A 72,089-nucleotide genomic window follows, 5' to 3' on the forward strand; every position below is an offset into this window, starting at 1 on the left:
TGGGCAGGCTGTGGCTTGGGAGTGAGGAGCAATGGCATGGGCAGGGGCAGAGACCGGTATGTCAGGGCTGGTCCATGTCACAAATCAGCTGAGGGTGGACAACTGCAGCTGGACCTGCATTCTAGTAAGTGAAGAGGACAGGGGGAGCTCTGATATGCCATAATAAACCAAAATCATATGCCAAAATATATAAGTATTTAGAATTTATTTTATTATAATGATTGAGGCACCAGTAGGCTTCTAAATTGCTTTAAAACTGTAAATACATCAATAAAACATTGCATTCAATTTATACATAGTGGCATTTTATTTTAAGCATGGAAAAAAATGCAGATTTGGGGGTTTTTAAAAATCAGAGAGTTTTGGATTTTTTAAATCAGACAAAACCAATCCCTGATGATAACAGTCTACAAGCATTTAAGCAGAATAAGCACCAAGGGGAGAGGGGGATTCTGGAAGGTGCTGCCAAGAGTAAAAGTAACAGAATTAAATCAAGAAGAAAATGTAAGTTAAAAAAAAATATAACAGCTCTATTTTGTCTCCAATTTCTATGACTCTAAAAGAAAAAATCTAACATACATAGAGGTAATCTTGTTGAACTGTACAAGTGGGCTGTTCTACATTCTAGCCCTAGCATTATGCTCAGTGTGAGAAGCCACAGACCCTGAAAACCTGTATGATAACTGTAATGAATGTAAATTTTAACCAAGGCACGTAGGCTGGAATTTTCAAAGGAACCCGACAGAATCAGACACACAACTCCCTTAGACTCCTTTGCATTCAGGTCCTTTTTCCGTGGGCTGCTTTGAAAATTCCAGCCTTAAACTGTTTTTCCCCTAGGAGGCTCCAGTTCCAGAAAGCCTCCTTATAGCATCTAATCATATACTTAACTGTACGCATATGCTTAGGTCCCATTGTTCTACATTGTATTGACCTTAACAGGAATTAAGCACATTTGAAGTTAAGCATATGCCTATGTGCTTTCCTAAGTTGGGAGGTAAATCTGTTTCATAGATTTCATAGACATTAGGGCTGGAAGGGACCTCGGAAGATCATCGAGTCCAGCCCCCTGCCCAAAGGGCAGGAAGTCAGCTGGGTTCATAGGATCCCAGCAAGATAAGCATCCAGTTTGCTCTTGAAGGTGTTCAATGAAGGCGCTTGAACAACCTCCGGTGGCAAGCTGTTCCAGACCTTGGGGGCTCGGACAGTAAAGAAATTCTTCCTTATGTCCAGCCTGAAACGGTCTTGTAGTAGTTTATGACACATCGACCTAGTCGTCATCACTTGGGGAGCTCTGGCGAACAAACGTTCCCCCAGATACTGGTGGTCACCCCTGATAAACTTATAGGCAGCCATCAGATCACCCCTGAGCCTGTGCTTTTCCAGGCTAAAGAGCCCCAGGGCTCTCAGCCTGTCATCGTAGGGTCTGCTTCTCTGACCTCTGATCATGCATGTGGCTCTTCTCTGGACTCTCTCAAGCTTCTCCACATCCTTTTTGAATTGTGGAGCCCAAAACTGGACGCAGTACTCCAGCTGCGGCCTCACTAAGGCCGAGTACAAGGGGAGAAGGACGTGCTGGGATTTGCTTGAGAAGCATCTATGGATGCAAGCCAGCATTTTGGTCGCTTTATTAGCCACAGCATCACATTGCAGGCTCATGTTCATCTTGTGGTCAATGATGACCCCCAAGTCTCTTTCTTCCATAGTGCTAGCCAACATAGCAGTGCCGAGCCTATAAGGATGCTGCAGGTTTTTCTTCCCAAGGTGGAGAACCTTGCATTTATCGGCGTTGAACACCATCAGATTCTCATCCGCCCACTTGCTGAGCCTGTCCAGGTCAGCCTGGATCAACCTCCTGTCTTCTGGTGTGGATGCTTTGCCCCAAAGTTTGGTGTCATCGGCAAACTTGGCCAGCCTGCTTCTGACTCCAGTGTCCACATCATTAATGAAGATGTTGAACAGTATGGGTCCAAGGACAGAGACTTGGGCGACCCCATTGGTCACAGGACACCATGATGAGTGACTTCCATCAATTACTACCCTCTGGGTCCGACCCCGGAGCCAATTTTCCAGCCAGTGGATCGTGGAGGACCCAAGGCGACAATTGGCCATTTTCTCCAAGAGGTGATCATGGGAAACAAGATTGAAGGCTTTTTTGAAGTCAAGATATATGACATCAATCTCTTCTCCCTTGTCCAGGTGATAGGTCACCTGGTCGTAGAAGGAAATGAGATTGGTCAAGCAAGACCTACCCGTAACAAACCTGTGCTGGCTATCCCTTAAGATGTTGGCGTCGGCCAGTCCATTAAGGATGGCCTCTTTAATAAACTTTTCTAAGATCTTCCCCGGGATAGAAGTCAGGCTAATGGACCTATAGTTAGCCGGATCCACTTTCCTCCCTTTCTTGAAAATAGGCACCACATTGGCCTTCTTCCAGTCTTCGGGCACTACACCAGAGCGCCAAGAGTTTTCAAAGATCCGTGCTAGAGGCTGGGCTATGATGCTTGCCAGCTCCTTGAGTACCCTGGGGTGAAGATTGTCAGGGCCGGCTGACTTGAAGGTATCCAGCTTCTCAAGATGTTCCTTCACGAAGTCAGCATCAATGGAGGGCAGGGGATCACCCTCACCAGGACTTCCCTGTCCCATAGCAGACATGGGGTGTCCCATGGAGCAAATATGGCTGTTACCATAGCCTTTTGTACTTAGGGAACTCCTTGCCTTTGTTGGAGCATGTAACAGGTTGCCCTCCCCAGCACCATTTTCCCTGTTATCCGTGCCCTAAGTGGGACACCTTGGAGTCCCTTTAAAGGTTTGTGTCCTGCTCTCTACTCTCCTGCCACGTCTTGATGGAAATTTTATACCAATGTTTTTGTAAGAAGGAGACTGCCTATTGTTTTTGTATGTTGGGGTCCTCTGCCACCACCGGCCTTGACCCCAGTCTCTCTCTAGCTAGGCCTCCCTGTCTAAACCCACCAGATAGCGTTCAACTCCAAGGCTCTAGCTCTTTTGTCTTGGGGCTTGTGGCCCTCCATTTTGCTCCAATCTGGAATACAGCCTCCATGACCCAGAGGCCCATCCACTGGCCCCACAGCCAGGGGGTTGCAAGTTCAAAGCCAGGCAGTGGCCCTGGACCTCCACCGTCCCAGTAAAAAAGAAAAAAAACCCCACACATAGACACACAGGCACACCCCAGGTGCACCAGGCCACCCTGGGGTTTTTGACTTTCCCTCTCTGGCACCGGGCCTGTGCACCCTGAACACTGCACCTACACAGGCGCTGGAGTTCCCACACTATAGTGGGACTCCAATGAGGCCTCCTCCTTCCCCAATAGCTTCACCCAAACCACCAGTGTTATTCAATAACAAAAAAATATGAGCAATCCTGTCCATGGGCAAGAACTGCCACCAAGAGAAATGTGATTAAAGCCAGCACGCCAGCTTACATTTACACAGGGGTTCATGCTTCTGCTCCCCACCATCGACTACAATCCTTCTTCTGGGGTTGCTGCCGCTTCTCCAGGGTCCTCCATAGTTCCCCTCCTCCAGCCTTTGCACCACTCACCAAGCCTCTTTGTGGAGCTCTGGGACACATTCCTCCCCTTTGGCTACTAGCCCCTACTGCTGCCCAGCCCAGGGTTTTTATAGCCCTGGCCTGCCCACTTCTGGTCACCTGACTAGCTGGCCAGGCTCAGCTTTTAACCCTTACCTTACCAAACGCTGTGCCCAGAAAGTTCTGGTCTTAAAGGGGCTGACCTGTCTTCTGGTAACAGGGCTAGGGTTCTCTGTTACAGGGCACTAAACATGAATCCTTGGCTTCTAAATAGTAGAAAAAAATCTGGCAAGATTTAGATTTTGGCAAGTATTTAAACGTCGAAGAAAGGTGTCTCTCCAATAAAACCGGTCTAGATCAGATAAAATGGTACCTGCATGTCCCTGTCCTCTGTCCTGATCCTCAGCAGTCTGTACATTTCTTCTCATAAAATGAATCAAATCAAAATCACAGGTCTAGCTCCTCAGGCTCCCCATTTTTATTTGGAAACTACTTGGCTGTTTCTGGAATAGATGGTGCAGAAAGTCTGTAAAGTTCAGAGTCATTAATACCAATTTGGAATGTACTTCTGTTCCACACCCTGTTGCAGTTGATAGCTTTTCCCCCCAATCTGTTAACTTTGATAATCCTATACATTTTCAAGATCCGCCATAGTACGGTCATATATTTTCATTTCTCTCTTTAAGCACTTGACAGCTGTTGCTTCCAACACAGAATTTTGTCTCCATTTCTGATGTATCTTACTGATGAACAAATTTCCCTTCTGATCAACCCAAACACTTGTTTTTAGCAGGTCTTTTCAAACTACACCTCCTGAACTGCTAGGCTAGGTATTTGTGTCACGCTAGTGGGCACGTCTACACGTTCATTAGTGCACTTTTGCTACCGTGCATTGAGTACCACTGGACATGTGGATTAATGTGCTTTAGTTAATGTGCATTAAATCTAGTACCTCCATTGTGAGGAACAGGCAACCCCTGCTTAACACAGTTTCACTTAGCACTATTTCGCTATATTGAATACCTAATTTCCTAATTTACCTAATTTACCTGAGCCAGTTTCACTATAGCACTCAGCGAAGCAGCAGCGATGGCAAGAAACAGTGAGTGGCAACGAGTAGGTGGGCTCAAGCAGGGGCCCAGGGTGGGCAGCAGGAGTGGGGGTGGGGGTGCGGGAGAAGCGGCAGTGGCAAGAAGCAGCAAATGGTGGGGCAGGCATGGGTCCCTGCCAGAGTGCCAGAGCCAGCAGGAGCGTGGGCCATGGGCTGGCACAGGGGGCCAGAGAAGTGGTGGCAGGGAGAAGAAGTGAGTGCGGGGCCCCGTGGTGCCAGAGCCAGCAGGAGCATGGGCTGTGGACTGACACATGGAGTGGCCAGTAGGCAGGCGGAGGGGTGGGGACAGGCCACGGCGATGGTGAGAAGCTACGGTAAGAAGCAGCAGTCACCAAATATTTCTATTTACATTAATGCCTATGGGGAAATGAGTTTTGCTTAACATGGTTCCGCTTAACGCTTGGTTTTCCCAGAACCAATTAAGAGTGTTAAGCAGGGGTTGCTTATACTAACACAATGGGCATTAGCATTTTTAATGTGCATTAACTAAAGAGTGCAGCTTTTAAGTGACGCTTAATGCGCATTAGCCTATTTGAATGTGCATAAACTAAATAGCATGTTTTTTCAGTGATGATTTAATGCACATTAAAATAGGTTAATGCGCATTAAAATGCATGTGTAGATGTGCCCTCTGAGGTACTACATAAAGGTGCATTAGGCTGACCTAATATGCAGTAGCAAAAGCAAATTCTGTTTTAGTGACACTAATTCTACTGTACTTTAGTGTATTAGCACTGTTTTTGTCCTGATGCTTTAATACACAGTAGAATAGGCTACTTCACATTAGAGCACACATGCAGACCGCCCACTGTGAGAGTCACTGCTCTAACTAATGGAATCCCAAAAGTCCAAGATCCCTTAATGGCCTTTTCTGTGGCCTTGTCCTTTAAGGTCGAAGACTTTCCATAACATTTTGCCAAATATAAGGATATTTGTTGTCCCCTTTTGCTTTAAATATAAACCTGCCAAAAATAATTTTCACGACATGAGCATTACATTCATTAGAACACCAGCTCTTTCAAAACTATGTTTTCATATCATTATTACTTACTTTATTAACTAAGCAAGCATATTACAGGAACATCTAAATCCAGGCCCATTACCGTAGGAACAGGTTAGGACTCCATTCTCCTGGATGCCTGCTGAACGGCAGAGGACACTGGGCATATCTACATGTACATATTGATACAACACAATAAACTATTTCATTGCTCCCAGGTGCCATGTTTATGTGTGTCCCTGGGACCACAGCATGCTGAGCAGAGTTGGAGCAGCCCTGGCTGGCCTGAGGCTGCTCCCACCCAGCTCAGTGTGCTGCGGAGAGGCTGGCTGGGGCACAAGGGTGCTCCAGTTGGGGCTAGCCAGCAGGCAGCCCCTGCACTGAAGCACCCTCATGCCCCAGCCAGCTGGGTCAGTGTCTACACATGTGCTGCTGTGGATAAAAAAACCTCTGTAGCAGGTTAGTATTTGTAAATACAAGTACTATCCTGCTGCAGAGGTTATTAGTTTACTGCAGCTGAATAGCTCTACATGTATGTGAAGGCATTTACTGCAGAGCTAATTAGTCTACTCTGCAGTAAACATCTTGTGTAGACACTACCAGTCTGTTGGTGGGGTCACAATCAGCATTTTTATTATTTCTGAATATCTCATTTATGTTATGAATCTGTCCCATGAACCTCTCTGAGGTCAATGTAGTTTTTCTCAACAGGGCTTAGGAGGGACAGAAATCCACTAAGGATCTCCACCCCAGAGTTATTTTCGTGTGGCATTTAACTGTTCAGAGCCCAGGAGGGCAACCCCACAGGTCTATCTGATGTGCTGAATGGATTGTGGGTTTAGGCCTTCTTAACAAGGGACGCCACTGAGGGGGCATCAACTACATACAGGGGACAAAACCAGGAACGGAAATGAGGTCACGGGTTAATAACAAGAAAGCTGGACGGGGACCGCGAGCAGAGCCCGCTGGCCAGTGCCCACTGCCCCCAGAACGAGCCGAGGGAGCCTGTGGCTGCCCACCGGGGAAACTGCCCAGAGCCAGGGGTGGAGGAGCGAGGAGACAGCCCCACACTAGCCCAGGTCCCCCGCCAGCGCCTCCTTCCTTTTCTGGTAGAGCCAGGAGGGGGCTGACCAGGAGGTCCAGGGAGACAAGGGGGCGGGAGAAGTGGCCAGGTTGTGGAGGAGGCAGAAAAGGGGGCTGAACTGATGAGAGGCTCCAGCTTCCCCCGTGGTGGGTAGCCCCGGCCCTCAGCCGCAGCCGGGGCGGATCTGCACCTGCTCGGGTAGCATCCCGGCCGGCCAGCAGGAGCCCAGCTGCCCGCGAGCGGTGCGGGGCCCCGGGCGCAGACCGCATTGCTGGGCGGCCGTGCCGGGCCGGGCCGGGGCATCCCCCGCGGGGCTGGGCCGGGCCGGGCCGGGCCGGGCCGGGCCGGCCGGGGGCGGGGGCAGCGGCGCTCAGCAGCGCCCAGCGGCGCAGCGGCGGCGGCCGGGACAGCAGCGGCGGGAGGAGGAGCGGCGGAGCGGGGGGCAGTGTCCCAGCGCCAAGCCGGGAGCCGGGAGCCGCCGCCCGGCCGGGAGCCGCGACCTGCCAGCGCCGCCGCCTCCGCCCGGGACCCCCCGCCGCGGCCGCCGGCGCCAGGTAGGAGCCGCTCGGCGGCGCGGGGCGCGATGCCGAGGCCGGGCAGCGCCCGCAGCCGGGCCCCGCGTGGCAGCCGAGGGCCGGGAGCATCGCGGCGGGGAGGCGCGCACGCACCGCACCGCACCGCACCGCATCCTGCGGCCCGCCCGCCGGCCCGGCCCGAGGGCCACGTCCTGCCCCAGGGCCGGCTGCGCTCCTCCGCCCCGAGGCCGCGGAGGGGAGAGGATGATGGGAGGGGGCCGGGGGCTTGCGCGCCTCCCAGCCGCCCCCGCCCGGGTCCGCTAGCGCCGTGGCCGTGGGTGGCGGGTGGCCCGTGTCCCTCCAGCTTCAGGCCACCGCTGCCTGGCTCCTTTAAGCCCGGACCCTTGGGCACGTCCCTGCGCGCCTCCCCCGCCGCGTCCCCTTTGTGCAGCTCCGCCGCGCCGCGGACGGCAGAAGTTTATCTGGCGTCGCTGCGGATTTCCTCTCTTCACGTCCACACCACAATGGAGGGATGACCCTCCCGGCCCGCGGCCCGGACACAGCTCCTGGGCCCTCGGCTTCTTGTTTAACAACAAAGGGCTGGAGTTACCATGGCAGGAGAAGCCCCCGGGGAGACGGGAAAGCAAAGGAGAAGGGCGGCAGCTCCTAGGCTTCAGTGGCCCAATTTCTTACTCCCTTCTTCTGGCCCCTGTAGGATTCCCATCTATCGCCGTGTGCAGGAGTGTTGGCAACGGCCAGACCAGGCGTCCTGGCCACCGGGGCATTTATCCAGTTCCTTCATTTTGTTTCCTGACAAATGTAAACAAAAGGGGAAGCCTTGAATATAGAAGCCCCCCCCCCCGAAGTTCAACATTGCTTCCAGTGCAGCAGAGACTTGAACTGAAGCTGCTTAAGCCAAGCAGCTCCTTTTTTCACATATGGTAAGGTGGTCCAAAATTGATGGAAAAGGGACTCTAGCAATGGGGTTGGTCAACAGTCATAAGAGCATAAGCATTGCCATCTAGGGCCATCTTCCCCTGTGTCCCACAGGGGTGGCAAGTGGATGCTGAAAGGGGGAGGGAACCGGGTATGACCTGGGTTTTTTTCCCACTGTTCCTCTCTCACTTGCATCTTCCAGCATTTAAGGTCCAGGAAGTTCTAGCTGGAAGCTGTCTCCCTAACTCCGATGCTCAAAAATCGGCTGATGCTTTCCTCCAAGAACATGTCCAGTCCCTTTTTGGATCTAGCTAAACTGTCAGCTGTCACAACATCTGGTGGGAATGAGTTCCTCACTGCAATTACAGGCTGCGTGAAAAAGAATTTCCTTTTCTTAGTTTTAAACTTACTGCCTACTAGTTTTATTTTGTGACCTCTTGTTCTTGTGTTGTGAAAGGGACTATTTACTTTCTCTTTGCCATTTAGTATTTTGTAAACCATTATCACGTCCCCCCTCAAGCATCTCTTTCCTAAACTGAAGAGGCTGCTCAAAAAGAAGACCCCTATATTTTGGATATTTCCAAGTGTGTATCTGTTTGTGAAAGGTGTGTTCTGTTACAGATGTGGTTTGGTATTTAGCCGTCAGGTGCCAACATGATGAAAAGGTTGAAAGGTATTTAACAGCTCAAAAAGTTCTGGTTTTTGGCAGAAAATAAAACCAACCCTGATTTTCAGGTCAGTTTAAAAATAGCTTTGCTGTGCAACAATTTGATGGACAGTTTTGTTCATTATAAATTAAATGTAATTTATCCAGTTAGCTGAACAGAGTTGACCAAGCAAAATGAGGAGCTTATGAAAGTCTGCCAAATGTACATAGTTATAATTCCATTAGAATTTTCAAAACCAAAGATTTTTCTTGAGTTCTAGTTTGTTTGTTTGTGGGGGGCACTCTTGTTATTGCATGCCATAAACATTAGGAAGAGCAGCATTCACATTATTTCACTTGTAGGAAGCCCTTGGTTTTGATGATGATATAGAGTAGTGGGGGCCAACCTTTTTGCACATGCCACAAATTAGCCTTGTACCCTCCCCTGATTGGATGCTCTGGCTTCTGCTCTCTGTCCTAACTACCACTGTGCTGCCTGTCCCCTCCCCACCATGCCATATACTGCCCAGACTGCCTGTGCCACTTGTGGCACCCATGCCACAGGTTGGCCATGCCAGCTGTAGAGAATCCTGTGAGAGAAATGCCTTTTATAATACTTAGTGTAAAGAAAAGAGTGAGAGAGAGAGAGAAATGACTTTGTAAATGAGGCTAACAAAAATTAAGCTCTTTAAATGTAACGAAATAGAACTTTTCCTGATATTTTAGACATGAGTTTTAATTTTGCAAAAAAAGGCAGAAACCTTCCACTTCCACTTTAGAAACCACTCCTCTGTGTACTGAAAACTCTCATTCACTTCTGTGGTGAGAATCAGACCCTCAAATAAGAGGGGAGGGGGTTGAACAGTTCACAGGATTGGGCCCTACATTGACCTGGACTGTGTATTAGTGACGTCTTGTTTATTTGTTAACATGACTAAATGTTGCCATTGATGCATAAAGGCAGATTCTTAACACCTGTGTTTTCTGAGTCATTTACCCTGTTCTTTCTAAATTGCATGGCAGCTCTTGCCTTGGTCTTCCTGCTTGTCTTAGCATTTAAAGGCAGCCATTGGACACCTCGTGTGCAGGTTTAGATTTCACAGTGGTATTTACTTTGTCCTCTTAAGCAGTTTTAAATAGAAACGTTTTGATCCTAACACTAAATATCTTGTATGTATATGGTGCCAGAGACCAGGCCAGTCTGCTTTTCACTAATGAGGGAAATCAAAATACTTTTGAATTTCCTCACAATGCTGCTTATTGACTTGCCCAGGACTTTCTGGAAATTGAGATTTTTATTAGCTCAAGATGGATTCCCCAAAATCTAGGCATCTGAAATCACTAGTCAGTGTTGAAAATGTTGTCTCATATGAATACCGGCTTGTGAGAGATGGAGTAGAACTGGGGGGGACTTTTTGGCAGGCGTGGCACAGATTAGCCCCACACCTTCCTTGAGTGTCACTCCCATGTTTTTCTGCCCAATTTGCTTTCTGTTTCCTGCCCTGTGTCCGTACCTGATCTGCTGCTGTTCTTTCTGCCCCCCCTGGCGTATGTTCCCTGCCTGATTTGCTGCTTTGCTTTCTGCTCCCTGCCCTATTTGCTGCTATGTTGCCTGTCCCCTCCCTAACCCCCAGCCTCTATCTCCCATGTGACACACAGAGGCTGCCCATGCGTGTGCCCTAAATTGGCAATACCCCTGGAGTAGAAGGTGTGGGGACTGCTGGAGAAACTGTGACCTAGTAACACCACAGGTTGCCTCCAGAGTCAGTCAAAGCTAGTCCCTCTTAATTGGAGGAAAAGGCTGCTGTGCAAACTAAGACTTCTGAATGCAAGGGGGAATAAAAGGGATAATTGTGGGTGGGGGGCTGGGAACTGATGACATACATCAAGCCAACCCAGGGCTGTATATTTGATTCTAGTGCTTTTCGGAAAACTTATTTCATTGCAAAAACATTTTGATAAAAATATTTTTTATTTTAGTGTTTTATTACTTTTGGGCTTTTCTTAACTCCAAATCTGAAAACCAAACAGTTACAGATGCTAAAAAACAAAAAATGTTGTTTTCAGCAAACCCAAGAAAATCTCTTAGTTGAAAAGCAACTTTCTATTTAAAGTGATTTGACTGAAAAATTTCAACTAGCATTGAATATTTGGTAGGAACTTTGGTATCACTGTTGTTACCTACCAAAAGAAGCATCTTTAAACTGTCCAGGGCTCTGCAGGCTTCAGGCAGACATTCTAAATCAGATTTTCCTCACTATCTTCACTGCATGTAGTCAGGTGCCTGATAGAAAGATGTAACCAGCTAGAGAACATCTTAAAACTATATCATCAGGAGAAAGATATAAACTTCCATTAATATAACTTTAATTATGAATTAAAATGATTGAATATAATCTGAGGGAGAAGTTGTCAAGTTTGCTTCAAGATCCTGGGTAAGGGACTAACTCGGAATCAAGAAACGTTTTGTCAAGTTTGAAAATAAATGAAGTGGTTTAGTCCCATCTGAAATAACTTACAGATTTCAAGCCCCAACTGCTTGAGAAATGATTTGAGAAGATTCTGCTTTAAGTAAATCCAATTTTTGTCTTCTCTTCTGGCTTTGCTAAGATAACTAAGTCAGGTATTTAATGTTGCATTATCATAATTTGCTGAAGTTTAATTTATTTCATTGTGTAATTGTTTCTTTCTAAAGAAAAAGAAATCTCCATGAGTGTCACCATGCTGCTTAGAGAATTGCTAATATTAATGTCACAATGACTTACACAGTTGTACTGATTATTATTCAAATTATAGGAAAAAGTTTGCTCATGTATAAAGACCAGGGGCAGATCCAGGGGGTGCACTGGTACAGTTGCACCCCACCACTCCCTCCACTTTGATTCCTGGTTCACACAAAAGTTTAAAACCAACTGCCTGGCAGTGACAGCAGCATTTCTATTCAGGTAGCAGAGAGAGAGTCAGTTGACTTTGGGGGTCATTAAAATCTACCTGATTCCTTCTAAACTCATCATTCCACAGGTGTTAATGATCCTCTCTCTCTTTTTTTTTTAATGGTCTTGATATTTCATTAATAAAGCTAGCCTTTCTTGTGCAATTCTGCTGTCTGTTAGCTGCTCCTGCTACTGTAGCTCTTATTTCACAGCCTTACAGACTGTTTTTAACTCATTCCAATAAAGTTATTTGTTCTTGCATCAATCATAAACTGAGTACTATAGTCCTAGGCCCCTAGCATATTAGTTACACTTCTAGTTTCTTTTTTACCTCAGGAAAAATGTGTTGCTTTATATGTGATGATGTACTTCACCATGTGCACCCACCTTGTCAAAATCCTAGATCCACCTGTGATAAAGACATTAAGGACCTCTTTCTTCTTTTGTTAGTCGTTTGGAATTGTGCTACTGACTTTAGTGGGAGCAGCAGTTGGGGTTAGATGATCAAAATAGTCAATTCATCCAAATTTAGTAGTTCATTGAGCTAGCATGGTTAAAGCAGACAAGTTTTTGTAGCCAATGGCATGCAAAGGATTAATATATTACCTCCAGTTGCCTTTGATACCTCTGCCCAAATGATCAACTATTCATTCATAGCTGGGTTGCTTAGGGTGGCATTTGCCACAAGTCTGGAGCAAGGTTTGATCTTGCATTTCTAGAGCTGCAATAAAGTGTGTTCCCCCTCAGGATCATGTAACGATCCACTACAGATAAAGGATATGCTAACTTGCCTTTCAGGTGGGTGGCACTAGCAGGGAGTGATTCATATTTACTGAAATTTTATAAAATATCCACCGTTTAGTTCTTTCAAAAGTTCTGAACATCAAAACTCCCACTGTGGTCACCATTTAAAACAAAGATATTAGCATCTTGTCTGGATCAACCACTTACATAAGTACTGAACATATCTGTTACATGAAGCAAAGTATAAATCAAGTACTGTCCCTTGTATCTAGCCTCTATAAATAAGAAGAGATAATTTTTATATAGATTATATATAAAAATATAAGATATTTTTATGTATATAGATTATATCAGTCTTAAAAATGTTAGCAATGATGGCACTTTGGGTTATACTTTTATTATTCCTTTATTCTACAAACTGGCCTGTAAGGAGTAAAGTGTCTGGTATTAGTTTCTAGTTGAAAATATCCATACATCTTTCCTGGTGTAATGGGATTACTGTTTTATAAGATTATTGCAAACTTAAAAAAGCCCCCTTGTGCAACCAGGAAGCAAGAGCAGAAAAGATCCTTTATATGAAGAAGTCACAAATCATGAAACAGCCACTTCTTTAATTTTTTTTTTTTTTGGCTACACCATAGCTTAGTTTTTAAGTAATTTTTCAGAGCAGGGAGCTAGGTTAGGTGTGAGCCAGAACAGCTCTCTTTAGATATTTTGTTTCCCATTCCAGTTATGACTGATAGAATTAAAACTATATCTGTTGAACTTGTTTCCTATTAAACACTGAATTAGATTAAAGTCCTTGTATATTCCTTAATGAACTGCCTTAAAAAAATTAAGCTCCGTGTTCTCTGAAACAGAACTATTTTTAAGTATCTTTTAAAATTGACTATTTTAATTAAGAATTTCAGAAACTATCTTGGTAAATTTTTGCTTCTTTCAATCTATCATGTTTTCGGACTTCTTAAAATACCACTTTTTAATAATTTTTTTAATCAATACTCTAGATCAATTTGAAAAGTTTTTACTTCATAAAGAACATTTTGCAGTCCTATGAGACTGCAAACCTACAGGCTGGGGAACTCCCTTCTCATTAGTGCAGAGGCAGAAAAGTATCTTGGAGTCATTATTGATGCCAAAATGAACATGGGCCGACAGTGTGGGGACACAGGCACTGGGAGAGTCCCTGTTCCCCCGAGCACTACCACGAGTGACAAGGAATAACGGTCACAAGCTGGCAGAGAGTAGATTCAGACTAGACATCAGGAGGCGCTACTTCACTGTCAGGGTGGCTAGGATCTAGAACCAATTTCCAAGAGAAGTGGTGCTGGGTCCTACCCTGGGGGTCTTTAAAAGGAGGCTGGATGAACACCTCGCAGGGGTTGTTTGACCCCAGTACTCTTTCCTGCCATGGCAAGGGGCCGGACTTGATGATATGCTCAGGTCCCTTCTGATCTTACCAACTATGAAACTATGAGAGGTGGTCTTAGTTCGAAAGCTATATTAACCCTGATAAATTAAGAACGTTGTCTCTTAAGCCAGTACACATACCCCTAGGGGTACTTAAAGAGGTCATAGGGGGTACACAAAATGAATGAGAAAAAATTATTAGAGGTGCACCGATACATTGGTCCCATTGGATTGGCACCGACATAAGAAAAAGTGACAGTATCGGCAATCAGCTTTTTTTGGCTGACGTGGCTGATTGTGTGGCCAATAAATGCCCTGTGCATGGGCTCAGCCACAGCACAGCATGCAGGCGGCCAGGCGCGCAGCTTGGAAATGAGGAGAGCAGCTGGGTCCGGCTGGTAAGTCTACTGTGAGGGAAGGGGTGTGTGGTGGGCAGATTGAGGTGAGGGAGGGAGTGGGGCAGGGGCAGGAGCAGGCGTTGTACAGCTGGGGCAGGGCACAGGATGGAGCCACGGCTTGTTGTGGGGAGGGGGGGGGGGGTTCCCACTGCTGCATGCAATCTGGGAGGGCATGGGGGGGCACGTGTCCCCAGATCTGCACACAGGGCTAGGGCAGACTGCCGCTGGGGCGGTGCCAGGTTCTTCCTGGCAGGGGTTGGGCTGGACTGTGCTCAGGGTGGGCAGCAACAGTGCTGGGGGGGAGGCGGGGGTTGAGGCAGCTATGGTGAATTTTGGGGTGACTGCAGCCCCCCCACCCACATATCTCCCATCCCAGCGCTGCTGCTGCCTGCCTCAAGCACAGCCCAGCCTAGCCCCCCTGCTCCCCACCAGGAAGAGCCTGGCACTGCCCCTGGCCACAGCCCACAGCAGCAGCCGCCCTTGCCCCATGCCACTCCGGGGCCACATGCCCCCCATGCCCTCCTGGGTGCATGCAGTGGTGGGAGCCACCTTCCCTCCCCCCTCCCCCCCCCCCCGGACAAGCTGCTTATGGCTCCATCCCACACTCCGCCCTGGCTGTGCATCCCCTGCCCCTGCCCTAGCTCCACTCCCTGCCTCCCTGAAGGGGCCTCAATCTGCCCTCCCCCATGCCCCTTCCCTCCCCCCTCACCCGTTCCCATGTGCAACAAACTTACCAGCTCGACTTTGCATATATTAATTAGTGTAGTCTGCTTTATATCACATAATTGGTAATGTTAAAAACAAGAGAAAAATATAAAGGGGTACATGAGCTGAAACTTTGAGACAGAAGGGGTACCCTTGTTAAAAAAAGTTGCAAACCCCTTCCTTAACCTGTAGTAGAACACTTCCTATGGCTTTTGAAGTAGTTTTTTTCAGGGCAGAAAAATTAACTGTTTCTTTAAAAATGTACAAATAGACAAAAAAAAAAAAAGAGGAAGCTTGTTTTGTCCTTAGTCCTGCCTACTTTGGGCATGCAGAGCTCCTACTGACTGCAGTGAGAATTTGGGTTACAGAATACAAGAAAATTGTATTTCTTAAACCAGCAAAACTGAAGTTGAAAGAGCTGCTAACAGTGAAACTGCTGTTCACCTGAATAAGTACTGTAGCTTTAAAAAAAGTCAAAAATATTGTTTGGGACCATAACTCAGACACAGCAGATATTCTTTGTGAGAGCTGAAAATGCTGCACGTATTTAGAAATGCAGCTTATTAAATCTAGTTCCTCTTTGATTTATCTGCCAACTCTTGTTTTCAGTAGTGAGTTTCTTCTGCAGAAACTGATGTCACAAATATTTAAAAAGAAAAAGAAAGAAATGAAAAAAAAATACTTGGTGTTGGTGATGTTCACTGTGTTCTCCAGGATTTGTATAGAGTGATTTTTTTCTGTATACAAAAGTACAAGCCTATGGCACCTATAGACATATATTGAGCTGCTCCAGTGCACTGTAATTACCATACTTCTAAGCAGACTCAATTAATCCAGTCTGCTGGAGTGCTGTAATTACTGCGCTCCAGCAGACTGCAACGTCATGTACATCAGTGTCCCTGTGCTAAAAAATGGTGGCGGAGGTGCTTTAACTAAAGCTAAGTGAGCTTCCCCTCCCCTCCCCCCATACAGATATTCTCAAATATATATTCTCAAAAATGGCAAGCTTCTCAAAAATGATCAGTGATACAGATGTATGAGGGGAAATTCCAGCTCCAAAAACATTAACGGCCAAACTTTCACTGACTTCACTAGGACCAGGACTTCATACCTGAAAGGCAGAAAAAAAGCACCCTCTTTTGAAGTCCCTCCTGGTGGACACCCAGAATCATTAGTCACTTATAAAAATCTAGGCCATACTTCATGTCCTGAGAAAGTAGAAGCTGCATAAACAGTACTTAGAATTCAGGTTTTACCACAGAGTAATGGAAGAACTCTTTGAATACTGTATTTGTCTAAATATGCTGGATTATACTTGGAAACAAAATCCTTGTTTTTGCATTGGACAGGTATAGCACAGGGAACAGATTTGGGGCTCACCCTGGCCCTTCCCTGGGCAAACCTCCTATTAAATTCCATGAGGACTGTAGGATTGGGCCTGGGCACATCTACATGTGCACTTTACTGCACATTAAATTAATCTAATGCATAGTAAAGTGTTACTGTCTACATGTGTGCAGCAATTACTGCTCAGTAGAGTAATGTAAAGTGTCATTTGCTAGTACTGACCGATACAGGTACTAGCCAATGGTGCTTTACATTAATGCTCATGAAGGCAAATGTAGATGCTGACTTGGGAGCAAATTGCTCCCAGTCAGCCCAGACAGCAGGGGCTACAACTGCTGCTCCACTTAGGGGCAGGGCAGGAGCTGTCCCCAGCTTTAGGGGCAGCTCCAAGCGACATGGAGCTGCTCCTGGATCCAGGGCCAGCTGGCCCCTCAGAGCCTGGGGCTAGCTCCAAGCTCTGCACCACTTAAAGTTGGCTCTAGTCAAGGCCAGCTTGCCCCCCTTCCCTGTTTCAGAGCCCAGGCCTGACCCCCTGGAGCCTTCTGCCAACCCAAGGCTGACTCCTTGTGCCCCCTACCAGTCTGGGGCTGCCCCCTTGTCTCCTGCCAGCCCTGACCAGATCCTGGAGGTCCCCCTGGCTGCTACAGGGGGGCAGAGCAGGGCAGGAGCAGCCCTGAACTAGGCTGTTTCTATTGGGCTCAATTTGCTCCTAACCCGCAGAGTGGAGCTGGGGCCAGGAGCTCCCTGCTCCTGGGGCAGGGGGACATTGTCCCCACTTGGGCTTTGGTGATGGAGCCTGCACCAGCAGCTGGTAACTCCTGGAGGCAGGGAGCAGTCTCTCAGCCCCTGCTCTGCGATCGTGGATCTGGGGCCAGGAGCAACCAGCATAGGCAGAGTTCCCTGCCCAGCCTGGAGCTGGCTGGGACCTGCCTCAGACCAGGACAGTTCCCGGCCAGCCCTGGGCTGTGGGTGGGGGAAGTCTGTATGTACAGCCTGGATCACTGCTAGCTGCCCCGCTGGTGGATCAGAGCAGGGGACTGGGACCTGCCTGTTCCCTGCCCTAGAGAGCTGGGAGCTCCCTGCTATTTTCCCTGCCCAGGCTCCACCGCTAGGGAGCAATCTCCCACTAGGGAGCAATCTCCCAGTCCCTGCCAAGACATGGCTGTCTTCTGGCCCCGTGCTCCCTGCCCGCCCCTGGGCTAGCACCCAGGGGGAACGTAGAGCTCCTCCTGGATGCTGCAGAAGGGCAGAGCAGGGTGGGAGCAAATCTGCTTCCAAATGTGCACATGTGTAGGTACCTGCCCAGAGTGGGCTTACTCCAGAGTAAATTACTCTGGCTTAAACCTGTCCAGTAGCTTTTGCATGTGTAGATGCACCCGCTGGTGAGGTAATTAGTACCACCCATTTGCTCTCATTCTGTGTGCTTAACCTTGGTAGTTAGGCAGAGTAGATGGTATAATGGGGTCCTGAGTATCTGCCCCAGCAGCATTTTCAAACTCTCCAGACACAGAGAATCTGGGAGTGGTGATGGGGTGTGGTTTTAGGACTACTATAAATTGTTCATTCTGCATAGTTGCTGGGGTCGTTGTGTGTGGAGCAGTAGTGACTGGGTAAGGCTTATTACTGCAGTGGTTGTCCTAAGCTAGAGCTGAACTGTACAGACATTCCTCTGAGAGTATCTGGGAGCTGGACTCCCTTCCCCAACCTGGGAAGGGGCAGGCTGTCAAGTGGCATTTGACAGCTGCCGAAAAGCAGTAGTTGCCACAGACAGCTGGGGAGGTTCCTGTCCTGACAGAATGCCGCCGTCCTGCCAATTGGCTGACTGGTGGGAGTGGAGGTATTCTCCCTTGGTGGGAACCCTCCTGGTTCTCCCCCAGAAGAGGATAGCCCCATTCCTTGCACTCTTCTGGGCTGATCTGGAAGAGTCTCGAGAGAGAGGTGCAGAACTCAGCTGCTGTGACAACGCTTTAGAAGTCTTGCTGCAGCAGCTTGACAGCCTGCATTGCCCCACACTGTGCTGGGTCAGCTGAGCAGTGGGGGTGGCACCTGAAAAGCTGGTGTGGCTGAGAGCAGGGTGCGTGGAGGCTTCCCTCAAGCTGGACTCCTGGGCCCTCCAGCTTTTAAACTTCCACCCCTACCTCTCAGCTGAGTGGTGGGAAGAGGCAAAGAGAAGCTGGTGTGGCTGAGAGCCAGGCTTACAATCCCAACTGCCAGCCACATAAGTGTTTCAATGGCAACTGACCAGTTGAAGGAGAAGTAGGCGGGGGCAGTGCTTCCTGCCTTTGGCTCCCTGTGCCCAGCAGCTAAGCAGAGGGAGTAGTGCAGCAAAGCTCCTTCTTGCGTCTCATACTGGAAACTCGGAGGTGGGAAGCAGATGGAGAGCAGCTGGCAGCTGCTCCTTCCCTCACCTCCCAGCCTATGGAACAGTTGGGCCCAGCCATTCCCCACACCTTCTCCGGTCACCCTGGTTTTGGGAAAGCAGGGAGCCCTTCCCCCAGCTCCACTCCTTCTGATCCGTGGGAGGAGTTAAGTTGGGGAAGTGTGCAGATGTTCAGTCTCCTGGGAGAAACTCTTCTGGGAGCAATTTAGCCCTGGTTATTGCTGAGTTATTTTTTTCCCTGGAGTGGCCATCTTGCTCTGAGAGAAAAATCTTGAACATATGTAAACGTTTTTGTACCAGAAGAATGGCAATTCTCCCAGTAGATCCTGACTGTCTGTAGATAGCTACCATGGTAGTGACAGAGCTGGGACATGTGTCCCTGCCTCACAGGCCACTGTCCCATTAGGCTACTCTCCCTAAGCAGACTTAGCCCCCAAGAAAATTTAATTTACAATAGTTTGCTTTGAAATGTATCTTGAATACAGTAAACACATGGCCTTAGACTTTACTGTTAATAAGTGTTTTTATAAACTTTCCAGTTCTTTAAACTGTGTTTATAATTGAACAGTACCATCATTTGTTTGTATTCTTTGCCCTGAAATGTTGATGTTTTTTCACTGTGAAAATTCTTAGTTATGATCAACAGCATGAAAAGTAACTTAATGAATTTGAAACCTGGCAAAAATGTAAATGCTTTGCAGCTATTGGTGTCCATCCTAGTTTCTTGGTCCACAGAAAACAATAATCACTACAAAGCTTTATTTATTAGTAGTATTTATGTTTTACCAGAGGTCCAAGCAATCTTCATTACAGATTCTGTTACTTGCTACATAAATACATAGTAACTGTTTGACGAATACAAGTTAGTTAAAATGTTTTATATTACAGTGTATGCATGCACACACACACACACATGCATGCGTGCATGCACCCCTCCCCCCCCTTTAAACAAGCATTATTGGAATTGTTAAGTCAAACACTCACGAGTTAAGAAATACAACTTGAATTCAGCACCTTTACGTGTGAGCTTTATGAGACAAGTCTATAATTATTACACTCTTGCTTATCCAACCAGGTCCAGTTTCCCCCTTCTGCCTCCAGGCATAGTTTTTCTCACCACTACAGGTCCAGTCTTACCATTTTCCTTGTTCCAATCTGGTATCTTCCTTCACACCAGTCCATTTTTGTCTCCTCTGCATTTAGATCAGACAGCTTCCTGTTCCAGCTGTGTAGGTCTTAGCAGCATCAACTCTAGGATCTGGGAGGGGTTCAAGGATACTCACTGAAGATACAATCTTCATAACTTTAATTGCTAAAATCAACGCAATCTCTATTAAGCATGTGCAAACAGTTTTAAAAGCTTATAAATTGGCCAAATATGAACAGATATTCATGGAGTAACAAAAAGCACATCCCTGACTATACATAGGCCTTCAAGCCCTTCTCTAAAGCATAAGAGGTATTAGAGCATTTTATAAAAAGGTCTCAAGAATTGTTAACATGATCAAAACATTGTACTTGCCCACAGCCATGTTCTTAGAAATGGCCAAACCATTTTGGCTGAAATGTTCTTAAAAAATTAATAAATTCAACATGTGGCAGACACTTTTTCTCCCCCAGAATGTGTGTGGCATAATTCAAAGCAAATGAAAACAAAGTTCCGTAATGAGAAGTACCAGGCAACACAAGTAATAGGTGATGCTGCCAGCATCACCTACATCCAACATAGGTGAGGATTTGATGTTGATTTTTGTGGCTGCACGCAGGTGCAGTGGTTTTGCCTGACCTAGCACTCTTAGGCCACAGCCATTGTTTATCCTTGTCTGCCCTAGCTGGCCAAAGCAAGCTGGCTGTAGTCCCATGCAGGCAAAAAAAAGTCTTCTCATTAGGGCATCCTGGGGCTGTATGTCAGAAAACAGCATAACTTGTTTCTTTAACTTGGTTCCTGGCCTTAAGCAAATGAGGCCAGACATTACAGTATCCTCTGAAAAGTTACACTAAAATATTTACTCAGAGTAACAAATGTTTACAAACTGTTTCAAAGTGCTGCAATGTTTAGCGTGTGCAATGCACTGTTTCATGTAGGAACATTTGCGTGAAAGCATGGTGCATGGCACACAGGAGTTCAATGTGTGTAGTCTCCTGAAATCCCCAGTTAGCAGGCCCATAGGCTCACTGCTGCTTGTAGTTGCTATGTTCTGTATTTTAAATATGTATTGTTCTGTTTCTTTAATGAAGATGAATGATCTTTAAATCGCATATGGGAACCAGCCCAGAGACCTGCTTAGAGCAGTTCTCCCAAAAGGCACTTCATAATTTACCCTAACACTTACAGTAGACTTAAGCCAGCAAGGAGAGCTGCTTTTGTCTAGCCCAGCACTTTCTGCTTTATCTATATTTCCAGGCTTGCAGTACTGGGAAGTCCTCAACTGGTTACTATCTGGTCCAAAATTGTGGCATACTCTTGATACCTACTCTTATCCCTGTCCCTTATACCTGTTTGTTCTTAGCCAGAGCCTGACCCTAGGCCCATTCAAGAAGTGGAAACATTTCTGTTGACTTCAGTGGGTCAGGGCAACATCTTGAAGCATTCTGAGTTTTAGACACTGGGACTTGGGACGTGCCTGGAGGAGGTAGTGAGGCTGATCCTTTATCTTCTTTTGATGCAGCATTATGATAGGGAAATGCACTGTCATTTAAAGAATAATGAACACCTCATGTCTAACGAAGTAAAGAAAAAACTTCTCTGAGCTATGTCTGCAGTCTCCTGCTGTCATCTGCCCTTGTTCATCCTTTCTGATGTGTTCTTTGCTCCCCATTACCTCTTGTCACCATTTAGACAGAAACCTTCTGGGGCAAGGACTGTTTTATAGAATATTTGTAAAGGACCCAGCACTTTGAAGTTTTGATCCTGATGTGGGACTTGGGACACTACTATAACGCATACAATGAAAATGATAATTGCCTTACTGTGCTGCCACATGATTTATTATTTTGTGCTGCAGGAAGAAGAAAAGTAGGTGAGAGCTTGGTATTGAGTGAAAAACTGCAGTTTGGCAGACAAATTAGTGACAAAAAACACACAACTCAAAGGAGCCAGCGATTACATTTTGTATGTAGCGTGCAGGCTATAGTGAAAATGTGTGGGGCACTGCTCAGCAGTGGTGGAGGGAAGGTAGATAGGGCATAGACATGTTGGGATGCAGGGCATGACTAGTTAAATGATCCTATTGAGGGGATATAGCCAGTAAGACGCTGCTTTTACACCTTGGGGACTACAGCTACTGTCTCAATGGCTGATCCACAACCTGGTTCAGGGAAAGGAAATTCCATCACCATGCACAGCATTTGCACTCACAGGAATGAATGTTTGGCACTTCAGATTACTGGGACAATGCAACACAATGGGTGCATCTACACATGCCCCTGACTGCTCATACCTGTTGATACTGTGCGGTCTCAGAGGCTCACAGGTCGTTTCTGACTCTACATTGCTGTAGTGATGAACTACAGCAACGTAGCTCATTGCTACAACAACATAGTGGCAGTGTCATGGTTAGTGCCTGCCGATCCTACATTGCCATAACCACGTACTGTGTCACTAGCTCATCATTACAGCACCGTAGCGTCTCATGGAGATGTGCCCAATATAAACAGGCATTCTTTTAGCAGCTTATTGCCATCTTACTATTTTTGAGTGCTCATGTCACAACCCAATGATTTTAGTGCCTCGGCATGATGGAATTTTCCCGCCACATGAGAGTCTCTGTGCACAGCAAAAGTTTTCTGTTGCAACAGAAAACTCCGGTGCAAGAGAGTTCCCGCCATTCGTATGCAAATTTGTGTCCCACTATTGGCCAGTTCTAAATTATTCCTGCATGGCAGCTAGCGATTGGCTTGTTAGCCGTATAAAATTCTGTGCGACTTCCGCCTAAGTCAGAGAACTTTGAGCATGCTTCAGAGTGCCTTTGAAGATTTCTGACTTGTGGCTGAGCTGGTCGATAGCCTGATCACCTATCAATCCTTCTCCTCATCGCCGAGCGCCATCCCTCAACGTATCCTTTCCCTGCCGGCCTGATTCGTGTACAGATTCGCTGGCCTGAGCCTTGCCAGCTGGAGCATCTCGTGTAGTTGTTTAAGTGACCAGACCACCTGCACCGTGGCTACTAGCAGCATAAGTAAAGCTTTTTTGCAACCAATACGCTTTGTCTGCCTCTCCATTCACCAGCCCGCCCAACGACCGAGTAATTTTTAAATCACCTCAAGTTGGCCCCAGCCGTCTGAGACATGGCGACGAGGATGGGATCTAAGGGCACGGTGATGGAGACGAACCTAATCGGGTGCTGCCCTTGGTGCACCGGGATTCGCCGCGTAGAGAATGCAAACAATCTATGGGCGCATATCACCTACCACCAGGCGGTAGAAGGGGATGAACGAAATATTGATGGCTACTTCTCCGTAAAGAAAGAAGAAGCGGTCATAAAAGAGTGGAGGACAAAGCTATCCCTTGGGGAGTTCGGGTGTATAATGGGGAGTGATCGGGTTTATTATCGGCCCCCGGAGGAAACATCGACCATATCCCTAGTCGGGGTGAAGGCGCGGAAGGCAGAAAAGCTGACCCCCGCTCAGGAGTTTGCTCAATACACCCGATACCTGAGGGAAGGAGGGGAACCCACCCCAACGGACTAGTTCAACTGTCCAGATCTGGTGCCTGGGTCGCGGGTTCATAAGCTTCTCGTTCAGCTCTGGGAGGCCCTCGAGACCAAGGGCCGTCACATGCCCAAATGGGGTTTAACTAAATGGAAGAAGGGAAAAATGATGAATGTGTTGTTCCGTACAGTAGTGGGTCTGCTAAGGGAATATGCAAATTTAGAGGTTCAACTGCATATGGCGGGCAAGGAGTCGCTGGAGCAGACGGCAAAGAACTCAAAAGTGATGCTTATCAATAGTGCCGGCCGCATGATGCCGCTGATAGAAAATGGCGCCGAAAGAAACGCGAGCTATCCGGAGAACCCGGAAAAGAGGGGCAGAGTTTCGGGAGAACCGGCGGGGATCCACCTAGTGACCCCGCCCCCTGAGGTGACGTCGCTCCCAACGGCCCCGCCTCCTTGCCACGGGGAGGGGGCAATGGGAGGAGGGATGTATCCAACGCTCCCGCTTGAAGAATTTAACTCTCTCTCTGCCGCAGCTCACCCGATAGCTGTGATGAAGCGTGTTGCGGATGAAGAAGGTACCACGCGTACTACTGTTACCTCTCGCACACGCACCCAACCAGAAATTCAAGAACTTTGCAGAGAATCCAAAATAAAACCAGAAGAAACTTTGGCCATGTGGTTGGGACAACTAATAGTAGAATCTGGATCTGACATTTTAGACAGGGAAGAAGCGAGTGCCTTGACCCGACAGGCGGCGTGGAGTGGAGGGCATGCTACTTATTTGAACGTGGTCACGGACAGTGCACACTGGCCCATCCCTCTCCCAGCGCTTATAGTGGGACAGGTAACCCACAAATTCCACGCCTGGCATGAGGGTCGCCCGCAGAAGGCCACTGCGGAGCAACTCCTTTTGGCCATAATTGGAGTATCATATCTCTCATGGAGCCCAAGAGCGAATCCAATGGGGCTAACAGCAGCCCAGCGCAAGGAGAGATGGGCTCATCACCACCTATCGGACCCTGGAGCAATTCCAATGCCCCTGGAAGCTATAGACGCCTGTGTAGAGGCATATGGAGGAACAAATGCTGTTATGCTCCGACTCTTTTTAAACCCGATGGCGGGTCAGCCAGTGGGAAATCTCTTAGGCCATCTCCCACAACTGCAGGCGCTCATGAAACAAAGCGAAGGAACTTCTGATGATATAAGAGACCGATCTTCGGCGTACCCAGTCGAAGCACCGAGACCAAGACATCAAGAATTTAACCCCCGGCGAGAGCCATGGTGGTCACCTCAAAGAACCTTAAAGGAAAGAAATATGTTCGGATTCCTCCTCGCCCACTCCGGACTTACAAAGCCACAGTTGCATATTTTGGGAGACAGAAGTCAACGTCGTCTAGCCGAAGTATTGGGATTTAAATTCGAGGACCCACCAAAAAACGAGTAATGGCCGTCGGCTCTGCCGGCGGCCTTCTCCAACTCGAACCTGACCCCACTGACCCTCGTCCTTATGCCGAACTCACTGTTTACAACCCTACTGATCCAGATGACCAACAACAAGTACTCTTCCTCCTCAATACTGGAGCTCAGGTTAACGTAATTACCTCAACGATACCTCACCAGAAGACCACCAAAACGATCAAGGTACAAGGGCTTAACGCTATTGCAGTCACCACAAAGGTCAAATTCTTAGTCCAAGGTTATCGATACGCTCTAGAGGCCGTGTTAGGGGGCATCAACATTCTAGGAATCCCAGGGATTAAGGCGCTTGACTGTAAGGAACAAGTGCTACAAGCATTACCCATTATTATCCCAGAACAGGATTGGCATCGACCAACGCTTCGTAACACCTCCACCCGGTGGTATCAACCAATCCCAACCAAGAGTCCCCTAAAAAAGTCCCTTACTGACCTCCTGCGGCGACTCGAGCAACGAGGTTGTATTAAAACCATAACTGCTAGCACCTACCTGTCACCAGGATGGGGAGTTGCGAAACCTGGAAAGTCCAACAAAGCCCGGCTAGTCGTTGATTATAGGGAGGTCAACAAAAGATGTCAAGTACTTCAACAACCTAACCCTTCTACTCTGCCACAATGCATGTTCGAGATGGCTCAATTCCAGCGATGTAAGTGGGTCGGGGTCACATTGGATTTGAAAAACATGTTCTTTTTCATCCCAATAACTGACCCTGAAGGAATACTAAATATGTGCATTGATGGCACTATGTACAGATGGACGGTTTGCCCGCAGGGATATCGTAACGCTCCGTCGCTGGCTACTGGTGCCATGAACAATACCCTAAAGAATTTTCAAGCCTCACATTTTCTTCCCCCAGAGGAGGAATTAAGAATCTGGAGTTATGTCGATGATATTGCTATCACGGGTCGTGATAGTTCTGTAGTTACTAGTATAGTCAACCAACTAGTTGCTCACCTTCAAAGTGAGGGATGGACAATCAACGAGGAAAAGTTATGTCTACATCCTGTAGATGACATCACGTTCCTCGGCACCCGATATATCGGTTCTATCCGCCACGGAATCTCACATGATGGCCCTAACATCGATCCATTAAAGACAGCTGAAAGATGAGAAAACTTGCCTCACAGTGGTTCCATTTCAGATGCTTCAGACTGCTATTTTCCTCTGTAGGTTGGGCTTTCTGTTTGGATTATATTCCCATCTACAGAGACAGTCCCTGCCATGCAGAGCTTCCAGTAGACCAAATAAAGGGACATTGTTCAGTTGTATCTTTATAATTCACTGATTTTTTTCCCCAATTATAATAAATATGTAAATTCCACATAGAAGGAAGGGACAGAGAAGGCAAAAAACATGCCTAGCTATTTAATTTGACCAAGCACAGTAGCCTCTTATGCAGGTAAAGGCAGTGTATATCCATTAGCAGTTATACTCCCTAAAATGAAACATATTGCTCAAAAGAATTCCCTTTTATATATAACAACAGTTGGCCGCTAATAGTCCCCAAATCCTACACTAGAACCATCCATTATATGCTAAAACTAATTTTTGAATCAGGTTTGTATTAGAAGGTAGAATTTTGTTTAGGTTTGTTTTTAAATTTGCTACACAAATACAATTGGGAGCAAAAATAACATCAGATTTTGAGTCATAATTCCTTTGCAGTAGGGGCCTTTTCTTTCAATATGTCCATGCAGCACCTAACAGAGTGGGGTCATATGTCTGACCATAGCCTCTCTGCTCATTTTCAATGTAAATAATAGTAAACAAGGATCCTGATTTTCTGTTTAAAATTGCAAATTCTCTGATTAAAACCCCCCAAATCCACATTTATAGATAGATATAGATATATCTATATCTGTATCTATCTAGATATAGATATATATCTATACTAGCCAATTTTCTGTCAAGAATGATGGTGGGGGGAGCCAGCAGGGATGGAGTCCCAGGCCGCCCCCAATCCGGGGCCACTCCTGGCCCCACTGTCATTGCTGATGCCATGGTGTGCCTACTCGTCCCCCACCCCCTGCGTCGGGCCCGGGAAGAAGTGGGCTCTGGGCCACAACAGGGCATGGGGTGGGAGAGGAGTGGGCCTGGGCCCGAGAGTGGAAGGAGGCCCACTCTTTCCCTTCTCCAGCCGCTGCCACAGCCACGTCAGGCCGGACCCGCTGTCCTGTCCCGTCCCCCCCATTCCCCCTTCCCCCCACCACGGCAGGCCAGCTTTTCTCCCACTCGGGCCCATTCCCCAACGTGTTACCTGCAGGGAGCAGGGTGGGGAGGGTGAGGCCAGCTGTGCCACCACCATCATGGCAGTGGACGGCCTTCTGTCAGAATGCTGTTTTGGTCAGCCAATCAGAGTGTGAATAAAGCATTACAGACAGACAGACAGACTTAGACTTTTACAGTATTAGAAATATATATATATATATAGATCAGTTGATCACAATATTTTATTGCTTTACAGCTACTCCTTGCTTAATGTCATAGTTATGTTCTTGAAAAATGCGACTAAGCAAAATGAAGTTAAGCAAATCCAATTACATCCTGGTAGTTACGTACCAGCAGGCGGTGGCCAAACAGCATTATAACCAAACACTGTGCAACTTTAAACAAGTATGTTCTCTAATAGATCAGTGACGTAATAATGAAACAATGTTAACTAGGACAATGTTAAGTGAGGAGTACCTATATTTACAATTTTAAAGCAATTTGGAAGTCTACCAGGGCCTCAATCACTATTCTCATATTATAAAAGCCTAAGTCTGTCTGTCTGTGATGCTTTATTCGTGCTCTGATTGGCTGACGGAAACAGCCAATCGGAGTGCTTCAAGCATGGGGGAGCGTTGCCATGATTCCGAAGACGCGCCAAGGACCAGACAGAGGGTGGGGGAGCGAAGGCCATCAGTGCTGGCCTCGGCCCCCCTGCCCTGCTTCCTGCAAGAAGCAGAACAACGACGGCATGGGACGTTAGGTGGCGGCACAACATCCCAGCTCCCTCCCCCCCGCTCCCTCCCCCACGTTCTTGATGGCAGTTATTGGCTAGTGATAAAATAAATTCTAAATACCTATACATTTTGGTGTTTGATTTGGGGTCTTTTATCGTGAAAAATCAGAGCTTCCCTTGCCCTCTTTGCTCACCAGGACATGGGTCCAGCTGCAGCTGTTGCCCCCACTGCTTTGTGGTGCAGCTGTTGCCCCCCTGATATGCTGGTGCCCTGCCCATGCCATTGCCTCTCACTCCTGACCCACAGCCCCCCCCATCCCTGCTGGTGCTCCTCACTCCCCACCCACAGCCTCCTGGCCCTGCTGGTGCCCCTCAGTCCCCGCCCTCCCTAGCCCTGCCGGAGGGGGCCCCCAGCTGCCAGGGCTATGGGGAAAGAGACCCAGGTCTGCATCCCCCTGCCCCCCACAGCAGTGCCCAAACCCTGGCCACTGCCCATGGGAAGTGGCAGCTGCTGTGATGGAGCGGAGTGCAGAGCCCGGCTCCCCCTCTCCCATATGTGGCAGTTTTCCATGATTTTATCCGTTAAAGGAGAACATCCAGGTTTTTCTCTGTAAAATGAGAAAATCCAGGTTTTCCTGCGTTTTTCTGTGGCAAGCAGAAAACCCAGGTCTCTGATGATATTACATTACAAATTCACTAATGCAAAAGCATCAGACTTGTGTGTCTGTGTGTAAGGTCAAGATCTCATATTGTAAAGCAGTCAGTGAAGAGCAATGTTACGGTACAAAGTTTTGCCGGCATAACTATGTCAGCATTGTGTTTAAAAGAAAAAAAACCCTCCTTTCCTAGCTGGCATAACTATGACGCTTCAACCCAGATGTAGGCACAGCTGTCCCCACTGAAGAGTTATGTTTTCAGCTTGGCTTACGTTGTTTGGGGAGATGCTGTAGATTTGCTATCAGAAAAAAACTGGCTTGGTATATGCTGTGCCTCTCAGTATATGCTCTCTTGGTAATGCAAGTAGGGCTTCCTGACATAGCTGTGTTGATATAGCTATAATGGCAAATGCCCAAGCTCCCAGCATGGGCCTGAGGCTATTAGCCCCTCATGGTGATGATAGTTCATAACAGAAAACCCCACCTTTGCCATCAGCAGCCTCAGACCTCCCTTCTCTGGCACCCCACAAGAATCTCTGTGAGTAGTCAATGTTTCTGGAAGTGAATTAATTAATTTACTTTATATAGTGGAACTCGCGTTGTCTGGTTGTTCTAATCCATACCATACACGTAGTAATCCTCCCTTCAGCTGCAGTGGCAAGAACCTTCATTACTTCCTAACTGTCTGTACCATTTTCCTTTATTTCTTTTGATAGGGGCCAATTGTGAAAAGCAGACATGTGAATGGTGCAGCCATTTTAGAATCACTATTTGATTTACTCTTCCATTCTTCTTTTCTTCCTTCCCACCCCAGTCTATTTATTTTCCTTAACTCCTTTACATCATTTTAACTGCCTGTGATTTTTGCTGCTCTGATCTTTCCCTCAAAATATTAACTGATACTTGGAGCCAATGTCTTTGCTGGGGTAAACATCCAAAAATTTTACTGATGTCAAGATAGCTCTGCCAGTTTATATCAGCTGAGAATTGTGCCCTGAATGTTTTGTTTGGTCCTTCTCCACATCTCTATTTCCAGCCCAAGTCAGTTTATTTATTATTGTCAGCTCTTGGTGCATTCCTTCACATTTGTCCCTTGCTTCCTATGCATGATGCAGCAAAATTACAGGGTGCCTGAGACATTTTTTGACACTTGTAGGTTCTGACATTTCCCCACAGTCTTGACATGTCCCTGCTTCTCTAATGGGGGAAATCCTAAATTCTTTTTTGAATTGTTTACAAGACAGCCCATTTTGTTCTCTTTCATTTTTTATTCTTTTGGGCTTGTGCTCCAGCATCAGTGGTGATGGGTCTCAGTATAGAATTTATCCTGGACTCCCTCTCCAGAATCTTTTGAGTAGAAGAACACCATATAATCTATCTTATGCTTTGCAGTGTTTTTTTAAGTTTCTAGGGAATGGGGAGGAGATAAAGAGAATGAGCATCATGATTTTTGGTTGAATCAGATATTTTTCTTAAAGATGCCTTTCAGTCCAACTATAACAGTATTTAATGTAGGTCAGATTTCTGAGTTAAATTAATGGATTCTGTGCCTTTAAATAGCATCAGTGAATGCAGCTGTATTAAAGTTAGTGGCACTACATCAGTTTATATCAGCTAAAATTCTGACTCTCAGGGTTTACTTCCATCTTTAATTCCTCAATTCCTTCTACTAACAACATGTAAGAAACTTCCATAGTTGGTGTAATGCCTTCACTGTTGATCATCATGCTGATATGTGGCATCAGTTTTTAAATATCTTTTGTTTTGACTTGTTTAAAATAAGAGTAGGCTATAGATTGAACATGGATCATTTCACCAGGCACAGAACTTGTAGTGTTTCATTAAGAATGAATCTGTCAGTAAGATGCTGCCAGATCTAACAGTTCTTAAGGGCCAGGTTCCTTGTACAGAGCAGTGGAATTATTTGAACAACTCTTTTGAAACAGATAAACATGCAGACTGTATTTCAGGAATCCCAGGGAGTCTGCATGCTATCAGGGCAAGCTACTGTTATAATAGAAGTGATGGAGAGAAGGGGGAGAACATTATCATGTCATTTTATATGCATCTGCACTGTATGCCACAGCATTGTAAAATACAGAAGGTACCTTTTTTGGATTTCTTTGCAGCATCTGCCTTGGCAGTTCATGTAACAAAGATAGGCTTGTTGTACAAGTAGAAACAGTGGGGTTTCTTAACGAAATGGCATCACGTGGTCGATGGTCCCATCCTTCTGTGTCCACCTGAATCTTCTTGTGAATGCCCCATGTTTTATTAACTTAAAAATATTGTAACATGAAGATCAAACATAGAAAAGTCCCACTCTGTGCATAGAAGATATGCAAATCAATTCCTTTTCCATTTACAATCCACCTGAGCATAGTTAGATATTAGCTAATTCACACCAGCCATGCAATCAGTCAGTCAGTCAATCAATTTTATTTATTAATACATAAATAATAAATTAAATGGAAAACATCTTTGGCTGATCGTCTTGAAATTACTGGGACTATGTCTTAAGTATGGAATGTTGAACAGGGCCTTACAGTTCGTTCTGTAACAGTTGCTACTAGGGTTTTGCCGATCAAGATTTTCTTGGCCGATACCAATGGCTCATTACTAACCAGCCATATTGGCTGATACCTATCCAATAGCCAACTTACAGGAATACAGCTGGGCAGCATGGAGAGCAGCCTCCTGCCAGTAAGTCTGTGGGGGGAGTGAGCACCTGGGGGGGCGGGGTGATCGAGGCCCCACAATGAGAGAGGGAGTGGGGCAGGGGCAAGCACTGCCCAGCCAGGGTGGTGAATGCAGCCTGGGGTGGGGCGCGGGATGGAGCTGTAGGTGGCTTGTCTGGGCGGCATGGGGGAGGGGAAGGGAGGGGGGACAGCTCCCTGCTGCTGTGTGGTCCCCCAGGGGAGGCATGGGAGGCATGTGCCCCTCTGGATCTGTGCACAGGGTGAGGGTGGGCTGCCCACTGTGGGCTTGAGGCCAGGGGCTATGCCAGCCTCTTCCTGGCAGGAGGAGTGGGCCGGGATTGCGCTTAGGGAAAGTGAGGGTGGGGTGGGCTCAGCTGCAGCAGAGCACAGTGCCCTAAGCAGGAGCGGTGCTAAGGGGAGCTTTTGGGGGCTATGGCTATCACAAAATTCCCCATAGCCACCCCTCCCAGTGCCTCTGCTCTCAACTGTCCTGAATACAGCCCCAGCCCAGTCCCCCTGCCAAGAAGAGGCTGGCACAACCCCTGGACCTGAGCCTGCAGCAGGCAGCTCACCCTCACCACGTGGACAAATCTTTGGGGGCACATGCCCCCCATACAACCCCCAGGGGGCCACACAGTGGCAGGGAGCCATTCCCCTCCCTCTCCAGCTCCCGGATGAGCTGCCTGTGGCTCTGTCCCATGTCCTGGATGGGCAGTGCCTGCCCCTGCCCCACTCCCTCCCTCAGTGTGGGGGCCTTGATCTGCCCTCTACCCCATTCCTTCCCCCATGCTCCTTCCCCCCCACAGACATACCAGCAGGATGCCGCTCTCCAAGCTGCCAGGCATTTATCAGTGACATCAGCCAAAAAAAGCCGATTGCTGATCATGTTAATTTTCCTGTTAATGGTGCTGATCCGATATATGACCGATATATCAATGCATCTCTAGTTGCTACAACAAAACTGAGCACCTGGTTATGTCACCTCATCAGAATTTGCTCAGACTTCATTTTATCTGTCAGATAATTACAGATCATCCCTCCCTCCCAGGCAGACCAGAGAAAGAAAATATTAAACACTTTTTGTTCTTTGTTTTTTAGTGGCCACTGAGTAGAAGGTTCATGTCCTCTCAAAAAGTTCTGAGGTTCCAGGTAATGGACTGTCGTTCTATGGAGGCATGTTATCCAAAATGTTTATCAAGGAAAAAGAAGGAAATAGGAGGAACAGTTATTTGTAGTGGCAGAAACTCAGCTTAATCAAATTCCTTCTCCATCATCTGCCTCCAAAGTAATCAAGCAAAGTTACGATAGAAGAAAGCTACTTAAAATGCAGACTGATTATATACCAACACTAGCACTCAAATCTACTTGCACGTATTACTGTTTTCAACACACAATGATTTGCAGGATGAACTCCTGTCTACCAACTCCCAGTCTCAGTGTACTTCTTGCCTGTTACCGGGTTGTTGAATCTAACAATCTTTAGATCTGCAAAGATGTTTAGGTGCCTCACTCCCATAAATGTAATGGTGAAACACTTTTGTGGGTCTGGTTCCTAGTGCTTTTCATGTGTAGGAGTCATGGGATTATATAAGAATCTTCACTTTTATTAAAAAAATAAGTTCCAGTTTCTCTATTGTTGCAGAGACAAGCTTGAGAATGAAAACCCTAAAAGATAACAAATAAAAAGAACCCCAAAACTGCAATTAAAAGCACATGCATATACATACCTCATGATTTATAAGCTAATTTTGGCATTTGGGGTTCAGGGCTTGAATAGATTTTTGAATGCTTGGACTATTCTTAACAAAAATGTGGCAGCTTCCAGCAGTCACAAAATCTGAAAAGATTCAAGAGTTATTGCCAAGTGATAACTGATATATTACTATTGTATTGTATTCATATACCCTTAAGGAATGTATATCTTTATAGAACATTTGATAAGAAAGGAATAGTAAACCAAAGTCATTTAGATTTGGAAATAAAGAAAAAGGAAGGTATCTTCCTGGGAATGAAGGGTGACAAAATAGTGTAATTCTGTGACGGGGGGATGGCAGGGAGAGTTTTTATTATTTGTTGATTCTTGCTCAATATTTCCTGTCAGGGCTGCCCAACTGGCAGCACGTGGGCTGTATGCAGCCTGCAAGAGGTTAACTTTCAAACTCCAGGCTCCTGCCTAGCCACTGTTCTCCCCCATCAGTCCAGCTGCAACAGCAGCTGGCATCACTGTGCTCCCCCTCCCTCCTCTAGCTTTTGCTGCCTGCCTCAGCCCCAGGCTGTGGGGTAGTGCAGCTCATTGCAGTCTGGGGAGCTGAGGGTGAATCTGGGACCATATGGGCATGTTGTACAGCAGCAGGAGGAGGTGGACTGAGCATGCGGCACAGCAGTGGGGGGAAGGGTGTTCATGGCACCTAGTGTAAATAGTGTAGGGGAGGGGGGCAGGCATGGGTGTACAGTGGAGCTGCAGGCAGGGACGTTCCCGTGCAGTGCTTGGAAATGTGGCCTGGGAGCCCTGTGGCTTACCCTGATGCAGCCTATGGGAGCAGCCTCTGCTGGTGTGGCTTGCAGGGCATTTGTCCCCCAGCTGCTTAGAAGTTGCACAGCCCAGCCCTGTTCAATATAACAGGCACCATAATGCTGCCAGTTAGGGGATACGAAGCGGACAGAGCACTGCTGAGTAAGTGCTGGTCATGGAATTTAAAACTGGAAGGGGCAGCTTTAATTTATAGGATTGATTTTTTTTCCCCCTGTGTTTCCCCAAAGCAAAGTCAGAGCAGAGGCTTGTCCCATTAGTCATTTGCATGTGCAGTAGTGCACTACAGCTCTTCCTCTTCAGAGAGGCAGATTTTCCCTGGTGTCTGTGCCACATTTTTGCAAGATAAGCATACAAGTATCAGAAGGCCACTCCTGACTTAGCATAATTTGATAAAGAGCTGCATGCCATCACTGCTGCTTCAGTAGGGCTAGCCTGCTTGTGTGGACATTGCATAATAACCCATGGATTTGTAATGTGGCTTTGTAAAGCAATGCTTCTGTCATAATGGTTCCATTGTCAGGGTGTCAGTTCTGAAGGACTTTTACATTTTCAGTTGAAAGAACATTTTTAAAATAGACATTGGGTCTGCTTCTGTTATGATTTCCACTTTAATCACTTTTCTGACATAGCCTACTTGATCATAGGGATGCCTTATTTTGATCACTTGGCTGCATTTGTACACTACTCTTTAAAATCAGCTACTCTGTCTGTCCATGTGTCATCTGATTTTATGCTGTATGTGAGGATGCAAACCCAGACATCTAAGGTTGGGATAAGGCCCTCAATCTGTCCATAGTGCCTGTAGTTCTGTTTAACTGAACTGCTTCAGCTGCTTATGTTCAAATCATAATAGATTTCAAGGTGCTTTTAGATGTAAATACAAAGGTGCCAAATCATCCTTGAAACCATTATTAGTTCATTGCATGTGAATGTAACACTGCCTCTAAACACAGCTATCAGCTCTGCATAAAAAGTAAGATCTTTGATATTAAGGGCAAAATCTTCAAAGCTGCATACATGAAGTTAGACACCTAAAGCACTGGCTTATTTATCAGAAGTACCGAAAGGAGAGGCATTACCCATTGCAAGCAATGGCAGCCAATGCAGAGATGCATGTCTAGTTATATAAAAGCTAATCTAGTCCCTGGTCCTCTCTTATACAGAGAATCAAAATGTCTCTGATATTTTTTTCCAGTGAGTTGCACAAAATGGAAGAGGATAGCATAAAATACCCTTTTGTGGCTATTGAGATTTGTCAATGGAAGAAAATGGTATGAAAAGACTAAACAATGGATATGCTTGACTCTCTTTCAGAAAAAATGATTCCTGTAACTGAATTTCGTCAGTTTTCTGAGCAGCAGCCAGCATTCAGGGTCCTGAAGCCATGGTGGGATGTGTTTACAGACTATCTCTCGGTAGCCATGCTGATGATTGGTGTGTTCGGATGTACGTTACAGGTAAATTAAAAGTAGTGTCATCTAAAATGCTGTTATTAGGGGTATTCAAATGACAGAATCAGTTACAGCCTTTATTAGAAGGATATTACAGTACCATATATTGCTTTATCCTGTAATCATTGCAAGTTTCAGCAGGCCTCAGTGGTTTGAATAGATCAGTAAAACACCGTGGAGCAGACCTTAACTATTTTAAATAGTCAGTGATTCTCAACCAGGGTGATGTGGCATCCTGGGGTGCCTTGAAATCCTTTCAAGGGTGCTGCAGACTGCCATGCAGTGTTAGCACTGTAAGGTGTGCAAACATGATTCACAAGATAAACCCAGAGATTTCAAATAGGACTATATAGTATTAAAAACATGCTGACCTGCTGTGGTCTTTCTGAATTCCTTGCAACAGAAGACTCGCTCTGTTATTTTTCTGCAGTCAAAAATGAATGAAAACTAGGAGCTGGCATTTTCCAAGGGTCACCTTGAGTCTAAAAATGTTGAAAACCACTGAAATAGGTGTTGTTCCATTGACATCATGGGTTGGACTTGATAATCTTTTAAGGTCCCTTCTAGCCCTTAATTTCTATGATTCTATGATATCACCAGAGTTGGTCTACTGTCAGCTGGGGATCTGGTCCTTTTGCCTTTTGGTCAGTTTTCATGACAGTTTTGCATAGCAAAGCTGACTAGATTTCAGATCTTGTTTGTTCACTTTGTTATCATCATTTAAAACACTCTTAAGACTTTCCTTTTGTCTTGTTTGCATTTAGCAGACCTTGATATTTTTTTCTCACCATGTTTTGAATAGATTTGGCAGGAACATTCTTATTTTACTCAGGACCACCCACAACTAATAGCTAGGCCTCCTCCAGTCCATAACATCATGGAGGATGCTTGTACATAAACAACTGATGTTACTGTTATTCTGGGTTAATTAAATGTTGCTGTAGAGCCAAAACCTAAGGAGGAACAGAAAACAATGTCCAGGTCGGATGTACTTGATTTCAGAACTTCTGCTTGGTGCAGTGTGTGTTCCCAGCCTTTCATTCACCCATCCATTCATCACCTATCCACTCTGCACCCAACTGTGCAATAAGGGAAATAAAGGCTGGCGGCAGGGCGACTTCTTTCCCAAGCCTATAGAGTCAGTCAGAAATCTGGAATATGGAGCATATGAAACATGTCCTGTATTTTCCTGTTTCACTCCTACCCTTTTCTACATGGTTCTGTTTCTTAGCAGAGCTCATAGGTACATAACTCTGGAGGGGTCCTCCTTGGCCAGCAAGTCCAATCCATGCATTTGCAGCAATTGCTAACCCAGGTAATTCCCAGACCCTCACCCATAACTAGAAGGAATGATATTTGAAACACCAGGATCACCTATAACATGACATATGTAAAAACAGGAGACAGTAAGAGCATTGCCAATACCCAGCCACTGCAATGGCATGGAAGTGTCCTAGAATCATAGCAAACTAGGGTTGTCAGGCACCTGAGGGAGGTCATCTAGTCCAACCCCCTGCTCAAAGCAGGACCATCTCCAACTAGATCATTCCTGCCAGTGCAAACCTCCAAGGATAGAGATTCCACCACTGAAATGGTAACCCATTTCAGTGCTTCACCACCCTCTTAGTGAGAAGGTTTTTCCTAATATCCAAACTAAACTTCCCTTGCTGCAACTTGAGACCATTGCTCCTTGTTCTGTCATCTGCCACCACTGAGAACAGAAGTAGTCTGTTAGTAGACCATGCTCCACACTACAGAGGAAGACAACTCTCCCACCCACCCCCACCTCCACAGTCTGTGACAGGCCATGTTTGGTGATAGGTTATGACCTCTGGTTCACTCTTACTGATCCTGTTGGATCCAGTAATGTTTCTAATATGGATCTGGGATTCTCTAGGATTATTCAGAAGTGGAATTAAAGGGACATTGTTCTTTGTTGGCTCAGATTGGCAGAGCTCCCTTGATTTCAGTGGAAATCTACTCATGTACACAATAGAGTATTTGCCCAAACATTTAAATGATAATATCCCAAATTGGGCACTATGCATGTGGTAGGTCTTGCCTGTATTCTATAGTCTAAAAGTCTTTTGGGTATGAAGTAAAAACTGAGGCGCATGTTGCAAATCTCTCTTCACAAGGGCACTTTTTGGGCCAGCAGCCAAGTATTTGGTGAAGCGCAGGAAGCATAATTTCTGTCACTTGCCTATTAACTGTTTGACTGAATTAAGCATAGGGAAGTGGAGGGTGACAACAACACAAACAAAACAGGCAAATTTTTCTATTTCTATTTCTAGCAAATGTGTAAAAATATTGTTTTGATCATGGGCCAGATTATCAACTGGTGTAAGCAGTGAAGTTCTTTTACCTTCACAGTAGCTATTCCCTTTTACCCCATCTTGTAGTTTACCCTGTTAGTTAACTAACGTGGATTGGGCAATCCAAATTAAGAGCACACTTCCTTTTTGCAGTGTAGACACAGCCAAAGACAGGGCTACTCTTTCAGAGGCTTGTTGCATGTGAATTTATATATATGTAAAGAAGTATTTGGAATGATCTATCTAGTTCTTGGCCTATTATTGAGAATGTCATTGGAACAAATAATGCTCATATAGACTTTGAACCTAATCCCTGAAATAGAACTGGGTGTATGCTCTTCCAAGGATACATCAGTTATCTGATGGTGCTGTTGATGTAACAGTGATCACACTAGACATAATTAGTAAATAGTTTGAAAAAATAATTTTTGTCTGTTTCAGGTCATGCAAGACAAGATAATATGCCTTCCAAAGAGAGTACAGCCTTGGCAGAATGACTCTTACAGTCCTAATGTATCCACTACAGTCCCCAATACAACCCTATTTCCTCCACCTAAACCATCCACTCCTCCTGCCACTGTTGAAATGAAGGGACTTAAGACAGACTTAGACCTTCAGCAATATAGCTTTATAAACCAAATGTGCTATGAACGTGCCCTGCATTGGTATGCAAAGTATTTCCCTTACCTTGTCCTTATACATACTCTGGTGTTCATGCTGTGTAGTAACTTCTGGTTCAAATTCCCTGGATCAAGCTCAAAAATTGAACACTTCATTTCAATACTGGGGAAATGTTTTGACTCTCCCTGGACAACAAGGGCCTTATCTGAAGTGTCTGGAGAAGACTCTGAAGAAAAAGATAACAGGAAGAACAATATAAGCAGGTCAAATACTATCCAACCTAGCACGGAAGGCACTTTGGTCAAAACTCAGTCCTTGAAATCAATACCGGAAAAGTTAGTTGTGGATAAGGGGACAGTAGGGGCTCTGGATAAAAAAGAAGGAGAACAAGCAAAAGCATTGTTTGAAAAGGTGAAGAAATTTCGACTGCATGTTGAGGAAAGTGATCTGCTCTATGCTATGTATGTTCGCCAGACTGTACTTAAAGTTATTAAATTTCTTATCATTATTGCTTACAACAGTGCATTGGTTTCAGAAGTTCAGTTTACAGTAGACTGTAATGTTGACATACAGGACATGACAGGCTATAAGAATTTTTCCTGTAATCATACTATGGCACATCTTTTCTCCAAACTTTCCTTCTGCTACCTGTGCTTCGTAAGCATCTATGGACTAACGTGCCTTTACACTTTATATTGGCTCTTCTATCGTTCATTGAAGGAATATTCCTTTGAATATGTTCGCCAGGAGACTGGGATTGATGATATCCCAGATGTTAAAAATGACTTTGCTTTTATGCTTCACATGATAGATCAGTATGACCCTCTTTATTCAAAGAGATTTGCTGTGTTCCTGTCTGAAGTCAGCGAAAACAAACTGAAACAGCTGAACTTAAACAATGAGTGGACGGCAGATAAATTGAGGCAGAGGCTACAAACAAATGTCCATAACCATTTGGAACTGCAGCTTTTTATGCTCTCAGGACTTCCAGACACAGTTTTTGAAATTACAGAGCTTCAGTCTCTAAAGCTTGAAATCATTAATAATGTTATGATACCAGCGACTATTGCGCAGCTGGACAATCTCCAAGAGCTCTCCTTACACCAGTGTTCTGTGAAGATCCACAGTGCTGCACTGGCATTTCTGAAGGAGAATCTCAAGATCTTGAGTGTCAAGTTTGATGACATCAGAGAGCTTCCGCCTTGGATGTATGGACTCCGAAATTTGGAAGAGCTCTACTTAATTGGCTCTCTGAGTCATGATATTTCCAAAAACATTACTCTTGAGTCTTTTCGGGACCTTAAAAGCCTTAAAATTCTTTACATTAAAAGCAATGTGTCCAAAATCCCACAATCTGCAGTTGATGTTTCAAGTCACCTTCAAAAACTGTGCATCTATAATGATGGCACCAAGTTAGTGATGTTCAATAACCTGAAGAAAATGGTTAACTTGACTGAGTTAGAGTTGGTTCATTGTGATTTGGAGCGCATACCTCATGCTGTTTTTAGCCTTCTCAGTTTGCAGGAGTTAGATTTAAAGGAAAACAACCTCAAATCAATTGAAGAAATAGTCAGTTTTCAACATCTGAGAAAACTTACAATCTTAAAGCTGTGGTATAACAGTATAACCTATATCCCAGAGCATATAAAGAAGCTCACTAGCCTGGAACGTCTTTTCTTTAGTCATAACAAAATAGAGGTTCTTCCATCCCACCTATTCCTATGCAACAAAATTAGATACTTAGATTTGTCTTACAATGACATTCGATTTATTCCACCAGAAATAGGAGTGCTGCAAAGTTTACAGTATTTTTCCATCACTTGTAACAAAGTGGAGAGTGTGCCAGATGAACTGTACTTTTGCAAAAAACTCAAGACTCTGAAGATTGGGAAAAATAACTTGTCAGTCCTTTCACCTAAAATTGGTAATTTAGTATTCCTCTCCTACTTGGATATTAAAGGCAATCACTTTGAAATTCTCCCACCTGAACTTGGTGAATGTAGGGCTTTGAAGCGAATTGGCTTGATTGTAGAGGACACCTTGTTTGAAACTTTGCCTTCTGATGTCAGGGAGCAAATGAAAGCTGAATAATTTACTGGCTTTTCCTCAAAGTTACAGAAACGTGCTTCTACCAAATACAGTAACTAAATGATGGCCTAGTTTGATCATGCATTTACTTTTGTGTTTATTTTATTTTTTCCTTTTGTCCTTTTGACAAAATTATCTGTACAAACAAATATGGAGTAAGAAGTATGTATATTTTTTAATAAAATGTTCTTGTATTTTTTCACTGTTTTAAAATATTTTTAAGTTTGTCTTGCCCTGATGACAAGGGCAATACTGTAATATTGTTTTGTACTGGCTAAAGCAAATGGTTTTATCAGCTGTTTTTTAATTTTGGCTAGAATCAATTGGGGCAGGGGATACTGCAAGCTGCATGCCTTGGGTTGTATACGTGTTAATAGATGAACATAATGTCTCCTTCATCACTGTCAATCTCTGAAGAGGTTCTCTTTAGGGGGCTGATTGCATATGGTGTGCACCCTCAATCCTTAGTGGGAGCTCAATAAGTCTATTTAAAAAATCTCCATCCAGATGTGTATATTCTGCAAAGATTAATATATACATACTGTTCTACCATGGTCATAAAGCTCCATGCATCCATTCCCCAACCAAGGTCCAGTTCTACAAGATAAGTGCTCCTGACTCCTACTAAGTTCATTTTCCCCAAGGGTACTTTCAATCTTGTAGGACTGGAATTCTAGAGAACTGCAAGTCTGTGAAACTTTGGACAAGAGAACAAAATTGTATTTTGGCAGCTAATATGTACAGTACTTGAGCTTGGTTGCATGTTACCAGGCCTGGTAGAGGAACATTTACATATTTCCAGAAACCAAATTAAATTAAAAAAAAAAAATCAAATATTACCATTTCAGAAGTCTCAATATAGCAGGGCATAGTGATGACAGTGAGTTTGTTTTAATCTTCTACCTAATAATTAGATTGGAAATTATATGATTGGAAGTCTGTTTGTTTAAAATAATGTAATGAACCATAATACACTTACATGACTGTGCATCAAGTTGGAAATTATATCAGCTAATCTATGTTAAATTATTTTGTTGACTACTCCTGTCATTTCCTTTCTTCTAAGGAAGCTTGGCAGGTATTACCCATTTTAATGCTGTGTGCTACTCAAAAGCTAATTTATGCTTAATTAATAAAAATAATCATTTTTATAATAAACTATTCCCTGGAGGTCTCCTCATCCACTGTACAGTGTATTTAAATCATAATGCAGGCACCAGTTAATTGCCTGGTGTGGATAGCTAGAAATAAGCCCTTCCTTATGCAGGTGGTAATGCTATTTATAAAATTGCAGGGTCTTGGTTGCTAATTGTTAAAAGGTACATGAAACAGTAGCTAGGTGATTGTCAGGGTGATTGCTTTTAGATTTTTCATTGCTGCCAGCATTGGTTTTCTGTCTTGAACTGCCACTAATCTAAGTTTGGGGTCTTGGTGCAAAAGCATGTTGTTGCTTTATGTGTCTGACAAAATGGGATGGTGAGATGGGATAAATATGATTTTTCTCATGAATCCAGAGTGTACTATGTAGTCCAGTTAGTGGACTCACTGTAGTGCTAAAGTCAGACTTAACTTCTGCTTCTTGGGAATATTCTGGAGAAGATCCATGATCCATAAGATTAATTGGAGATGGGTCAGGCATGAAGGAATCAAAACAAGCTTCTTTAAAGGGGTTTATTTTTTGTTCAGTATTCTAATACTGAAAAGCTCATACTCATATATGGAATGCACTTATAGGAACTGCTTGGCAGTATATGTATGCTAAATGTGCTTCAGTTTGATGTAATGTGGGGGAGAGAAATGTTTCATTGCTCATTTTAACTTAATTATGTAAACCAAGTGCTGTATTTCCTGATGAATGTAAACTGTATAAAATGTCCAAGTAATCAGTGAAATCTGTATAGTAAAATCTTACTTAGATTTGAAATTGGGGATTATATTTAGGGTTTTGGGGGGGAAAATCTTTAAAATGTCTATGATTCTAGACGCAGTGTTTCAAAAACATAACTTATTATGTGTCTTATGTTGTTTCCCTTGAATTTTGTGACATGTTTTCTGAATTGAAATTGTGCACCCTCTCAGCTAAATCTAAGGTGAGGTCTGCACTGTTCTTTTGCTGATATAACATGTCAATTAAGGGCATGATTTTTTTAACTGATTATAGTTAGTGCAAACCTTGTATGGACCCAGTTGTGCGGGTATAGAAGCACCTAATACTGGTGTAGCTTGTTCCTATTCCAGCACAGGAATGAGGTATTTTGGCATTGGGCAATTTATACAGCTATAACTGTATCCACACTAAGAGAGTTGTACTGTTTTAACTATACTGGTATCGTTAAGTGGCACAATTTTTGTGTAAGGTAAGTCCTTAGGGTCACAGTGAATGATAAAATATCAAATTATTGTTATGAAACAAACTCAGGTAAATGCACTGTTGACTTTTTCTATACTTAATAGCTAGTCTGTGGAGTGTGTTTTTAAAACTGTATTACAGTATTCTAGTAGTGCTCTATCTAAGAACAGATTGTTTCCTAGTACTATTTGAAATCCAGGAAAGATTGCATATGTAAAAGTGCCATATTTACTCAGTGATTCATTTACTCCTCATATGTATATTTACCTGCAACTACACTAGAAAAACTTTCTGTGAACTATAATAGAATGAATTGACTTTTTTGATAATATTATAGGCATGGGCATATGTAATTATTTATATTAAACAGGTGCCTAACAACTAATAAAATCCCAGCATTTAAGCAAAACATTTCTATATCATTAAACAAACAAAAAAGAAAATCATTCTTTGTAATGGAAACAGATGACCAATTATGGGTCAAATATAAGAAAACTGCCTTGAAAATTGTACTGCTCCTGAAAAACAGATATGCTATATGATCAGAATCTTAATATGTTTGTATCTCCCTTTGTGGCAACAAATATTAATATTTGTATTGAACTGTTGTATCTAGCCAGTCTGGCTAACTCATGCATATTCATATGGGAGAGTATGTATTTTGTCTCGGATGACACATTTCTGGCATTTCCATTAATGCACATGGCGATGTGATGACAAGATCTGAAAGACTGTAAAAAAAAAAAAAAAAAAAGCTTTGAAATTAAGTCAAATGGACAAGCATATTAATCCAATAGCAAGAAATTTGATATAATATACTTGCCTGGTGTTATTGCAGTACAGAACACACAGGAAAAAAATAAATTCTTTTGTAAATTGAAACACTGAAAGACTACAAAGTAATCATTTGTTTGGGAAACATTTTTCTTTTTTTAATTATAACCATTGCTTTGATGTAAGCATTTTGGGGACAGTGGAAGAAGTAGGCTTTGAAATATGTCAACAGACTGTAAGGACTCCCAGTCTGATCTCTCTAACAGACAATAGAAATGTTTCCAGTAATTCCTGCAGCCAGCCCAGTAATCTGTATCAGGGTATATATAGTGGCCTTTTTCATTAGTCATATTTCTATATCCTGTTTTCTTGTGTTCTGACTGAATTCTAGGCAGCACACAATTGCCCTTCTTCTCCCCCCCACCCCATTTCAGTCAGTTTACATATTCATCATGTGTTGCAAGTTTGTTCATAAAAGGTTTCTATGGGTCGTTCTGGGGTTGCAACATTCCAACCCTTTGTAGCTTAATTTCAATAAGGCTCTCATACCCGATTCATTGTGTGTGTGTATGTAGATAAAACATACTTCCAGTGTATACATTTTCTTATACATTTCTCATACATTTTCTTGTATGAGCTGAAATCAGGATTGAATCAGGATTCACAGTGACCTAGACAAATTGGAGGTTTGGGCCCAAAGGAATCCCATGAGGTTCAATAAAGACAAGTGCAGATTCCTGCACCTAGGATGCAAGAATCCCATGCACCGCTAAAGTCTGGGAACTGACTGACTAAGCAGCACTGTGCAGAAAAGGATCTGTGTGTTGCAGTGGGCAATAAGATGGATATGAGTCAGCACTGTGTCTTGGTTGCCAAGAAGGCTAACAGCATACTGGCCTGCTTCAATAGAAGCATTGCCAGCAGACTGAGGGAAGTAATTATTCCTCTCTATTCTCCACTGGTGAGATCACATCTGGAGTACAGTTTTGCCCCTCCCCTCACTATAGAAAGGATGCAGACCATGAACAACACGTGCCCCTGGAGGCTGGGGGCACAGTGCCTGTCCACAGGCGGCAGCAGCAGGGGCATGGTGGTGGCAAACAGGGAGCTCTCGCAGGCGGCCGCAGCGGTGTCAGCAGTGGGCGGGGGAGGGTGGTAAGCACCCACCAGTGGTTGGTGACCACCCGCAGATGCTGCTGGCTGTGTCGGCAGCGGCCAGAAGCAAGCAGTGACCAGCCAAAGATGCCACCAGTGGTGTCGGCGGGGAGGGAGGGGAGGGTGACAAGTGCCAACCAGATGTCAGTGACCACCTACAGATGCCACTGGCTGTGTTGCCAGTGGCAATTGGCGACAGCCCACAGATGCCGCTGGTGGTGTTGGCAGCGAAGGGGGGGGAGGGGGGGGCATGGCGAGCGGTGACTACCTGCAAGTGCTGCTGGCAGCCTCAGCAGCACTTCTTACAGGGGGTGCACCTCCAATCTCAGGGGATGCACGTGCCCCTGCATGCACCCTCTACGTGTCACCAATGATGTGGACAACTTGGAGAAAGTCCAGCAGAGAGCAATGAAAATGGTTCAGGGGCTGGTGCACATGACATATGAGGATAGGTTGAGGGAACTGGGTTTATTTAGTGTGCAGAAGAGAATATACAAGGGATTTGATAGCAGCCTTTAACTACCTGAAGGGTGGTTCCAAAGAGTTTGGAGCTAAACCGTTCTCAGTGCTGATAGATGACAGAACAGGAAGCAATGGTCTGAAGTTGCAGCATGGGAGGTTTAGATTGGATATTAGGAAAAACTTTCTCACCAGGAGGGTGGTGAAGCACTGGAACAGGTTACCTAAAGAGGTGGTGGAATCTCCATCCTGGAGGTTTTTAAGGCCCAGCTCAACAAAGCCCTTGCTGGGATGATCTAGTTGGGGATGTTCCTGCTTTGAGCAGAGGGTTGGACTAGATGACCTTCTGAGGTCCCTTCCAACCCTAATTTGCTATGATTCCATGACTGTATATGGGCATGTCTACATGTGCATATAAGCATGACTAAATGCGCCTTGAGTGATATTTGGCAAGTGTCTACATGTGCAGGGACTTGGCACTAAAGTTAGTTTCAAGTCCCTGCAGCCCTGCCATGTGCCCCTAGTGGCTGGGCAGACCCAGCACTAAAGTTAGTGCCAAGTCACATCTACATGTACATTAATGAATGCACTTTAACTAATTGTGCCTAAATTTGATACCTGCTTTTGCAGGTATCAAACTTAGGCACAATTAGCTTAATTTGCAGGCATCAAATTTAGGTGCGATTAGCCTAATTTCACCATTTTTAATGTGCATTAAGGACCGCATTAAATTAGGCTAATGTGCATCAACATGTCTCGTGTAGACATGCCCAATATGTATATATTTGTATATGTATATATAATATACACACACACAAGAAAATGTACAAGCTGAAAGTGCCTAGTATTGCAACATACATACATACATGCAATGTTGCTGTTCTAGGCAATTTCAGCTTGTTCATTTTCTTGGGTTCCATTGGTTAAAGGTGAAGTAAATTTCAGTGCTTTGAACTACATCATCCAACACATGTTCTCCAGGTGCTGAACTCTCACTCTCCCCAAAGAAACAAGGCATATTCATCTTTCATGGGGATCCCTAAGAGAATTGGGGACCTGTGCATTGGGACAGCACAAGCCTAGGGCAGGAGGATGGCTGTGCTGCTGGGAACATGCTGCTACTGGAGGAAGAGGATTTGTATAGGAAGGGGGCAGGATTGAGCTTGCAGACAATCCTTGCTGCAGTGAATTTGGGGTGCACTTCCCTGGAAAGATGCATGGGTTTGGGAAAACTTTTCTCTTTGCTTCCTGGCCCTCCAGGATCCTCACACATAATGGAAAATTTGTAGGGAACTTAGTGGTGGAAAAATCTCAGTGCTTCCCCTGCCTTTCTGGCCTTTTCATAGTTTTCTCAATGGAAGAGGTGAATAAACCCTTAATTCCTGGAAGCTGAGCAGATGAAAGTCCCTGTGCTTCCTTCTATAACATCTCTTAACTACTAGGTAAGAATCTGTAGCTTCTCCTTGCTTGGACATGTTTCAGGAGTGTAAGTGGGTGATAATGGGTATTTGGGAGAGCTGCAAGTGTCCTATCCCGCCTTACCCCCTCTCTGTCTCTGTGGTGAGACAGTCAGTACCCAAGTTTGGGGAGCTGCTGTAGTGATTGACTTGGAATCAGATTAGGCCTTTCCTCTTTCATGGTATGTGAGGGGAAAGAGGTCTGAGCAGCCTCTTTCCCTTTGCAGCAACCTCTGTACTATCCAAAGCTCAGGGGCTGCTCTCATTTTTCACCAGCTGGGCACAACAATGATCCTGGAGTCAATGTTATTTGAACACTGTGCTCAACATGGGGCTGCGAACAGAAGCACAGGTGAAGTGTTCATGGGTGACCCAGGGCAATGGGACTGTCCTGCTTATCCTGTGAGTCGCATTTAGAACCCATGTTTGTAGGCGGCATGATACATGTGAGACCATCCATATTGCTTGCAGCCAGAGGAAATTAAAGAATTACACTGAGGTTGATTGGAGAGGGTGATGCTGGCTTTTGTGTATGACTTGTGCAACATTACTGCCTGTGGGTCAGTGAAGGTTGGATACTATTTGGTTAAAGAGATGGCATCCTATTCCATAATCATACCATTTGCAACAAAAGTTAGCTGGACTCTGATAAACTCTCCTTTGCTTTGTTTCTCAGAAGACTCATTTTTTGGGAAGTAGGATTACATCAGACACTTCAGCGCTCTCAGTCACACCAAGATACACGGGGCTTAAAGAGAAACCCCAGTATCATACCATCCAGGGGAATGCAAATAGTGTGTCTGAACAAAGCAAATGAGTCATCACTCGTTAGGTTAAAAAAATTGTAACCAATTTGCACATAACCTCAAATTCAAGCTAAATAACTAATTAAAAATTCCAGTAATTCTTGATTGCACTTTTATCTGCTTTAAAGGTGGGTTTATGAGCTTTTTGCATTTTGTGATGCATGAAAAAGACCTGAAAGATTTAGGTAAATGTATAGTCAGGCATTGTTTTCCTTCCGGAATTTTTTTAACTTTAGAAATAACTGAAGCAGGGGTAGGCAACGTTTGTTGAATGGAGTGCTGAAAAACCACAATGTCTACCTTGGAATGTGCTGGAGTGTCAGAAAAAACAAAATGAGGGCAGGGGGTACGTGGCAGGACACACTGCATATTAGTATAGTTAATAATCATCAATGTTGCCTTTTTTTTTTTTTACAGTAAATGGCAGATTTTCTAAATATTCTAAACCTGGTGACAATAAATAAAACTTCTTATACTACCTTTGTTCCTGTGTATTTGTTTTGTTAAGCATATTGCCAGGGCTAGGGCACTCAGGCCTCTCTGATGGTCCCGGAGTGGGGAAAGCCCAGGCCCAGAGCTGAGAGGGAGGGCCTAGCTGGGTCTTGGGCAGACAGACGCCTCATCCCACCTGGGTGGGGGCAGCACCAGGGTGCCAAGCACCGGGACTGAGCGCTTGGGGCAGGGTCTGGGTACATACCCCCCCCAGGCAGGAAAGTCTGTGGTGGAAGGGGACGGAGGAGGGGAAAGGGCCATGGGGGTAGTGGCTTTGCTCAGCACTGCACCACATCAGCCACAGCCCCAGCAGGCACGACCCTCAGCCCCGGTCTCAGCGGGCACAGCACTGGCACTGGCTGCCTCCTGGTCCCCCTGGTAGGCACAACCCCAGCCCCAGCAGGTGCAGCACTAGTACTGGCTGTCTCCTGGCCCTGGCCCTGGCAGGCACAACGCCAGCACTGACTGCCTCCCTGCTCCGGCCTCAGTGGGTACAGTGCTGGCACCGGCTGCCTCCTGGCCCCAGCCCTCCCAGCAGGCATGGCCCTGGCTACAGTGGGCGCAATGCTGGCACTGGCTGCCTCCTGGCCCCGCCAGTGGGTGCATTGCCAGCATTGGCACCAGCTGCCTCCCAGCCCTGGCTCTGGAACCCCTGGCACCTATGGTGCCAATCAAAAATCTCACATGCTAAAGGTCCTACGGACTTTCCTATTGCATCTCTACATGTCTGCAATAGGAAAGTCCATTCCATTTTCTTTCTTTTTTCAAATGTAAGACCTGAACTCTCCCACTTTATTTCTTCATTATAAGGCCACAATTATTAATGTTTGTCACTTTTGGTATCCCTTCTCATTGTTGAGATCAGCTGCCCAGAAGTAGCAGGTGAAAAATTAGCAAGACAATATGGTAATATTGCCATAGGTTGCTGACCCCTGAACTGTGCCATAGATTGCTGACCCCTGAACTGAAGGGCCAAAGTAGGATATTCAGCTCTTCCCTGTCCCTGATCATTGTTCAGAAAAGAGGAATCCTGGTGGATTATAACCCATGAGGGAAAATGGGAATTGTAGTTTGGCTTGCTGGGAAGAAAAAAATAAAGGAAGGTGGGTCACTTTTTTCACTGAGACAGAGAATAGGTTAAAAATGAGAGCTGTAGCACTTTTCTAAGTCAAGTCCTGGTAGAGTAGAGTACATGGGCAAATATAAGCTGTAGATTTCTTTACTGAAGGGGAAGACTGTTATCTGAAAGTATGCCTGTTTGGGTTGGTATATGTATGACTTATGGCTTGTCCTGTGAACTCAAGTTGTGCAAACTGCCCTTCCTCTGTCCACATTGGTGGTGTCAGAGATATTGAGGGGATGAAGCATTTATATGCTTGAACAATCCAGTACTTCCAATGATGCTGCTTTCAACTGGGTCCAAGTATCTATTCTTATTTTGGGGCCCCCACAATGTGGGGATACACACACCATTCAGTTCTGTTCTCTTAGCAATTGCAGAATGGTGATGGAGTGCACATGTGAAAGGCAAGATGGTGCTACCTCCAAAATTGTTTGGTATTTCCAGATGGATCTGATGGACACCTTACCTGATTCATACATCTGCAAGTGCTTCCAAAATTATTGGAAGCGTCAAAAGAGGTAAGAAGTGAAGGACAATAAGTATACTCACATCCACGTTGCACATGTTGATGTTGGTGACTGAACCGTTTGCTAGTGCATGTGCTGTTTTGAGGATTACAAGATACTGAGACATGTAATAATTTTTATGGGCCTTGGAATTGCTTGTTGTGCTTATTTTTATTTTTCAGTTTGTGCAGTGAGGAGACAGCTAATCTGCGTGGGATATTTCATCTCAGATGAATTTTGATGGAATGTGGTGCCTCATGGGAGTTGGGTTGTTTTTCTTTTTAAGTGTCTATTTAAAAGTAGTGCACACTTCCTGCTAGCTTGGAGGCATTAGGTGCCATTTTAATGGCTTGTGTAGTTTGCTTGCTATTTTATGTATATGTGCAAAAGAATCTTTTGGCATGGCTGTGGGTTCCCATTTGCTTACAAGTGGGGTGGACGGTGATAAGTGGTTATGCAACAAAAAACTGTATTAAAGGTGCAACTCTTTATAAGGAAAACTGCTAAGAGAGTGCAATCAGAGAAAGTAACCCATTTACAACAAATAATTTTTTTTTTAATTTTAAGCCAAGTTGCAAACTTTTTTATGGCTCTGTTTGTCTGCCAGAGAGAGGAGAAATGTCAGCCTATGATATAGACGGTTTGCAATGTCCCATGTGACTGAATAGTCCAATCTGAGATTTTCATGACCTGTAGCAGTGGTTGCAAATGTATGTCATGGTTGGGTGGTTTGGGAGTTGCTTTCTTCCTACAGACTCTTTTCTCTTCAAGCTGTTGGAGCCAATTCCTGTCATGGGCTTTAATGCCCTGGTAGAGATGATGATGCCACTTGTTCCAATCACTTGTTCCGATCACTTGCTAAGGTTTCCCATTGGGCAGGATCAATTCCAAATGCCTTCATATCTTGCTCGCATGTGTCTTTATAGCAAAGCTTGGGGCATCCTGTTGTTCTTGTTTCCTCCGATAATTCCCCATATACCATTTCCTTGGGTATACATCCATCTCCCAATCTACTCAGATGGCTTAGCCAGCACAGTCATCTCTATCTAAGTAGTGCTGTCGCGCTTGGTAAATTTGCCCTTTGAAGAACCTCTGCGTTGGTAATTTTATCTTGCCATTGATGTTGAGTATTCAGTGTAAACAGTGCAGGTGGAATCTGTTTAACGTTTTTCTCTTGGACTAAGTACAGACAATCAAAAAGCCCAAGGCTGAATTGATTCAGTCCTTGCAGGTTAGTCTAAGCTGCAAAGATTGAACCAATAAGCAAGTGAACAGACATTCACGTTTGATTCAGGAAATACAATCACACACCTGCAGTGGCTCAAGCCAGAAGCCGGAGGCACTAGAGCATGGCTCTCTGGCATGTAGCCAGCATGGGCTGTGTTTGCTTCCTCTTCCTGCTGCCCTCAAGATCTCTGGGATTTGCAGTCCACAATCACAGCAGCAGGACTCGGCAGGGTTGCTCATCACTTCCTCTTCCTGATTTCAAGTGCTTCTGGAATTTGTAGTCCACAGTTGTGGCCAGCAGTAAATATGCCAGTTTATGGTAATATGCAGGAGAAGCTGGAGGAGCAGGACTTCCTAGTACCTGATGGCAAAAAGCATATGCACTGAAGCTTCACAAGAGGCTGCATTTGCACAGAGACCATTGTTAGTACCAGCTGAGAAGCCTGCAGACACTGTGGCTTGCAAGGGGCTTGCAGGCTCTTTAAGCTGTTCACTGCCCTGGTCAATAGCTATTTCAAGAGTTCCCTGTCCTGCTTGCAGTATTTTGGTGACAGTATCATCCTGGTCTTGAGCTGTAATGTCCATGTGGATAAGCTCCTGGGCAGTTTGACTGTTCCCTTGCATCTCCACATGTCTGCAATAGGGAGGTCCATTCAGTTTTCTTTCTTTTTTCAAATGTAAGACCTGAGCTCTCCCACTTTATTTCTTCATTATAAGGCCACAGTTATTAATGTTTGTCACTTGTGGTATCCCTTCTCGTTGTTGAGATCAGTTGCCCAGAGGTAGTGGGTGAAAAATTAGTAAAACAATATGGGATCATACCTGTACTAAGTTGTTGTTCATTTAATATTTACTAAATTTCGGTGATTAGCAATTTGCCCATCTGTGGTACATCGTGGTGTTGCTTTGAGCAATGGTGGCTAGGGGTGCTAATAAAGATCCTCCTTTACCAGTCAGGGCTCCATGCCTTTGTTTCAGCTGGGCCTCACCTCAAGCATCTAAACTAATTAGAGGTCTTGAATGAAAAGAGCTGAGATTTCAGGCCAATATAGGTGTTCCCTGGAAGTACAGGAAAGTAATTTTTATCATGTTGAGGACTGTTGCAGAGGTGGAACTGACTGACTGGAATTCCTGATTCATGACAAATTTCCAAGCGTAATTTCCCAGGAGTGAGGAAAGATTTGGGAGAATATATATAAGCTGTTGTAATGACTCCCGAGAGTCCTGTGAACCTGTGATGGTAGCATTGCTAGGACAGTGTCATGAGATATTTATGCTTGACTTGCACATTTTACAATTCTGCTCCAGATGCACTGTAGGTGAAGGGTGTCTAACTCATCCAGCCCTGTGGGCCACATGAGGGTCTCTGGGCCAGTCTGCAGGCCAGGTTGGGCTATGCTGGAGCCAGCATGTAGGGCCAGTTGGGCAGGGTGCAGCATAGAGTGCACACTCCATATCAACTCCATCTGCTGTGTGTAGCACCCATAGTGCTGGGTCCAGTCTGCATGTCAGGCTGGCTTTGTATGCCACATGTGACATGTAGGTTTAGTCCAGGACCCACAGGCAGGATCATATGGCTCCAGGGGCCAGATCCAGTCTGTGAACCATATGTTTGACACCCCTGCTGTAGGGAGAAGTCGCATCTCTGTGACAGCCTCCTCTCTCTTTTCCTCCCTGTAGAACAGATTGCCTGTGAGGAGAATGGGGTCATGGGAAATGATAGGTTTGCTCCTTGGAGCATTGCCAAGTACCTAATCGAGCCAGTGTAGGAAAGACTGAAGCTGGAGCATTACCAGACCTCTGATTCATGCCCTTTGCCTTTTGGTAGCACTGCTGGAATTGGCACAGGAACAGAATATAGGGTTTTTATTGGAAATGATCAATGTGTATGGGCACAAACACAATCCCAAACTAAGGCTAACTTGAATTTCCCAGATGGAAAAAGCTATAATAAGAAGTCTGTAAAAAGTACCTAGCAGGAACACTAACAGGCTGAGAATGGGTGGAGGCAGAGTCCCAAGAGTACCCTAAGGAGGGGCAGGATATAGGAAGCAGCTCCAGGAGAAGGTGAAGGTGTGGTAGGACGATGTTAGAGAGAATAAGTGCTTCATTTTACCACTTTAAGGAGCTAGCTGGTGTTGTCTGATTTGTGCTGTGAGAAAAGTGGACACTTCTTAGAAGGTAGAAAGGTTTGCACAGACCCTGAAGAGAAGTTTGTGGCCCAGGGATGGGGAGGCTGGGTCAGATTGCTTTTGTCAGGATTTTGATTTCTCTTGGACTCAGCCCTGGAAGGGCTGGAGTTCTGATCTGGCTGGGAAGCAAGGGAAATTGAGGAAGCAGATGTGTTGCTATGACAATGAGGTAAGCAACTGTTCTGTGGCACAGGACTGATTTTCGTTTCCTTTTTAGTCACATTTAAAGAAAACAAATGCAAAATGCTCCTTAAAATCGAAGCCCACTACTCTGAGGAAGATTTTTCTTTTTTTTTTTAAGGAAAAAGAGATGCATATTTACTTAGATCTCTGTTATACTTTTGTTTCTCTTGACTGTCTAATCTATGGAGGTGTTTGGGTGATACAGTAGTATGTGGGCACTTACTATGTGGCTGACTAAAAACAAGATATTGGAATCAATTCTTCACAGAGTGTAACTCAAGAATTTTCCCAGCCCCGACTATTACCGTAACCTGCTCCTGTCACCCCAACATCCGTTCTTCCTATTATTGGGATGCTTGGGGGCTTTCTTTTGTTTACCAAACACCCGAATTGTCTCTAGATTAAGCAGATCTCATACGGACCAGGAAGATTTTCATAGTCTTGTCCAGTTCAGGCGAGGAGACCAATGAAGATCAGCTTTAAAGAGCAGCTCTGAGTAAAATGTTGCCTAACAAGTCAGGAATTCAGAAAAAGAGAGGACTGTAACAATATGCAGACTGCAAGCCCAGTCATACTTCAGTCCTAGTTTTCCAAATGGCTGTTGATTTCTATGGGAAAAATCAGGTTTGCTTAACATTGTAATAGAAACGTTGAGGCTAAAAGCGGCTTGTCAAAGCAAGGTTGTGCAATAGCACTAGTTCTAGCCCACTGCCAAAAATGGGAAAGTTTCTGTAAAATCTTTTCAGTTTACAGGTTGCCAAGGCTTGCTGGGCAGAAAGCTGTAGAGGTCTACTATAGATTCATGTTATGGCAATTGAATGTATTACATGGCTACTAGGAGAGATATACTCAGGGAAATTCTTCATGCTCAGGAATGAATCTTGTCTGTCTGGAGCCATGGATTAAGCATAATTTTAGTAGGGGGTAGTGAGAGAAGGAATAACTATTGGTTGAAGCTGCTAGACACGAAGGCCTGATCCTGCAGCACTGGAGTCAGTGTGAGTCTTCCAGAAACAAGTCAGGACACAAGAGAGGTGGTAACAGGAGTCTTGACAAATGAAGTTTGGGACATGAGTATCAATTTCAAATGCATGGGGTATGAGGTAGGTGTTCAGTACATAACCATGTACAGTACTAAAGTCTGCCTAAGCTGAATTACCCACTGGAATAGCATGTTTAAGGCAGGCCAACACATTAAGAAATAGTGTGCCCAGCTATGTTTGACTGTTCAGAGTCTCCATTTATAGCTGTGTCACCTGAGGGGCACCTTTCAGCATAAGTCCAGAGCAGGGCATTGCCCCACTCCCCTGGTTAACAAGCATATCAGGGTGCCCAACCTGAGAAGGAGTTCCAGGACACAAGATATGCCAAGCATGCCCTGCCCAGTGGCAAGGCATGTTTTACAGCTTCCCTCCCAGGACACAGTGAGGATGCGGTGTGGACATACCCAAAAAGTTAACATTTAGGTTTTGAGGTTTCAGAAATTCAGGTATTGATTCAGGGTTTTTGACTCAGCCCTTTATAAAGATCTGTCTTGGTCTGGAATTTGGTCTAGGCCCAAACCAAGAATCGTCTCACTATCCTTTCATTAATAACCAGTATGCAAATGATTTTCCTTAAGATCAGTGTAGTAAAGCCCTAACTTGGTCTCAATTTCTCTATATCCATTTTCCAACAAAGTTTAAAAAGTAGCTGAAATTGTTTTAAGCTCCATCCGTCTGGGCCTTAGTTCCATATATTATTTGTTTAGAAAAATGTTGCCTGCAAGAGCATATTTATGAGCATGTTATTCTTACACATTGCCTACTTTAATCTTAGCATTCAGCTGTTAGGGATCCATGTTAATGATGACTTAGCTACAGTTCCTGAAGGAATTTAGACAATGCAAACAAATGATGCTAAAGGCCCAAACTTTTTTCCCCATATTTCATGCTGCTTTTTCTCTAGAACATATTAACCTTTGTAACACTTCATGAGCATGTGTTTATAGTAGCTACAGACCAAGAAAACAATTCCAACATTTTGTTATGGTCTCTTAAACCAAGTTTCATCATGTAAGATTGGAATTTGGTACAGTTTATGAAAGACTTTAAATTGAATCTGTTTTAATGCCATGCTGTAGAGCTGTTTTGCTGGCTTTTGATTCTGTCTTTATCTATGCATTAGATGCTTAAGTTGTCTTCTAAGATAGCAAGTCTTATTCCATATTTTCTAATAACATGATGTCCCTGGGTGCTTTGTTTTCAGGTCTTTAAAGTATTATTTGCCATGGATGCATAGGAAAATAAAATAGATTCCAGATTCATTATACCTTATATAGCGCTCTGTGAATTTTTCCCTATTGCAATCCTCATAGAGAAGTTTGTTTATTCTACCAAACTTCAAAGCATTTAAATTGAAACATTTTGTGTTTCCTTTTATGGTTGTGGAAGAGAGAGGTGAGATCTAGGGGTTTGGGTCCATTTCACAATGTCACTCAGCAGGCAGCAGAGATGACACAAGCAAGGGAAAAGCCACAAACTGTTGCACATGAAGCAGCATTTCATAAGAAAAAAAGTACAGTATCTAACACAAAGAACTGCATGGAACAACATAACAGAAGCTGGAATGCCTGCCTTCTTACCGGGATAGATTGTTACAGCACTTACTTGGCTGCATAAAGGAAGAAAAAGTAAAGGAAGCGTGCCCAGATTATGTCTCTTTCTGTGGTAAAGAGAAGATGGATTCATTAATTTTACTCCCCGCTGTGAGTGAGGGGTGGGAGGAATTTGGACTCTACCCTTCCAACTCATTTGACAGAGTATGTGGCAAGGCACACAGAGGTCCATGGAAAGTGAAGTAATGCATTCCTCCCCCAGACCCAGGAGAAAGCATGGGTGAGTTCATGACTCTCACAATTCATTCTCTGACCCATGCACGCAGTGCAGCTACACTCTGCTCCTTACTGTAAATGTAGAATCTAGCCCACAATGATTGATAACGAATGTTACTTTTTCCAGTGGCTACATCACAGGCCTGCAAATGGGAATTCTGAACTTGGTACTTGGATCTGAAACTCAGTTGTTGCCCCATCTATGGTAATTCACTTAATTGCTCCACCCCTCCAGTTGGGGGCAGGGGGATATGTAAGGGAGGGATAAAAATCTACCTCTAAAGAAGACTGTAAAGATAAGGATAACATGATATAAAGCACTTTGAGACCTTCAGGTGAAATGTACTATAAACTTACATTATAATAGTTACCAAGGTTGCCAATCCAAAACAAATTTTTACTCACAATCTCCCAAGTTTTTTTAATGACAACCAAACTTTTCTACTGACACATGTCAATAAACACATGTGTTTTACTTAATGTAAATGTAACCTCTCTGTCAGCCCTGGATGTGGGTTGGGTTCAAATTTAAAGAACATCTATCATATTAAAAAATAACTTGGTTGTCAGTAAAAAGTTTGCAGATTATTAGTAAAAAACATTTTCTTAGGTTGGCACCCCTTCTTGATGGCAGCAATGGTTTTATACCATGCTTCTTCCACCCCAGGGGTTCCCTACTCAGCCTAAAATCCTGAAACCCCCAACTGCACCCCACACATGGTGTCCCCCCAGCCCACCTTCCAGCCTTCCCCCTACCAGCCCTACCCCCTTGTTCCAGCACAGAACCCCAAAGAAGGACTGATGTCTGCCTACCTGTGACTCAGCAATGTTACAGGCAGGTGACAGGACACAGTAGCAGCAGCAGCACATGGGTGGGAGGGGGGAAAGGGACTTTAGAGCCCTGAGAAAGTGCTCTGTGTAAGGTACTGTGCTCCCATTCAGCTGTCAGGTGGCACTGTTCTACTCTGGCTGTCCTTCAGTACTTGCTTTCAGCTTTTCTGAAGAGGGATCTTCAATCAAGCTCCCAGTTGCTTAGTTTTTATGGACAGCTCAATATTTTTATGGTCTTTATGGACAGGCATTTTTAGCCTTGTTTCTTATGCACTGTACTGTTCCTACATTTGTGTCCATTTGGCAACTCTGATAGTTAACATTATAAATATCAGAAGAGTTTTTGAACTCAACTTAATCAAGTGTGCATGCATGTATGTGTGTGGTCACAAATATTTTAAAGAAATATTCTGTTCTGTGTTCCTCAATCTGCATGCCCTGAAATGGACCAAATCTACCAGATTATGACATGGAACCAGGTGACAGCTGGTAACTTTGTATAATGTATATCACTACAAACACAAAGCTCTTTTTTGGGTTATCTCCAGGTCCTGACTCTTAAATACTTGACGGTAGGCAGAGCTTGATATAGATCTCTCCCTGCCCTAGGGATAAACAGCAATTTCTCCTTCCCTAGCAGATCTCTTCTTCCATTGCACTAGACATTACTACTGATGTGCTTTCACCAGTTATATCTACTCTTCAGGCACTCTAAGCTGTTTAGTTTGGCTACTGATAACAATGTAGAGAAACGTAGTTAGCCATGTTAGTCTAAGTTAGGCAGAAGGTAGGATAGAGATACACCCTGTCAAGAGTTTTCTTCATCAGATGCTTTCAGAAAGTAAATACATCTCTGATTCATTTAGTCCTTAATAACAATGTAGTTGCAGTAACCCACAGCTTGATAAGAAATAGGGCTGTGCGAAACAGTACCATTCTGCTTCGATTTCCATTTTGACATTTCAGTGGAACAGTGAACTTCATTTTGAGTTTTGTTTCATTTTGAAAGCACTGTTCCATTTCATTTTGTTTACGCTGGTTCAATGTTTTGCCAATAGGCTATAATGGAGAAACACAAAACTGCCTATAACTTTGTCATTTCTTTCCTGATTTGGATGACACTTGTAAGGAGGATAGCCCTTTCTGAGAGCATGAAGCCTGCCAAGTTTCAAGGAGATAGGTGCCGAGGCTTCTGGGAAACTGCACTTCAAGTTGTTGACAAGCAAAACTGTCACTTGCCAGCAGCAGCAGCCTCCTGTCATCTGGCAGGCAGATCGGGGGCCCACACCACCGGAGGACTGTGGGGCTGCACCGGACTCCTCCTGGAGGTGCAGGCCCCCAATCTGTCTGCTGGATGACAGGAAGCTGCTGCTGCCGCCTGGGGCTAGTGGCAGCACAAATTTTCTCGGTGCCAGGTGTGGGCTGGATTTATCTTGTGAATCATGTGAAGATATTTGCATATCTAACAGTGCTAATACCAAATAGCATCCTGTGGCACCTTTGGAAGGATGTTATGGCACACTAGTTGAGAATCACTGACTTAAAGCTAGATATAATACATATATACATACATATCACACACACGTGTGTGCATGTGTATATGTGTGTGTGTATTAAGGGTGCACTGATAAAAAATTTTTGGGCTGACACTGATGGCCAATTATTAATGAGCCATATTGGCCAATACTGATCTGATTGCTGATGTACAGCCCAGCAGCTTGGAAAGTAGTGTTCAGCTGGTAGGTCTGTTGGGGGTGGAAGGGGTGGGGGAAGGGAAGCGGCATGGGGGGGCAGATTGAGGCCCCAGCAGTGAGGAAGGAAGTGGGCTAGGACAGGAGCTGGAGCAAGCGCTGCCCAGCTGGGGCGGGGCAGGGCATGGGGCAGAGTCGCAAGAGGTTCATTCAGGGGGGCACGGTGAGAGGGGGCAGATCCTGCTGCTGCACACACCCCTGGGGGAGTCTTGGGAGTGCGTGTGCCTCCTAGATCTGAGTGAGGGTCAAGGGTAGGCTGCCATTGCAGGCTGGGCCTGGGGACAGTGCCAAGTTCTTCCCAGTGCTAGGCTGGGCTGGGCTGCACTCGGGGTGGGTGGTGATGGCACTGGGATGTGGGGGAACTACAGGGTGGGCTACAGCCACCCAAAATTCACTGTAACCCCCCTTCGCAGTGCCACCACTCTGAGCACAACCCCAGCCCAACCCCCTGCCGGAAAGAGCCCGGCACCACCCCTAGCCCCAATCCATAGTGGCAGCACACGCACAGATCCAGGGGGCACACGACCCCCCCGCCATGGCTCCTCCAGGGGTGCGCATAGAAGCAGGATCTACACTCCCCTCCCCATGCCCTCCTGAAGAGCTGCTTATGGCTCTTTCCCACAACCTACCCAGACTGGGTAGTGCCTGCCCCACTCCCTCCCTCACCACAGGGGCCTCAATCGCACCCCTATGCCGCTTCTCTCAGCCCATCCCTTTCCCCCCAGCAGACTTACCAGCTGGATGCTGCTCTCCAAGCTGCCAGACTGGCTGTGTGCGTACTGCAGCTGCATGTATGCACACAGCATTTATCAGCAACATCATCAGTCACATCAGCCAAAAAAGCCAATTGCCAATAGCGTCAATTTTCCTTTTATCAGTGCTGATATGATATGTACCAATGTATTGGTGCACCTTTTATATATATATATATAAATATATATTATAAATATCATATATTTATTTATATACATGTATATTAATTATATTATATAATTATATATATTAATATATATAAAGGCACCTTTTATTTAAATATATATAATAAAAGGTGCACCACTACATTGGTGTGTGTGTATATATATATATATATATATATATTAGCTGCAGTCACTCCCATGACTTTATTGTAGACATACTCACCATTAGTCATGCTTGTGTCTCTGTTTACAATTCAGTTGTTTGTTTTTGTCTCATCTTATTTCCGTTCCTCCCTTTGCTTTTCTTTTTTCTATCTAGTTCTTTTGCAGCCATTTAACATGCCGCTAAATGGTCCTTAATAAACCCAGGAATAGTTGAATGTATCCAAGAAGTTGAAGGCTACCACTCAAAAGGTTCACAGAAACCAGAACAGTTCGCTGAACTGAATCCAGTAGAGCGCTACAGCAAAATTAAATGATTGACATGCAGTCTAGATTAGCAGAGAACTTTCTCTTCACTCTGTTCAGATGCCCATCTCTTCTACTCTCTCTGTCATGAAACATTGTAATTCAACAAAAGCATCTACCTAAATTATGATTACTATATATCCCTGATGCCATTTCATTTAACTGCCACAGCACTTGCTTCAATGATCCACTGTTCAGATGGATTGTTGATACCCAGTGAAGAGATGAGATAAAAAGGAAGTTTTGTTGCCACTCTGACTTTCTCCTCTCCCTCTTACAACTGACACCTGAGCCATCCTTTGAGAAGCGTTTTCCTATTTCTTATTTGATTCCTTCTTTAAAATATCTTCTTTCCCCTTCATTTTGTTTCAAGGTTTTAAAAATGTCTTTATGTGTTTCCCAAAGTCTTCTTTTCCTGTTCCCTCATCATGAATAAGGAACAGATAATGAATATAAAAAATTAAATAAATAATCCAGACTGACAGGAAAAACTTGGCTATTTTTGAACTTCCTCTCCCTCAATTTCATTTCTGTTTTTTCAGCATCCTGCAGCTTCTAATATGGGACTATTGTGTTTGAGCCCTTGTAAGCAAAGGCCAAAGCCTGCGGGGTCCTGTGTAATGCCAATTGCTCTAAACTCACATGAAACACCTTGTAAAATTGGGCCTTAGCTGGATAAGACTGAGTTTTCTATCTCTTGACTAATTAAGGCACTTTCCTTGGGGGGAAAGGGTAGGTTTTCTGTTGTTAAAAGCAAAGAAAATACCTTAGTTAGCCAAGAAAAATAAATAAGAGCTGATTTTGTATAACTCAAGTGCCTTGCTCAAGTCAGGTGATACCTAAAAGACTCTCTGTTTAAATGTACCAGTCTCATATGAGTTCACCCCAGTGTGTATGCCAAGTTGCCAGAACTCATACATTGATAACATCAAAAAGTATCAGATGCTAATCACAAATGCAAAATACATCATTTCACTGTGCATTTCATAGACTTCGTACAACGCTAGAACACATAGCCTTTTTGATTCTTTGTTCCTTCATTTTATTGAAATTATTCTCTAGAATAATTTCTCTAACTGTTATGGATAACTCAGCTCATATCTCACATTCAGGTTTTTTTTCTTTGCATTTGGAACCTCTATTAATAAACAACCGCTTCCTTTCATCTCCCAATGGGACTGAGTGACAGCCTGAGGGGAAAGGAGAGAAAAAATAATCTTTCCTCTCTCTCTTTGAGCTAGAAAGGAAAGACTTTTTGCAAAGCCTGCAGAACCAAGCTCAGATAAGGCTAAGCCTATCTACATGCCGCTATCAGTTTAGGCAGAGATGATATGGAGAATGGTTAGGAAGAGCGACAGCACTGTACTAGACACAGGTGACTTTTAGAGAGAAGACTGGGCAAAGGGACAGAAGCCAGTGAATCCAGCATTCCTCTCCAGCCAAGACTGGAACTGCTCCGTGGATGCACCCTTGCGGCCGCTCACACCTAGAAGTAGCATCCCCTCACCCTAGCAGCTAAACATGACTCACAGAGAAGGTATCTATCTACTTTTCATAGGGAAGGAGGATTCTGCTTTCTTTCCTCTGTGTAATTTAGCAAGAAGACTGTGCTAGGATTGAAGTTTGTCTCCCTTTTTTCTGAAACAGACTGTGACTGATGGGAGAGCAGGCTGGGCCTCATCCACTTCTCCCTGAAGTCAATGGGAGCTTTTCTGTTAGTTCCAATTCAGGCAGTACAAGGCCCTTTGTTATTTTTTGTTAATGCTTTATTAACTCGAATGATTGAAAGATGCGCTTTGGTTAAAGCTTCTTCCCCCCCAGTATCTTCAGTAAAAGGCTGCTAGAACTCTGCCCCTAGTTTGGCCTTCCCCGTGGGAGATGGTTAGTGGAAACTGGGTATTTGTAAGGTTAAAATATAAACATGAGCCAAATGCATTAAAACTATATGAACAGGTCTTTCAGACCTTATTTTATGACTTGTAAAGGCACAAGACCACTATTTTCATTCCTTCTATGAAGAACATTTCGCATAACTTTTTGTGAAGAATTCCTTTTTTAAACCAGTGTCACAGAATCAGTGTGATTTGCTTTTCACTTCAGCACAAAGATGATGCACTGAAAAAGTAGTATTCTGAAAGAAGTTTTCTAAATGGCTAAAATGTATGACTAAAACTTAGGAAAGGGTAATTTTTCTGTGAATACCTATGTTCAGCAAAGGCTGTGAGCCATCCCTCAACGTCCTTACATTGAAAATATGCTTCTTGAGGCTTAATGACCAAAGTCTGTGGAAATAATTTTAGAACCCACTGAAGAATCTCAAAATGAAATGTTAGGGATGAAATATCAGATCCCCCAGGATGGTGGCCTTGCTGTGGTAGAATATAGAGGTCTGAGGTTCACTTACTGGACTCTCAGCACACTGGGGCTAAGTCCTGCTGCTACAGCATTTTCTTCCTTGGGTAGCTGGGTTCATTCTGCAGCAAGCCAGAGTGTAGCATCAAGAAGCTGCAAAGGAAATCATCTGTCTTCCTTTTTCTGGAGAAAGTTTGCTGCACAATGAGGTCCTCTGGTCAGGGAAAAAGAGTCCTAGGGGGAAAAAAATCTCATGTACATTGTTTATGTACTTATTTATTTATTAAATGCACTCAGAAAAGGGATCTTAGGATAGGATAGAACAAAATAGAAAAATACTTCAATTGATATTATAAAAAACTGAATTTCCCCAATTCATATTAGTGATAAAAGGCTAGGAGCAACACTCCGAGCCCATCAATGTCACATCCATCCCATCTTTTGCATGATAAAAAAACATTTTTGCTTCTGGCTAGTTCCTTCCTCTTAAAATGCTTTTTGATTGCTAGGGGAAAATTAGTTTCTTCTTAGTTTTATAGAATGGATCCCTAGTCTGTCTATCAGCGTTGCAAGTCCAGATCTCCCCACAGATATCAGTCAGCAGGAATTTTACAGATGGAAGGATGGAGAAATACATAAGTAGAAAGGAAATTTTTCTTGTACTATAGCTTTGATATAAATCACTGCAACAATGTGAAGCTTTCATGGGGCTGATGCTGTATATGGCAAAGCATGCCAAATGCATTTTACTGGAATGGTGAGGGGGAGGACCAGTCAAGGGCTCCCACCACGTTTCATAAGTCTCTTCTCCTGTCTTTTTGACATACGTTTTATTTTTGTTGCCTTAATGCCATCACTTTTTCCCCTGCTTTTGCATTCTCTCTTCTTTGCATCTCCTCCAGCCTCTTCTGTGTACTTTTCCCTTCTTTATTCATTTTTTCCTTACTCAAATAGTAAATCTGCCCTCCTGGGTGTAGTGAGGTAAGTGGAATTGAGGGGAAAAAATCAGGTTTCAAGATAAACTAGATGGCAAATACTAGAGACACAGGAATGCTGACCAGAGGCTGACTGCTGATAAATGGACAAAAGAACCTTGGCAAGTACTACTGGCCTCTCCCTAGGTGTAAAAAAACTCTGTTACTTACAGCTCTGTCTGCTTGTTGCTTCTCTTACTGCTAAGAAAACACTGCTGCTGACGTTCACGGGAGTCCCTGGAGCTTGTTCTGATATTTGTGCTCTTCCATAAAAGTACTTATGACAGAGTCATCCCTATAGGACCTGACCACTTTCAAATAGTGCAGTGCTTGGTGTAACTAATACAGCCGTGTGCAGTTCATTCTCTTCCCAAGGGGAAAGATTTTTGAGCAGTGTAATTTTGTTGTGATGAGGACTTTCAGGATTTCGATGTTTAATAGTTCATGAGTGTAGTATGTCTTTATTACTGAAGGAAGCATCAAAGCAGTGTGCCTTTGTTACAGAGTGGCTGGGGGTGGAAAGAAAAGAATCCAGTGTGCACCCTCCCCCTCCCCTGTAAGGGCGCTGGGGCCCCCCGGGATGGCATGGGGCCCCAGGAACAGGGCTGCCCAGATCAGAGCTGGATCTCACTTCTGGCTACACTGGAGAGAATGGCCTGGCTGGGAACCAGGTGCAGGGATGCTTTCTGGCACAAGCCAGACTCTCGTGTGAGGGCAGAGCCGGCCAGGCACATCTCCTCTGATGATGAGTGGCAAGCTGGCTGCTGCAAGCACAGTTATTGACCCTGCAGGGAGCATGACCTACAGCTGTGCAGCAGAGCTGGAACCAGATTGTCAGCGGGGATCAGCTGGACTCCTTAAGAAGCCCCAGCAGTTGAACCACAGGGGAACACAGACAGCGGCATATCCAGCACCTTCAACCAGAGTCGGGTGCATGTGAGACCTTATGCAAGGTGAAGTGACTGCGACTATTTGATAAAGACTGAGGATCTGGAAGCAATATCCACATGGAGGTTGAGGCAAGGGTGTAGGGGTTGGAAGAACTCCCAGTTTGGCTCCTAAAACCCAGTATCTGACATAGCCAGCAGTATCAGAGCTGAGTAGCTCACATGGGTTCCCCCTCTTGAGAAGATGGGATAATCCCTGGAGGAAATATCCCCTCCCTAATCTGTATTACACCAAATTCATGGTGGGTGAGATTTGTGAGGACCAGGATACCCTAATCTTCTGAGGGGTAAGAGCAGACAGTGACTGTGTTGTGCAGACTTAACTACATATAATCACTGAAGCATCTTCTCTTTAAAAAGACAGAAGTTGAAGATGGCTTGGTCACATCCTTATGTCTGGAAAAAATGGCAGTGAGGAGCCTGATCTTAAGCCTTCTGGGGTTGAGTTGCACAGTCTTGGGCCACCCCCAGAAAAGCTTTGTGTCCAATACAGGCAAATTTCACCTTGTGTTGGACAGCTCCATTCTGCCAGAGGAGCAGCGCTGCAGTTCACTGTCCTCATCCCAGTGCATTAGTTGACCTTCTAGATGCCCTGGGTCCATGCCATTAAGCACCATGAAGATAATGACCAAGACCTTAATCTTGATTTGGTTTTCTGTGGGAAGCCAGGGTAGAGAAAAGCAGATATGTTTGTGCTTATGCTTCTGTTGCCATGGAGATATTCTTCAGTGTACTGTATTAGCTGGAGTTTCCTAACTGCTGATAGCTTTATGCCCACATACGTTGCAATGCTGTAATACAGATGGGAAGTGAAAAAGGTGTGTATCACTGAGAACAGGTCACTTATTCTCTAGGATGAGGCTGAATTTCCTAGCTAGCAAAGACAGTAGACAATATTATTCATGGACAGTGCTCCCAAGGGGACAATTTTCTTTGCTGCTCTTGCTGGGCTGATGGTTCCAGCATTGCTCAGCACTTTTCTAGATCTTCAGTGTTTTCACTGTAGCTGATGGTTCAGCACAACTGGTAAGCATAGGATGGATTTTAATGTCTACAGGGTAAAGAATTTTAAAATCTGAAGCATTTAATGGTCTAAGTTCATTTTCAAGAAACTTATTTGGATCTGTCTTTGCTTTCTGCATCTACCTGACATTTAACAATAAATTCTATTGGCTTTGCAGCAGCCGAGAGAGCGTTCTGGTTTGTGTCAGCTTTTATCTGCATCTTTTTTTCACCATACCACATTACATATGCTCAGTAATTCAATTCAGATTTGAAAGGAAATATATGAGAAATTAATTGGCAAGACATCAGCAGCAATAAGCTTTGCTCTGAAAATTCCAAGGGGAAAGAACTAAGAAATCAGTCAACTGATGGAGTCATTGGCAACCTAAACACAGGCACACTTGCAAATTACCTCAACATATGTGAGTCTGTGAGCGAGTCAGAGGACCAAAGAAAGTGGAATGGAAAAGATCCTCAATTTTTTCTGTAAAATGACAAGATTGCTGACATTATTGTGTAAAGGTCCAAAATTGTGCTAGGCACCTTATAGCACATAGAGCAAAACTCAGTTCTTGCCATGAAGAACTTGTAATCTTCAGTATTGTAACTACTGTACATTTCTTACCATGTTGTAAGAGCATATCTAATATTTGATCATTGTTCCTAGGATGCTAGACCAAGATTGTCTGGGTGCTAGCAGACCTCACAGAAAACATCTTTCATGACCCCAGCTAGAGTGTACTAGAGAAAAGTACAGGAAAGAAATAAAAATAGGTAGCGGGAATATGCTGAGGACTGCAGTGTGCATTGGCTCTGAAGATGTAATGTTGATCTCTAAGGACTTGATGCAAAGCCCATTCAGGTAAGTGTGAGTTTTTCCATTCATTTCAGTGGACTTTAGATTGGCCTCTAAATGGTAAAACTCCATCCTGTCTTGTGAGTATGATCTTCCTGTCCTATGGGAAGCCAGAGCTCATCAGAGCAGCAGCCAATGCTCCCATGACTGGTAGCTAATGAAGACATTGGTAATACATTGCTCATTCTCAGCAATCCTGAAGGAGTGAGTTTGGGACCAAATCAGATCTCAGTCACATGCTACGATCAGCATTACATACTAGGGAGTAACTTGAAGAGAGCATCAGTTTCCTGAGCTGCCCTGACCTGTACAGGCATGGTGGTTCGTAAGGCAGGTGGTATAGTTATTATTCTCTCATCACCCTGCACAATCCAAAGCATGACTTTGCCTTACATGGTAATATTAATTGATCCAGATAAGAAGTGATGAACTCTATGTAGCCAGGTATGGCAGTCATGAAGCAGAAACACTTTTAAATTAGATAGTTTGTTAACACTAAAAGCCTCCTGGAACTCCCCAGCCACTGCAGTTATGAGGCTTAGTGGTAATCACACTGGGTGACTCACGTTGGCTTCAGAACAGTCCCATGTCATCTGCACAAGGGATTTTGTCCTCATGCCTGGGTGTGGTCTGCCCATGATGTTTAGCTGGACGAAGCTCAGCCAGCTCTGCTTCCATAGTGTCATCCAACACATATAATTATGCATTTAGAGCTCTCTAAATACACATGCAGGCAGTTCTAAAAAGATACTGTTTATCTGTTTTAGTTCACGTATTAAGATTAAAACTACAGTCATTTACCTAATTGGCTGTAATGGCATAAAGACATGTTGGTAACTATCCCAATTCTGTGTATACCTACTGTTTATCCAATAGCCTATACCCGTTCTGTGGGGACTGTCACAAAAGTGTTGAGACACATGTCCCTAAGCACTTACACTTCTTTTTTTACCATTTACCACTGACACACTGACTTTACAGTCTGATGACATTTGAGAGCCATATTTTCTCAAGCAGATTTCAAAGCATGTAGGGCTTTCTGTAAGGTGGCTATCCTTCTACAGACATGGAGTTTACTAATTAATTCCAGCAGCACCTGATTTTCACAGCCGTGGGATTTCTCCCTAGCCATAGAATATTCTCTCCCCATCCTATACAGCCTGGTACACAGAGAGAGAGTGGAAGTCAGAGCTCTACCAGAAAAGGAAACAACACAAAAGGTCAAGCTGCTTTCTCCAGCTGCACAGGGCTATGACTCCTCCACTGAAGTGGTTACAATGCCTGCCAGCTGCACACAAAATGGAGTCAACATTTTAACCCTGGGACATTCTGACTTTTTCAGCATCTATTAGGTCTGCCGTTGGCCAAACACAGTAGCTCAGAGCCAAACAAAACAAGGAGACAAATAATTGCTTATCAAGGGAGCAGGAAGTGATGATATAGAGAGAAGACTCTTTAAGTAATTATGCCAATATACTGTATTATGGTCCCTCATTTAGCTACAATGTTAGCAGAAGATTCTGACAGTAATACTGTTCTGTTGAGCCATTTCTAATTGCCCTTAATAGTTTACTGTTTGGTTTTTGTTAAAAGGGCTTGAAAATGAAGGAGCACTCATTTTCAGTGGCAGTAGAAATAAATGAACAACTGTAAAAAAGTAGCCTACTATTTTTTGGTAAAGTTTTTATTGAGCTAGCTTAGCTCAGACCAGGAATCTTCTGGGATTCCCTGTGGTGATAAAGCTAGTAAATTCCTCAGCAGAGAATATACCAAGTGTAGGCGCTTACCGCCTGTGGGATATACCAAGTAGGACAGCCAGTAGAACAGCCTGAGCTCAAGTTTCTTGTCATTCAGACTCATTCTTGCATTGCAAGATTAGTATTACACTTGGAATGGGGACACTGGGAGATCTGTCATAGAGACTGGAGCAAAGGAAGGGAAGAAGTATTTGAAAGGAGCTATGCTCTGTGTTACATCAGAATAGGTTTACATGAGTAAATAATATAGATAACAAATGATGAAGGCATGGGGTCCGTGGATCAGAGGAAACAATCAGTGACAAATAGAACTTGCAGTCAAAAGGACCCAATCCTTTGATGGCATCCTCATCGGTGTTGAGTGTCCCCAGCTACCAGTGGAATATGAGAGAGGCTCTGTATTTGGCAGGATATGGTCCAGTGTTTTTTGTGAGCCACAGTAAATAACTATAAAGTTGCTTTGCCCAGTAACAAAGGCCAGCATAATGGCTTACTGTCATTGCCATATAGACCTTTCAGAAGTGCCCATCACAATGGTATCTAAATGCTGAATCTGAATTGGGATTTTGCACCTGCTTTTCAGCATGAAATTCACTTCCTCCCAAAGATCATCTTATCTGCTGGTTTCAGATATTGATGCAGCATTCTGGGGAGGGAGGAGGGAAAAGGTTGAGAGTAGGTGAAGTAGTGATTATGATATGAATTTATGGTAGTGAGATGAGGAGGATGACCGGTATTCCTCCTAACATCATCTGTTCTTGAATTTAAACTAGAAGAGTTATTCTTCATTATGACCTCATCTGCACCGCAGCCACAGTCTGTGGCACCAGCTCTGTGTGGGCAACAACACAGCTTTAGAAGAAAACATGCAGTAACTAAAGCAACATCACAGAAGCTGTTCACATTCACTTAAAGATGATCTGACAGCTCTGTCATACCCTGTGCTTGCAGTACATCTAAGAAGAGGCTCTTCTCTTCTTAAAAACAGCGTGAGGCTTTGGGTGTTACATCAGGATCCTTAGAAGCCCAGTTGGGACTGTCTCTATGAGTAAAGACAATGAGTAGAAATCAGCTTAAAGTGGCTAAGCTATCCCGGAAGAGGATTAGAGATGGGTTTGCTGACTATAAGCCAGTATGGGATGCTCCAGAAACCAAAGAGTTGTCTTGCTTATGTCTTGTTTGGGTTTATGTTGTCTGCTTTGAGTTTAGATCCTTAAGTTTCATGAAGGGACGGTAACCAAAGACTCTGCTGACTTCTGTTCTTTTGTTTGAGGAAATTGAGAAGTGCAGCATAATGCAGCAAAAAGGGGTATTCTGAAAGTTATGGCATGCTACCTATGAACATGATCAGAAGCATAACTAGCAAAAGCCCTTTTCTGTTGGCATAGCTGGGTAGGGGTTTTGGTAGCAGAGCTGTCAGCCAGGGTGTGTGAGCTTACACTCTATCCAGTGTAGCTAGGTTAGTAAAATTTGAAATGTAGGTGTGCTTTAGGTAGTAGGTAAAGACCTGGCCTAAGAGAAATGGGTCACATTCTTCACTTTTTTAATGCATCCACAGTATGTGAAGTGAGATGCAAAATGTTTCTACATAAGTGAGTGATGACTTGTTTTATGCTACTCTACAGATTTAAGTGACTAGCCAAGATCACAGCAGCGGAAAAAATATGTATCAAATTGTAAAGAGTTACTGAAGTTATAATCAGCAGGGCCCCAGGAGGAGGACTTAGAAGTTTTAAGAATAGGGAAATACAATGGAGGAACAGATAATAGTTTTGTTGGATATAATATAGAAGACAGGCAGGGTACCTGATGCAAGTAGTACAAATGGACCTCTGGTTCTTCAAAAAGGAACACTCCAGGGACAAATTACTCTCTTTCAAAAGTAAATAAAATGTGAAAAGAAAGGAATAGGAATAGTATATACTTAGTATAACCACTTTAGAAAGCATCCTGAAGAAGTATAGATCTTTTGGATTCATCCTGTCAGTGATTTCTATAAAATTGTAAGTTTAGTAGATGAAATTTCACTTGTTCTGAGTAAAACTTTAATACCACATTGAAGTATAGAGAGGTTGGGTCAAAAAGATACTGTATAAATATCCTGTGGAAAAAAAAATGGCTAATGAATTGTGAGTAATTACTAATGTTGTAACCTCAAAATGGGTTGAGCTCTCTTGTAGGCTCCAACAGAGACCAGTCTCAGACCATGCAGTCTCCAGCTGACACATTGCGGGAGACAACTAGACAATTATAATTAGTGATCTACATTTTCAGTTTTTATTTTCAAAAAAAATTCGAGGAATTTTTCAGGTTTTATCTTCCAAACATAAAAACAAGGTTGAAATCAGGATAAAAAGAAGAACAGACAAAAAATCAGTTTAAATCAGGAAAAATAATAATATGTTCCCATGGTGGTAAGGGAGGGAGGGACTGGAGTAAGGCTGGGACTAGTGAAAGGGTGGGGGGAGGGGTGCAGTGCAGCCCATCGGCCGCTCCTGGGGCTGTAGCAGGGAGCAAAGCAAGGGGGGTTGTCAGTAGGTGCGCAACACAGGGGTGTGTGGCTCTTGCTGTCATGTGCCCCCCAAGAGGGCTGTAGGCTTGGGAGCTGTGCCGGGCTGTTCCCAGCAACATGTGCCCCCAGATCTGCACACAGGACAAGAGCAGTGGGCTCTTCCCTGCTGCTCATCCCAAGCGCTGGGAAGAGCCCAGTGCTGCTGCCAGCCCCAGCCAGTAGTGGCAGCCTGCTCTTGTCCTACGTGCAGATCTGGGGGCATGCAGCCCCTGGGAAGAGCCTGGTGCAGCCCCCGAGCCCGCACCCACTGACAGCTCCCCTCACTTTGCTCCCTGCTGCAGCCCTGGGAGCAGCTGACGGCCTGCACTGCAACCCTACCCTGCTGCAGCAGCCTACTGCCGGGTTGCCCTGATGCCTGAGGGAAAGGGAGAGTGGCATGCAGATGGACACCGGGGGCGGTGGAAACCCAAACCCGACCTTAGCACTGGCCCCTCCTGGGGTCAGAGCCAGGAGCCCCGCAGGCCCATGCAGAGCAGCTGGTTGCAGCGCCCACCACAGAGAGCGGGGCCGGGCTTTCCTGCCTGCCCCCCTGGCAGGGCTCGCAGTTCCCAGTGCCCGAGGCAGGGTCATGGCCAGAGCCACCAGATGCAGCTGGGACCTGCCCGCCCCGGGAATGATTCCCGCAGCCCATCCTGCCCTACCCGGGTGTCAGAGCCGAGAGCCCCGTGCCTCCAGGCAGCAGCTCCAGTCACCCTCCCCCAGCCTCTGCATAGCCACCATCACTCCCCTTGCCCCCCGCTCCACGTGTGGCTGCCACCACCACCCCCAATCAGTTTTTACTGATTTACATTGAAAAATGTAACTACCCAGACATTTCATGGATACTTTGTGTCAGTTTTTCACCAGTTCCATGGGATGCCCCTGCCCACTGTGGGTCAGGGAGGTCCAGGTAAGGGAGATCCCCTGCCCTCCATCAAAGCTGACCTTGTGAAGGAACACCTTGACAAGCTGGATACCTTCAAGTCAACCGGCCCTGACAGTTTACACCCAAGGGTACTCAAGGAGCTGGCAAGCACCATAGCTCAGCCCCTGGCATGGATCTTTGAGAAATCCTGGTGCTCTGGTGTAGTGCCCGAAGATTGGAAGAGGGCAAATGTCATGACTACCTTCAAGAAAGGGAGGGAAGTAGATCTGGCAAACTACAAGACCATCAGCCTGACCTCTATCCCAGGGAAGGTCTTGGAAAAGATTATCAAAGAGGCCATCCTTAGCAGACTAGCTGAAGGCAATATCCTGAGAGATACCCAGCGCGGGTTTGTTGCGGGTAGGTCTTGCTTGACCAATCTCATTTTCTTTTACGACCAGGTGACCTATCTCCTGGACAAGGGGGAAGAGATTGACGTCATATATCCTGACTTTAAAAAAGCCTTCGATCTGGTGTCCCATGATCACCTCTTGGCAAACTGGCCAGCTGTGGCCTTGACCTCTCCATGATCTGCTGGCTGGGGAATTGGCTTCATGGTAGGACCCAAAGGATGGTGGTTGACAGGATCCAATCATCATGATGCGCGGTCACCAGTGGGGTCCCTCAGGGCTCTGTTCTAGGGCCTATACTGTTTAACATCTTCATCAATGATGTGGACATTGGTGTCAAAAGCAGACTGGCCAAGTTTGCTGATGACACCAAACTCTGGGGTAAAGCATCCACACCTGAGGACAGGAGGGTGATCTAGGCAGATCTTGACAGGCTCAAGAAATGGGCGGACGAGAACTTGATGGTGTTCAACATCGAAAAATGCAAGGTTCTCCACCTTGGGAGGAAAAACCTGCAGCATGCTTAGAGGCTCGGCAGTGCTACACTGGTTAGCACTACAGATGAAAGGGATTTGGGGTTCATGATTGACCTCAAGATGAACATGAGCCTTCA

The 72,089-nt window shown here is 44.7% G+C and overlaps 1 protein-coding gene across 2 annotated transcripts; it reads left to right on the forward strand.

Annotated features, from left to right (window-relative positions):
- Nucleotides 1-7,187: 7,187 nt before the first annotated feature.
- LRRC8C (leucine rich repeat containing 8 VRAC subunit C) lies at nucleotides 7,188-47,675 on the forward strand. 2 transcript variants are annotated; one of them, XM_059728033.1, is made up of 4 exons: nucleotides 7,188-7,298; nucleotides 7,975-8,200; nucleotides 35,036-35,178; nucleotides 37,929-47,675. In XM_059728033.1, exons 3-4 carry the CDS (start codon nucleotides 35,041-35,043, stop codon nucleotides 40,197-40,199), a joined length of 2,409 nt encoding a protein of 802 aa, XP_059584016.1. In that variant the 5' UTR covers nucleotides 7,188-7,298; nucleotides 7,975-8,200; nucleotides 35,036-35,040; the 3' UTR covers nucleotides 40,200-47,675. The 2 variants fall into 2 exon arrangements, with proteins under 2 accessions (XP_059584016.1, XP_059584017.1); XM_059728034.1 differs by lacking the exon at nucleotides 7,975-8,200.
- Nucleotides 47,676-72,089: the final 24,414 nt, after the last annotated feature.

This window comes from Alligator mississippiensis, chromosome 5, assembly GCF_030867095.1.
Source record: "Alligator mississippiensis isolate rAllMis1 chromosome 5, rAllMis1, whole genome shotgun sequence".
In the NCBI taxonomy this organism is placed as follows: Eukaryota; Metazoa; Chordata; order Crocodylia; family Alligatoridae; genus Alligator; species Alligator mississippiensis.

What these genes read in the sequence shown, in the direction of transcription:
- LRRC8C (XM_059728033.1), top strand. Translation starts at nt 35,041, where the DNA reads ATGATTCCTGTAACTGAATTTCGTCAGTTTTCTGAGCAGCAGCCAGCA. An exon ending in TGTTCGGATGTACGTTACAG is followed by an intron (nt 35,179 to 37,928) that starts GTAAATTAAAAG and finishes TGTCTGTTTCAG; the next exon opens with GTCATGCAAGACAAGATAAT.